Raw genomic sequence first — 72,089 nt, forward strand, 5'->3', positions numbered from 1 at the left:
ACGAACAAAAAAAATGGCTCTGAGCACTATGGGACTCAACTGCTGTGGTCATAAGTCCCCTAGAACTTAGAACTACTTAAACCTAACTAACCTAAGGACAGCACACAACACCCAGCCATCACGAGGCAGAGAAAATCCCTGACCCCGCCGGGAATCGAACCCGGGAATATAAACGAACAGTTGTTTTGCTATATCCCTCATACACATACATAGGTGCATGTATTTCATTAAGCACGAATAAATCTGGCGCTTCAGAATTAGGTTCCGTCGTTTTATTTCCATTTTCCTTGTCAAGTGTTTTATGGACGCAGTCTGTCAGGTAGTGGCACGACATGCAAGGTTGATATACTTATGAAAAAACTAAAAGAAACAATTTACGTTACGTATCGTTATCGTACACATTTCGGAAGGCTAATACCATTATTTCGGAGATGTCGTTATGTTAGAGGTACGGGGCGGTATAGGAAAGACGTGTATTTGGTGCAAGGCCTTTATGTTACTACTGAAGTAACTCCTATCTTAAACATCAGCTTCTTCATAAATAAATCAACCTCTACATGCCGTGTCACTACTAGACAGACGGTCTCCACAAACCACGTGACAAGGAAAATGGCAATAACACGACGGAATCTAATTCTGAATCACCGGATTTACTTGTGCTTAATGAAATACGTTGCAGCTACGTATGTGCATGATGGATATACCAAAATAAGCTGTCCATTTATAAATAAATGACTGATGCATGCTAAAATGTTGGAACTTAATATCTCGAAGGACGGTATGGCGGTTGAATGAATAGGAAACGGTGTATACTGTATAGAGAAACATGTAGAAGAGCCTGTTTCTATTAGAGCTCCACAGATGCATTGGAGGTTCATAGCAGTCAGGATTCAGAGCAGCATGTTTCGGTGTAAGCAGAGCAGCCACGTAACCTCTTAGACTTTCCCGGTGATTCGTTGTCATCTCGTAGAATCTGGTGTACTGCCGGTGGTCCACGACTTCCCAACACGCTATTTCGACGATGTCGAAATTTCATGTTCACACCTGATGAAGGCGCCGAGTTGCGACGCTGAAATATCGTCGTGGGAACACGCGGACCAACAGCAGTACACTCGATTCTACGAGACGACGGAGTATTCATGGTTCATGGCGGCTTCCCAAACAGTCAAAACATGTAACTGCCGGTATGACGGTAGATAACGTGCGCTAAGAGAAAGCGTTCCCGCCTGGCACTCCACTGTATTTACTGATCAGCTCTCTGTTTTCTGCCATGAATATCTTGCGCAAAGGAATATGTGTACGTAGACCTAGTAAATGGTGCAAGAATCGTCGGCAAACTGAGGGGATAAACTGTAACGTACCTATAGATGTTTTTTTGTTAACATCTATAGTGAACCATTGGCAAGCAGACAAGGTTGTTATCTCGAGCCGAAATGACTTTTACTGACTGTTTCATTTGTCTTCGTCTACTGTACGCAGATTCGATGTTGAACTACCTGCAGTCACGAAGGCGACTTCACATTCCGCGACTTTGTGATATATACTGGCGCCCATAAGAGGCTAAGTGATGTGAGTTTTCGTCAGTACATGTTATGTAGAACAAATAGAAAGGTATTGTCAAATGTATATTATCAGTTTATTAAATATCTCTTATGTGATGTTCTGTACAACTGAGATTTTTAGAAACCTTTGACACAAATTTTCTTGACAAATATGAATGGTAATTTTCATGCGGCGACCGCGCTGTATGAACGCACGGCACAACACCTTCCACACTTCATGTAGTCATACTGCTCTGGACTCTTCCGGACTCATAGCACAAAATATTTAGCGATAGTGACTGTCTTGTGATAGATCACGAATCGTGGGCACAATAACCGGTCATTCTACACTACTGGCCATTAAAATTGCTACACGACGAAGGTGATGTGCTACAGACGCTAAATTTAACCGACAGGAAGAAGATGCTGTGATATGCAAATCAGAGCATTTACATAATGTTGGCGCCGGTGGTGACATCTACAACGTGCTGACATGAGGAAAGTTTCCAACTGATTTCTCATACACAAACAGCAGTTGACCGGCGTTGCCTGGTGAAATACTGTTGTGATGCCTCGTGTAAGGAGGAGAATTGCGTACCATCACGTTTCCGACTTTGATAAAGGTCGGATTGTAGCCCATCGCGATTGCGGTTTATCGTTTCGCGACATTGCTGCTCGCATTGGTCGATATCCAATGACTGTTAGCAGGATATGGAATCGGTGGGTTCAGGAGGGTAATACGAAACGCCCTGCTGGATCCAAACGGCCTCGTATCACTAGCAGTCGAGATGACAGACATCTTATCCGCATGGCTGTAACGGATCGTGCAGCCACGTCTCGATCCCTGTGTCAACAGATGGGGACGTTTGCAAGACAACAACCATCTGCACGAACAGTTCGACGACGTTTGCAGCAGCATGGACTGTCAGCTCAGAGAGCATGATTGCGCCAGCCAGTGTGGCCGAACGGTTCTATGGCGCTAAACTCTGGAACCGCGCGACCGCTACGGTGTGTGATGTCCTTAGGTTAGTTAGGTTTAAGTAGTTCTAAGTTCTAGGGGACTGATGACCTCAGCAGTTAAGTCCCATAGTGCTCAGAGCCATTTGAACCATTTTTGAACCATGGTTGCGGTTACCCTTGACGCTGCATCAGAGACAGGAGCGACTGCGATGGTGTACTCAACGACGAACCTGGGTTGCACGAATGCCAAAACGTCATTTTTTCGGATAAATCCAGATTATGTTTACAGCATCATGATGGTCGCATCCGTGTTTGGCGACATCGCGGTGAACGCACATTGGAAGCGTGTATTCGTCATCGCCATACTGGCGTATTGTAAGTAGGCTATTTAGGTTTTTATGTTGGTAACGCCATGTAGCGCTCTATATGAAAATCACTGACTGCTGTGTGAAGTCTGTGGTTAGTTTGCATTGTTGGAGTAATATTCGCCATTGTAGTGTTGGGCAATTGGCTGTAAACAGCGCGTAGCGTTGCGCAGTTGGAGGTGAGCCGCCAGCAGTGGTGGATGTGGAGAGAGAGATGGCGGAATTTTGAGAGCGGACGATTTGGACGTGTGTCCATCAGAAAGAGTAAATTTGTAATATTGGATATCATGGACTGATATATATATTATAACTTTTGAACACTATTAAGGTAAATACATTGTTTGTTCTCTACCAAAATCTTTCATTTGCTAACTATGCCTATCAGTAGTTAGTGCCTTATTAAGGTAAATACATTGTTTGTTCTCTACCAAAATATTTCATTTGCTAACTATGCCTATCAGCAGTTAGTGCCTTCAGTAGTTTGAATCTTTTATTTAGCTGGCAGTATTGGCGCTCGCTGTATTGCAGTAGTTCGAGTAACGAAGATTTTTGTGAGGTAAGTGATTCATGAAGGGTATAGGCTATTGTTAGTCAGGGCCATTTTTTTTGTAGGGATTATTGAAAGTCAGATTGCGTTGCGCTAAAAATATTGTGTGTCAGTTTAGTGTTGATCAGAACAGGTAAAGAGCGAAATGTCTGAGTACGTTCAGTTCTGCTCAGCTGTTTGAAAATCAAATAACACAAGATGTTTGTCAGCACAGTAATTCATTAATTTTTCTAAGGGGAGGTTTCAGTATCACCCGGCGTGATGGTATGGGGTGCCATTGGTTACACGTCTCGGTCACCTCTTGTTCGCATTGACGGCACTTTGAACAGTGGACGTTACATTTAAGATGTGTTACGACCCGTGGCTCTACCCTTCATTCGATCCCTGCGAAACCCTATATTTCAATAGGATAATGCACGACCGCATGTTGCAGGTCCTTTCTGGATACAGTAAATGTTGGACTGCTGCCCTGGCCAGCACATTCTCCAGATCTCTCACCAATTGAAAACGTCTGGTCAATGGTGGCCGAGCAACTGGCTCTTCACAATAAGCCAGTCACTACTCTTGATGAATTGTGGTATCGTGTTGAAGCTGCATGGGCAGCTGTACCTGTTCACCCTATCCAAGCTCTGCCCAGGCGTATTAAGGCCGTTATTACGGCCAGAGGTGGTTGTTCTGGGTACTGATTTCTCAGGATCTATGCACCCAAATTGCGTGAATATGTAATCACATGTGAGTTCTAGTATAATATATTTGTGCAATAAATACCCGTTTATCATCTGCATTTCTTCTTGGTGTAGCAATTTTAATGGCCAGTAGTATACATATTTGCGAGCAGTATATTATATTTTTTCTTGGGTGTAACCTGCCAGGTCTTCTGGCAGGTCGATATTATTATATTTCCTACACACAAGGTTGAGTTTCAGGGAGAGCATAAGGGAACAATTGACAGGAATGGGGGAAAGAAATACAGTAGAAGAAGAATGGGTAGCTCTGAGGGATGAAGTAGTGAAGGCAGCAGAGGATCAAGTAGGTAAAAAGACGAGGGCTAATAGAAATCCTTGGGTAACAGAAGAAATATTGAATTTAATTGATGAAAGGAGAAAATATAAAAATGCAGTGAATGAAGCAGGCAAAAGGGAATACAAACGTCTCAAAAATGATATCGACAGGAAGTGCAAAATGGCTAAGCAGGGATGGCTAGAGGACAAATGGTAGGATGTAGAGGCTTGTCTCACTAGGGGTAAGATAGATATTGCCTACAGGAAAATTAAAGAGACCTTTGGAGAGAAGAAAACCACTTGTATGAATATCAAGAGCTCAGATGGCAACCCAGTTCTAAGCAAAGAAGGGAAGGCAGAAAGGTGGAAGGAGTATATAGAGGGTTTATACAAGGGCGATGTACTTGAGGACAATATTATGGAAATGGAAGAGGATGTAGATGAAGATGAAATGGGAGATAAGATACTGCGTGAAGAGTTTGACAGAGCACTGAAAGACCTGAGTCGAAACAAGGCCCCGGGAGTAGACAACATTCCATTAGAACTACTGACGGCCTTGAGAGAGCCAGTCATGACAAAACTCTACCATCTGGTGAGCAATATGTATTAGACAGGCGAAATACCCACAGACTTCAAGAAGAATATAATAATTCCAATACCAAAGAAAGCAGGTGTTGACAGATGTGAAAATTACCGAACTATCAGTTTAATAAGTCACAGCTGCAAAATACTAACGCGAATTCTTTACAGACGAATGGAAAAACTGGTAGAAGCGGACCTCGGAGAAGATCAGTTTGGATTCCGTAGAAATGTTGAAACACGTGAGGCAATACTAACCTTACGACTTATCTTAGAAGAAAGATTAAGAAAAGGCAAACCTACGTTTCTAGCATTTGTAGACTTAGAGAAAGCTTTTGACAACGTTAACTGGAATACTCTCTTTCAAATTCTGAAGGTGGCAGGGGTAAAATACAGGGAGCGAAAGGCTATTTACAATTTGTACAGAAACCAGATGGCAGTTATAAGAGTCGAGGGGCATGAAAGGGAAGCAGTGGTTGGGAAAGGAGTGAGACAGGGTTGTAGCCTCTCCCCGATGTTATTCAATCTGTATATTGAGCAAGCAGTAAAGGAAACAAAAGAAAAATTCGGAGTAGGTATTAAAATTCGTGGAGAAGAAGTAAAAACTTTGAGGTTCGCCGATGACATTGTAATTCTGTCAGAGACAGCAAAGGACTTGGAAGAGCAGTTGAACGGAATGGACAGTGTCTTGAAAGGAGGATATAAGATGAACATCAACAAAAGCAAAACGAGGATAATGGAATGTAGTCAAATTAAATCGGGTGATGCTGAGGGGATTAGATTAGGAAATGAGACACTTAAAGTAGTAAAGGAGTTTTGCTATTTAGGGAGTAAAATAACTGGTGATGGTCGAAGTAGAGAGGATATAAAATGTAGACTGGCAATGGCAAGGAAAGCGTTTCTGAAGAAGAGAAATTTGTTAACATCGAGTATAGATTTAAGTGTCAGGAAGTCGTTTCTGAAAGTATTTGTATGGAGTGTAGCCATGTATGGAAGTGAAACATGGACGATAACCAGTTTGGACAAGAAGAGAATAGAAGCTTTCGAAATGTGGTGCTACAGAAGAATGCTGAAGATAATGTGGGTAGATCACGTAACTAATGAGGAGGTATTGAATAGGATTGGGGAGAAGAGAAGTTTGTGGCACAACTTGACTAGAAGAAGGGATAGGTTGGTAGGACATGTTTTGAGGCATCAAGGGATCACAAATTTAGCATTGGAGGGCAGCGTGGAGGGTAAAAATCGTAGAGGGAGACCAAGAGATCAATACACTAAGCAGATTCAGAAGGGTGTAGGTTGCAGTAGGTACTGGGAGATGAAGCAGCTTGCACAGGATAGAGTAGCATGGAGAGCTGCATCAAACCAGTCTCAGGACTCAAGACCACAACAACAACACACAACAGCGTCACCCAGCTTCATGGAACTTCCGAAGTAATACGAGTATCTTGAACAGTAATGAGACCTCCTAACTCTCTAGATTGCCGAGCAACGACACTAAACAAATGTGCACTGTACACAACATTCAGAGACCGATCAAAAGAGGTGTCCATATGACCGAATAAAGAAATCCTTCCCAAATGGGCCACTGAGCAGATCTTCAAAATTAGCTAACTCCTTTTTTCTAATTTATCATTTCGATTTGTTTGATAGTGCTCTACATCTTTTGCTATTGGGTGTTAATCTTCAAAGATCTAGTACATCCAACTTCTTGTATAGCCTGCTTTATATATTGTGGTGTTGGCCCTCTCCAACCATACTACCTGATAAACAGAAGTGCACCTAGATAGAGAGGAGGAATCGACATGAAACTTCTCGGGTTGAGAAGGTATATTACGTTATTTCAGTGATTACAAAATCAAGTCAGATTTACAAAGAACTTGTGTGAGCTCACTTTTGAGTATGACGTAACAGCCCCTCTGGCTTGGGTGTATGAAGTGATTAAGTTGAGAGGGGTGTCATAAAACCATTATATCCTCTGATGAGGCAAGCTGTTGTAACTGGTCCTTGATGTCCTGGTGACTGGTACTCGGACGGAGATGACGTCAGAGCTGGTGCCTCACATGTTCTACCGGGAACAGATCTGGGACCTTGCTAGCCGCCGGAGTAACTCAGCATCACACATACATTTCATAGAGTCACGTGCCATACACGAACGACAAGTTTTCCTGTTGAAGAATTGCAGCACGCTACTGTTGCATGAGAAGTAACACTTGAGGATGCTTTATGTCCATGCCGTACCATTGTGCCTTCAAAGTATCCTCAGTCATTACCAGTCGTGACATGCCAGGGATAACACGGCTGTCTCTCTCCAAAACATTGGAAGAATGGGAAATCTGTCCAGGTCGCTGGCATACTCGTCGACGATGGTCATCCTAATTCATCGCTTAACAAAGTGCGACGTCATTTCTCAGCAGTCCATGCTTCCTAGTGAGGGCACCACCCCAAATGCATCCTTTCTGTGTTGTGGCGTTAACGGCAGTCTACGCATGCGACCGGAATTTCCTAGTTGAGCTGCCACTAATCTTTGAGCAACGGTGCTGCATAAAACATAATGTTGCAGTGAGTTCATTAATTGTTGGATGACAACCGGAGATGTGAAGGGGTTAAGATGTGCTTTGTGCACAAATCGGTGATTCTTCCTTGTGATGGTCAGAAGTGGTCGACTGGAACCTTGACAAAGAGTTCGTCTGCCCTCAGGTTCCCATGTGGTCCAAAACGGCGCCACTGTCACATCGGAGCGTCTTATAAATCTCGATACTGCACAATTCGACCAGCCGGCCAAATGGAAACCAACACTGATACCCTTTCACACTCTGTTACGTGTTGATCACGCTTCCTCAAACATCTCTGTTGTGGTATCGACAGCTACGATGCAACAGCGTAGGTGCCCGTTGGTAGGTTGTCACTACGAGAGCGGAAGATCTTCGCCGACTGCAGCGCCCTCTAGCCGACGAGCGCCGCTCCACTTTCTTAGTTCATCAGGAGCAGACGGCCGGGACACTTCGCTTCGTTTAGAGACTTTGCACTACTTACGACGGGTCTAAGGCTTCGCACCTACATGCTCATCTGTACAAAGTTATGTATGCCACTGTATATATTCATGAACCAGTAAACCACTTTCACTTACTGGCAGTACCGACGTGTTTTACCTCACTTGCTCCTACTCGCTTCCTTCATTCGGCCAACCTTTAAGTTTTCAGGAGCAGACCCACGCTCCGCCTTCCAGGCGGGATACAAAATCTGTGTCCTTCACAGTGACCACACAACATATGAGTAGTCCAGTCTCTTATTGTATACCCCATCACACTTTGTAACAACACTAAAGACGAACAACACTAACGACCTCTGCAGGCCATTCTACAGCGAACTGCAACTCTAATCATTTACATACCCGCTGATGGTGTGTACGTGTACGAAGTTACATTAAAACCCGACCATGTCTTCAATTTTTTTGGCAGGCTTTGTAATATCCTCCGCTATTACTCCTTCCAGCGTCAGATCAACTATTTCTGGGCGTCGTAGTAGATGTCCCGTTACACTGTCCCTTCTTCAGGGAAGGGTTTGCACAGACTACAAGGAGCGTTCAGTAAGTAATACAACACATTTTTTTCTGAAAGCAGGTTGGTTTGTTCAAGATTACAATACTGGTATTATTTTCCACTCTTTTGGCTACAAACCGCTATTTTTCACAGAATCTCCATTCAATGCGACGGCCGTACGCCACCCTAATGGGAGGTTCTCTATGTCTGCACGGTAGCACCTACTGGTCGACCGTGGAGCCAATGTGTTGCTGCATCAATAACCTCCCCATCATACATGTACTTCTTCCACGAAGCGCAACCATCATAGGGCCAGATAGAAATCGGGAGGTGCGAGATCCAGGTTGTGGGGTGGATGAGGGAGAACAGTCCAGTCCATGATGACAGACGCGTCGCCCAAAGTCTTACCGTGCTTTTCTTCACTGCCATGTCTCCCTAGACATTCTGCAAGCTCCTGTGAATACCTACAATGCTCTGGTTTTCCTCCAAAATAGACTCAGTGACAGGTCTCTGCTTGGCACGCACCTCTGTTACAGAAGCCATTTTGAAGGCTACGTATAGCATCGCCGGGAATATTCCACGATGTCCCGCAGCAAATTCTGCATTTTTTCAACCTAAACTGGCGGAGAAAATATGTGTTGCATTACTTATTGAACGCCCCTCGTATTTTCCTCAGCTATTCCTTTAATATTCCTTCATTTCGTACTTTATCCGTCCACTTAATTTTAACATCGATAATATTCACTTCAACATTTAGCAGTATCGGCATATTTTAGATACTTCTAGTTTATTTTCTTTCAGGCCTTCAGATGATCCACGTTTACCCTCTCCTAAAATACGAAGAATGACTTTAACATATAATACCAAGAACAACTAGTAGTCGGTCATCAAACTTGTCTTCATAAATGGTAGACACAGAGGAGAGTACCAAGGGGTCTAGGTGGCGTCGTTACGGTGTGTCAACAGAAACCGAAGGCTGTGGCGTGGAGTTTCCATGATTGACGGCAGTGTCGCAACTCGCAAGGTGTCCGGAGAGGCGGGCGGGCGCGGCTGGGCTACGCTTGCGACAAGCTGCAGGCAGACCGCTGGCCGCCGCTTTCGATCGGAGCAGAGCACAGTGGTCTGTGCTGCGGCTGTGCGGCGCCGGAGTCGGCGCGGCGAGCTTCGCGTGAAAGCGTGGACGTCTGAATGGAAACGTCGGTGAAAGTCGCCCCCGTAACAACTCAACTCGCGCACATTTTATAACGATTGCGCCGCCTCCGTGCTTCCATGTTGGCAGTCACACCTGCCGATTACTTCCCACATCTTCCGAGGACTGCGCTACAAGTTAACCTTGCTGTCACGGGACGGGCTTCCTCTTGTCCGCGAGGTGTTACAGTCGCCAGTCGACTGGACTAACTCTCGGGAGGACCGGGAATCATACTCCCGTCCGGCCATCCAGATTTAGGTTTTTCGTGATTTCCTCGTACATATATTTACTAAGATGGTATCTGTTCTTTCGGTGACCAAGCAGCTCGTTAGAATGAAATTACCATCAAACAAACACCCTTAGCTGCTTACAGGCGTTGACATACGTCAACGGCGACAGATCAAAATGTGTGCCCCGACCGGGACTCGAATCGGGGATCTGCTGCTTACATGGCAGACGCTGTATTCATCTGAGCCACCGAGGACACAGAGGATAGCGCGACTGCACGGATTTATCTCTGGGACGCCTCTCGCGAAACCCACATTCTCAACGTATTGTCCCGCACTACATTCGTAGTGCTCCCGCCCATTATACTCATTACTCGCGGCGCGTTGCCGATTCCCGTAAGAGTTCGGGCACTGTTTGTGCATTCACACAGAAGAAGGAGATGGTCAACGCCTGTAAGCAGCTAAGGGTGTTTGTTTCATTGTAATTTCCTTGTACAGTTTAAGGAGAATGCAAGGATGTTCCCTTTGAAAGAGGCACAGCCAGTTTCATTTTCTTCCTCATCCGAGCTTCAGCTCCGCCTAAAAAGGCGGTGCATTAGATCGTAAGATGATGGCATTGTTTGCGTATCTTTTGTTGCAGTTTGTCCAGGAGGTTAGCACAGTATTCTCCAGTAATTAGTTGTCCAGTGGGAAGATGATCTACAAACAGAATCCCCTTCGCATCCCAGAACACTGATGCCATGACCTTTCCTGACGAAGGAATTGTGTTTGCTTTCTTTGGTGGCGGAGAATCAGCATGTTTCCACTGATTTGACTGTTGTTTTGTCTCTGGGGTATAGCAGTGCACCCAACTATCAACTGTGGTCACAAACTGGCGCAAAAAAATCTTGTTCTTTTCTCCTAAAACGGGCCAAACATTGTTGCGATATGTCCATTCGCATGCGTTTTTGATCCGGCTTCAAGAGTCGTGGCACCCATCTTGCAGACAATGTTTTCGTTTCTAATTCTTCAGGTAAAATGTGATATACCCTTTCAGATGACATCTGGCAAGCGTGAACAATTTCAGGACTTTCAATTGGCGATCCTCCGTGACCATTTTGTCCACTTTCGCAATGATTTCTGGAGTAGTGACACATCTTGGTCGACCACTGCGCGGATCATCATGTAAGTTCTCCCGATCAAATTGAAATTTGTCCACTTGGCAACAGTTGAATATGAAGGAGCAGAGTCCCCCAGTGTATTCTGAAAACCGGCATGAATGTCCTTTGCTTTCATACCTTTCTTTAAGAAGTACTTAATCACTGTTCGAATCTCGAATTTTTCCATCTTCGCAAATCATTACGCGGGAACAACAACAGTTGCACTTCACCGCCACAGCTCTCTTTCAAGAGCACTGACGTGGCACGTGTTTACAGGCAACAGTCCAATGAATACTACGTGAACAACTCGTTACGCTAGCGCTGACCTCTCGTGGTGATTCCGAGAACTTTTCAAACCACCTTCGTAATCAATATTCGTTGCTTTATGCTGTTACTGTCCACAACTCAATAGATACTAAGGAGACATCTCATGCCCTCACTCTTTGTCTTTCAGGTGGTATTCATCACTCATTTACAGCAATTACAGTGTGTTTCATAGTCTCTGTTTCAAATACACATTTGGGGCCCAGTACTGGTCATACGTATTCATTACAATTGTTATACATGAAAGGAGGTACTGAACAGGATGGCTGAGCATGCTATTTGGTTGGATGGTACAGACACACCAACTTTCGATGGGAAAAGAGCGCTCATATTGCACTTTTGTCACGTACATGTCATTCCAAGAGATGCCAAGGTGCTTTGTATTAGATTGAGTAACTGATCGATGAGAAAGAGGTGTTTATATTCAGTAAATGCTCATAACATTTTTTGATGTCGGAGTACCCTCGACACGTGGCCGTGACATGGTATTTCCCTCTCCATGCTCATTTCCGAACCTAATACTATGTATTCTCTTAAGTTAATGGAAAGGGTAGCTTGTCAGAATATTCTAGAACTTTAGAATAGGAATACTACTGGAAAAATTAAAAAGTAACATGCAATTGAGAGAAAGACACCCCTGTCAATAGCAGGGTGGGAGAAAATAAATAATCTTTCCGTAAAAGTGCATTTTACAGAGGCCAGATCGATCCTAAAATTATTACAAGTAGGGCTTCATTGAGTATAAGAGCGATTCGCTGTTGTGATTCATAAAACTAGTTTCTTCACAAATATTAGGAATAGTGACGTGTCTGACATCACAGGCTGAACAGATGTTACATATAGGGGTAGCGTCCGCTTTTTCTCAGGAGACTGCTGCAGGCCTTGGCTGACGTCAGTCACTGTAACTGGTGGCAGGTCAACCTCAGGGGCGTAATAAGCTTTATTGTTAGTTCATCTGATGTTAACAAATTACAATCATGCACAGTCGCGTAGAGACTTGCTTTCATTGGTGCTCAAAAATTCTGAACTGTGACAATAGCTGCAGGTTTAGACATTGTTGGATAAGATGGGCAAAGCTTCTGGCATGCTATTACCACATGGCTCACATTGGTGCTGGTAAGTGAGGCTACGCTTATTATCTTATTGTACGTGTGCTCAGTGTTGTGGTGGACAATCACAGATGGTTTTTCTGTTCGCGATTAAGTGTGTAAGTTTAAGAGCTTTGTGTGGCGCAGTAATAGCCAGTATCAGAACTATCCTGTATAAAATCCCAGATGTCAGCTTATTTTTGTATGATAGCCTAATGGATTGTAAAGTGTCAGGCAAATCCAACACCTTCCATGAAAACCCTGACATGATAAGCAAATCCAGTAGTATGTCACATAGCTCCGAATAAATCGTGACATTAAATTAACCAAAGTAATACGAGTAACGAGTGAGCAAATGGAATACCACAGACTAACACAAGAATGCCTAAATGCATGTCATACCTTCCCATTGTGAGACAGACGCAGTTCCGAGGGGAGAAGCGAGAACAGAAGCCGAGAGCAGAACCGTGTTAAGCTGGAAGGCCCTACGATAAGACGGACACCCACGTCGCCAGCTAACCGCTAGGACCACACCACCCGCAAGTTTTTAGCGTGAGACTTTTTCGCGTCTCTGTTACGTTAGGACCACCCCCCAGCCAATGTTAAAAGCTAGAGCCCTCCAGAAGAACAGTATAGATCTTACGATAACACAAAAAGGGCTACACCACCCACAAGTTTTAGCGTGAGACTTTTTCGCGTCTCTGTTACGTTAGGACCACGCCCCAGCCCATGTTAAAAGATAGAGCCCTCCAAAAGAACAGTATAGATGTTTCGATAACACTAAAGGACCACACCAACTGCAAGTTTCAGCGTGAGACTTTTTCGCGTCTCTGTTACGTTGCAAACTTTAAAAACATTGCCCCACCACGAAAAGTATAACGTTTCTCATTGGATAGACAGAATTTTTGTAGGTGGAGCTTAAGGTTAACACTGAAACCCTGATTGGTCAGATGAAAACACAGTCAGATAGTTATTTTTTAAACCAACTTCGGTAAATTGTAGTAAGGAGAAGTTAGGCGAGAGTTGCTTCCGAGACGGTGAGGTCAGCGGAGCAGTGCTGCCCGCCGCCCCCTGACGAACACCGACAAGGTAATAAACGCACGCGATGCCGCATTTTTGAGCGCATAAGGCTTCACTTAGAACTGCAGAAGTCTCATCTGTTACATCCCCTTTTTGCGTAATACTAGTGTCGATCGTCAATTAAAACTCATGGTGTTCACATTTGCCACTTGAAGTAAAAATCCGGAACGCGATGATTTTTCTGTTATATAATTATTGAGAAGCCACATCAGCCACTGTAATTTACGACAAGTTAGATGAGTAATTAAAGATAATTGAGGGTCACTGTAGACCATTTTGATAGTTTTCTCTTTTGTGAAACTTAATTTAAACCTAGATTATAGATGTGACATTGCATAGGTCATCCTTCGATCCATTGTAGAACTTGGAAACCCATTCAGGGAATATTCGTTCACATTTTTGTTGAACGCAGTTGGTTTTTACCATCCTGTATTAAAATATTTCCTTTTATCAATAGTGAAATTTAGAAACAATGTTTTGTGAATAGAATAAAATTTCCAATGGTAAACTTAACTGCTTTTTCGACGTTATTTTACCAGCTAACTAAAAATAGGAAAGCCTTGAACCCCTTCCACTAAATTTAGTTAGTATTAAGATTCTTTTACAGGGAGTGCAGTGGAGCAGACACTGAAATCATTAAGTATTTGGTTATACCATCGTTAGTCTCACTGAACTCTTCTGCACTCTACAAGTCATGTGTGGTCTGGCGTCTCCTTACCAGCAACAGGTCCCAGGTTCAAACTAGTCAATTCCCTAAAAAATACGCTCAGAGCGTCGTTGCGCGAAAGTGGTAGGGAGACACGATATGGAACAAACAGACACCACGCAGAATGTTTAGAGGATTGCTAGTTCGTCAAACGTACATTGGGAAGACGATTGTTTTGAGTTAGAGGCATCCGTGAAAGCTCCTTTAATTCTGGTGTGATGCGCATTTATCTTTGATTTGAAACAGACAGTGATGTACACCAGCTGAATCTGAGGACACAGGGCTCCTACAGTATAGTCTTTTTTACGATACGCGTTCGTTACTTATTTGCTAAACAGCCAACTCCTTCCCAGGGCATGTAACTTCGCTCAAAGACAGTGCGTATTTTGGCAGTGGGAGTGCAACACCAGAACTTGGTGGTTGAGGTAAGGCAGGTGGTTTTAGAGGCCACAGAAACGCTGAAATGGATAAATTGGTAGCAGCAAGCTGGTGGGACCGTTTTAGCGTAAGATTTGCGAGCGCCTGGAACAGCGTTCGTCGTCGCTGTGGCGAATTCTTGTTGGCAGGGACGTTTCGTGTTCTGAACTTTTCACTAGAACTCGGTGTAGAAACTGTAACCACAATGTTTTCTTTAAACAAGGGTCCACAGTTCAAATAGTTCAAATGGCTCTAAGCACTATGGGACTTAACATCTCAGGTCATCAGTCACTTAGAACTACTTAAACCTAAGGACATCACACACATCCATGCCCGAGGGAGGATACGAACCTGCGACCGTAGCAGTCGCGCGGGTCCACAGTTTCCAGGAACTTTAGAAATGCTGCATTACGGCTGCAACTGTCAACTCTTACTTTATACTCAGCAGAGTCGTGCTTTAAGTCATTTCCAAGCACACAAGATGTAAATTATGATGCGAAATCATCAAATACACCTATGATGTCATCTTACATTGTCTTGCACCACGTATTACTGTCGAGAACAACATAGTTGTCCTGGGACCTCTGCTGTTCCTGATCTATGTAAATGACCTGGGTGACAATCTGAGCAGTTCTCTTAGGTTGTTCGCAGATGATGCTGTAATTTACCGTCTAGTAAGGTCATCCGAAGACCAATATCAGTTGCAAAGCGATATAGAAAAGATTGCTGTATGGTGTGGCAGGTGGCAGTTGACGCTAAATAACGAAAAGTGTGAGGTGATCCACATGAGTTCCAAAAGAAATCCGTTGAAATTCGATTACTCGATAAATAGTACAATTCTCTAGGCTGTCAATTCAACTAAGTACCTGTGTGTTAAAATTACGAACAACTTCAGTTGGAATGACCACATAGATAATATTGTGGGGAAGGCGAGCCAAAGGTTGCGTTTCATTGGCAGGACACTTAGAAGATGCAACAAGTGCACTAAAGAGACAGTTTACACTACACTCGTTGCTGCGCGGTGTGGGATCCTTACCAAGTGGAATTGACGGAGGACATCGAAAGGGTGCAAAAAAGGGCAGCTCGTTTTGTATTATCGCGTAATAGGGGAGAGAGTGTGGCAGATATGATACGCGAGTTGGGATGGAAGTCATTAAAGCAAAGACGTTTTTCGTCGCGGCGAGATCTATTTACGAAATTTCAGTCACCAACTTTCTCTTCCGAATGCGAAAATATTTTGTTGAGCCCAACCTACATACGTAGGAATGATCATCAAAATAAAATAAGAGAAATCAGAGCTCGAACAGAAAGGTTTAGGTGTTCGTTTTCCCGCGCGCTGTTCGGGAGTGGAATGGTAGAGAGATAGTATGATTGTGTTTCGATGAACCCTCTGCCATGTGCTTAAATGTGAATTGCAGAGTAATCATGTAGATGTAGATGTAGATGTAGATGTAGAATTAAAACTGTTGACCGGTACAGTTAGTTACGGCAACATGTCACGAGGTTAAATTTACGCCTATTTCTAACAAGGGAAATTCCCCATCACAGCCATCAGATTTAGTGGTAAGATGGCCCAGTGGATAGCTCGCCAAAAACTGATCACAGATGAAGCATGAAAACAGAACAAAGGTATACTGAACTGTGAAAAAAAGCGCAACAGAAACAGTGAACAATCCAAGCTCAAGATGTGCAACATCAAACGAATTTGACTACCCACGGCGTCGTGGTGTGTAGTCACGGTGTCGGACTGTAGAGGTGGAGATCCGCGTTCAAATCTCTCTTGTGCCCCATACCCTATTTTCTTTTTCTCAAAATTATGAACTGTCTGTCCGGTGACTGACGTGTGTGTTCGCTGTATTAAAATTTGTGTCGGGTCGTGAGACGCTAGCTGCGAGAGCGACAAAGTTCATTGCCCACCGAACCTGGTCGCTGAAGTTGAGTTATCAGCTAACCTGTTACGAAATCACAACTATTGTGACATCTCTTCGTTCATTTGCGGGTTGTTGCACCCTGAGCCGTTCGGGCTAGCAGCAACGTATGATGTGTTGGAGTCGGCGAAATCTTGCAGCCGTCTTCCTATATCGTGATTAATTATTAAATTGACTGTTACTTGCCGGCCGGCGTGGCCGTGCGGTTCTAGGCGCTACAGTCTGGAACCGCGCGACCGCTACGGTCGCAGGTTCGAATCCTGCCTCGGGCATGGATGTGTGTGATGTCCTTAGGTTAGTTAGGTTTAAGTAGTTCTAAGCTCTAGGGGACCGATGACCACAGCAGTTAAGTCCCATAGTGCTCAGAGCCATTTGAATCATTTGACTGTTACTTGCCAGTCAAGTGCACCAGCGGTATTTTCTGCCCTGTGGGCGTTAACTCCCCAGTTACCTGCCCTGATCGTTAGTGTAGTTTTCCGGCAGCGTGCCTTTCTTCGTCGTGTTGATGCTGTACGGACGGCGTGTAGTTCAACAGCCTTTTTAAGTTGTTTGGTTCGTATTTTGCTTAGAGTGGTTATTGTTCCCATGGCTGTTTTTAGACGCCAATCTCTGAAGACTAGTACTGTTCGTATCCTCGTCCTCGGCCGATATCTTCCATCGTTGTTCCGTTGGTCGGTCGAAGGGAATTGGTTGAACTGTTGGTCGGTCCTTGGGCCGTCCCTAGTTTGGTTTGCCATCCGATTATTTAACTTCAACTCTTGGCTGCATGTCTCATCTCACCTTACGTTTGAGCTACCTTCTCAGGCCGACCCTTGGAACAGTTCTGAGCACCACTTGTTCTGTTTGTTTTAGATGTGATTTTCATTTTAGTTTGAAGTATTGTGCAAGGCCTTCGGCCGTGTACTAATTCAGTTCTTTTTAAATTTTACATAAAGAGCTTCAGCCGTGTTAAATTAAAATATTGATTTTATTTTAAAAAAATTTTTTCCTTAAAATTTGTTATATCTGAAATTGTTTGTAATCCAGGCCCTAAGCCGAGGATTTACGTGAACCTCTTTTAATAAAGTCTTCAGCCGTGTGTATTCTTTAAAGGAAAATTTTTTATAGGAAGGAAGGGGGTTATTTTAAATTGTTTGTCTGACTTGTTGGTCAGGCCTTCAGCCATTGTTTCAAATTTGTTTGTGGCCTTCAGCGGTACAATGAGTTAATATTTCTTTAACTAGGCTTTTGGTCATTCTGTTGTAAGTTTAAGATGAAATTTCTTGGTTAGAAAAAATTGTTTATTAATGTGTTTTGATTGTAGTTGCCCTTCAGACGTGTAGTGTAGGCCTTCAGCCGATAATTGTTTTCAACTGCATTTTTTAAAATATTTTTTCTTCTATTTTAATTGTTTTTGATTTCTAAGCCAGACCTTCAGCCATTCTTGTTTTTGGTATGGTTTTGGGCCTTCAGCCCAGAAAGCATCTCAAGTTTTCTTTAACTAGGCCTTCAGCCATATTGTCTAATTGTGATCTTTTAAATCAATGTGTAAATAAGTGGTTCTTAGAAAAATAAAGTTGTGTGTTTGTTTGTGCAACTCACAGTAACTGTTTACGGCCCCATCCCCAATTTTATTCTATGCACTCTCTGAGTACCTACCAACCTGGTTTCATTAGAAATAAGAAAAATCTACATAAAGACTTAAATCACTTACCTTGGCCCAAAATGGGGTCCAGAAATCAGGAACACACGTTTTCAATCAATTGCACCAACCATTAAAAACTTGGTTTCAGATAAAGCACGGTTTAAACTTCCTGATAGGCAACTCCTTCTACTCTATGATGACTATCTTAACAGAGACTGTTAAGCCAGCTTAAGTAAAAATGTCTGTTAGATTTCAGTTTTGACAGCACTTGGTCACAACAGTCAAGATTATTTATATTGTGTGCGATAAATTTATTAATAGTACATAACAACGTTTCATTCTGACAGTGTGTTAATTCTGTAAATGTTAGCTGTTACAGTTGATCGCATTGTATTCACCTATTTCGACAATCTCCTGTCAAATGATAAGGATAGTAAGCATTATATTAAAATGTTTTATGTTTTTATGTTATACTCTGTGACATGTTCCACACCCACGACAATCATCTCATTTTTTGGGTCTATGGAACGAAAACTGAATCTAATCTAATCTCTACAACCACGAGGTCCTGGTTCTTGCAGTTAGCTCGATGTTACACATCTTGAACTTGAACCGTTCACTGTTTCTATTTTGCTTCTTTTTTCACAGTTCAGTACAACTTGTTTCGGTTTTCATGCTTGATCTGGGTTCAGGTTTTGATGGGCTGTCCAATGGGCCGTTTTACCACTAAATCTGAGGGAGGCTGCAATGGGGAGTTTCCCTTGTAGGTAATTGTATTCACTATCGCCTTACAGGATATGAATGGTAAGTAGGTATTTTAATACCTTGTATACAAATAAATTAATGATTTTGTCTGTGATGTCTTCTCCTAAAATTAATAATAGTGCCATACGTCGCTTCTAAGCACAGTTTTCGCGAGGTTTTCCTTGGTCGCACGGCAAATGCCAGAAGTGGAAACCTCCTCCCAAATACTCTCAGTTTGGATTTCCTCTGCTCCCCTTATTAGGGTGGCTCGCCTGTGTTGGCTGAAAATACCTTGACTATACAGTGGGTCAGAAGTCGAACAACCCATTCCACTTTTAGGGGTAGAGAATGAGAGAAAAGTGAATCGCCAGGAAGACAATATTTGCCATTGCAGATTAGATGACTGTGTATGATAATTTACGGCTAGTGTACGTGAAAATGGCGTAAGGTCAAAAATTTTCAAATGCATTGAGAATAAATCAGTAAGTCGAGAGTTGAAGCTGATTGAAAAATTTATTTCTGATAAGGAATTTAGTCAGCAAGGTTTTTAATGTTTGCGTTGTGTTGTGTAAAGACATTCACCTGAAATCTAGAGGACCTATTTTCAGAGACCTTGTGCTGTGTTGAGTACTAACAGACATGCCATTTTGGAATCTAAATGAAGATTACAGTGCGAATATTATCATACCTCAAGCTTCAGATCTGTATGAAACTTTCGAAGACCAGGTGGCAGGTAATGAAACACAATTTGTATGTTGACCTCGCCCTTGAATAAAAGGACTCCTTTACCATTGTCATTTCATAAAGCTAAACACAAAAGAAGTAATTGAGAAATGAGCTTTATCTTCGTCACTGCAGCTCCCACAAGAAAAAAATGTACAATTGTCGGCAGCTCGTGGTTCCCAGGGTATTTCAAATGGCACTGGCAAAATTGTTCGCCAGGTATGCTTCCCGGAAACAACGGTGGCCAAAGTTCGGAGGGCCATACGACCGCGACGTAACGTACGAGGGCAACCGGTGGTTCACCCGCGCGTCGCGAGCGTGGAATCCGGTATAATGGCGGGGCAAGGCGAGGCAAGGAGAGGCGTGCGCGTCATTTATGGGGACTCGTAAAGTTTAGGACCGTCGTAAAGCGGACTGGCGGTGGCCGCACGTGAGGCGAAGGGCGGGGGCGGGCTGGCAGTTGCCTGCCGGAGAGGTGGCTTCCTTACTAACGGGGTTGCGAAGTGACGTCACGCCGAGGGCGCTTCAACAATAGGCTGGCGCCCTTGGTTTACTATTCATTTTTACACTCGGGGTCGTGCTGAGGGTTTGGCGAGACAGGTTCCCGCCAAGGACGGAGGCACAGAGGGGGCGCAAAAACAAATCCGGGGAGCGGAGGGAAAGGAAGAGAGCCGCTATAAGAATTAGGGGAGGTGTGTGAGTCAGGAACCATTCGTGTTATTTTTGCTTCGAAAAGAAAACTTTCTCTCAGCCCGCGACCGAGAACGCACGCCATTTACACAGTGGCATTTCGTCCAAGTAGCATCGTAAAGAAACGAGTACTGCCGAACGGACGTCATAACATGGTTTATGTGGCAACAGTGCACTTGGTTCACATGCGCAACACTCATTTCACAAGACTTCATGCACGGGGCCAACAAGATATACGACCCCTGTGACATGTGACACTACAGATCTTACGAGTTGCAGTGAGGAGCCAATTACTGTTTGGGACCACTTTAATACTTCGTAGTTCCGCGGTTAAACTTCACGTTCTCGATATCAAACGACAAAATTAAAGAATTTGTTGGGTATCTTTTCATTGACAAACTGATTTCCCGCCTGGTCCCGGACGTAGCCGAACGTTCGCGATGTCACTAGTGTGACGTCACAAGTCCGTTGAGCGCGGTGGGGCAATATTTCCCTAGCGACCCGTTCATGCCCATGTGACGTCATTTTGACGCCTCACGCAGTCTGAAATACAGCAGGTACTGCTGTCGACTTTCCCTAGTGTCCGATGTGAGGTACTTGGGGCTCGCCATATTGTATTCGTATGGACACTTTCGTGTTTCATGTTGTGAAGCTATGCCATTTCAAGACAACGGCACACAGAAGCTTTATAAAAACACATCGTTCTTGGTACTACCTGTATAATCAAATGGCGTGTTAATGACACATTGGCGGTTAAAGGTCTAAGATCAGCATAGAGAAAAATGTTCAGTTAGGTCCACAGGGGGTAGTAGTTATCAGCGTCAAGTTATGAAATTAATGAAGCAGCAGTTTCGGGCCAGCCGTTTCTAACTTTTTTCCCGACTTTGCATTTCTAAAATATTCTGCGACTTCCAGCCTTGTATATATATATCATCTGGTAAAACACAGGCCGGCCGCTGTGGTCAAGTGGTTCTAGGCGCTTCAGTCCCGAACCACGCTGCTGCTACGGTCGCAGGTTCGAATCCTGCCTCGGGCATGGATGTGTGTGATGTCCTTAGGTTAGTTAGGTTTAAGTTGTTCTACGTCCAGCGAACTGATGACCTCAGATGTTAAGTCCCCTAGTGCTTAGAGCTATTTGAACCATTTTGTAAAAGAAACTGCCACTCAGAATAAACAGCACAGAAAAGACTGACACAGTTGCAACAGAATTAAAAGGTAACTTGCTCTCAGCCGTCTATAAAGCATAAAAGAAAGTTTACGAGTCAGTTATTTCCCGACACTGCTTTGCGAAACAAGAATGTCTTCACGTAAAGTACATTTTTAACCACCAATATGACATTTTTCGTCATTTTATTAAAATAAATTGTCCCGATAACGACGCATTTTCGAGAGATCCTCAAGGTGCTGGTGTGTTGAAACAGCATTTATTCTTAGAATATAAATTAAATGAGCTGCCGTTCGCAGGTGGGTATTTTCTCGCTAAAATGTAAATCCGGGATGGCTTGCCATGAAGGGCAACAAGACAGGACGTAGGATATCCTCGACATACCTCTGTTCTGCAACGGAGCCGCGGATGAAGACCAAAGGGGCCCTGCTATAAAAAGAAACGTCACCCCACATCATCATCTCTCTTGGTTGTCAGATCGTATGGCGGTCGACAGTCAGGTTGGTACCCCACCGCTCTCCGGGGTATCCCCAAAAACGTCTTCACTGGTCGTAGGGTCTCATTTCAAAGTGAGACTCACCACTGAAGGAATTGTACCCCAGTCAATGAGATTCCAGGCCGATACGGTCTCGATACACGATGCTAACAGTTGGGTACTACAATCAGGAAGTTGTCCCAAAATCAGACCTTCACATGGCCTATTCATTTTTAGGCATTTCACCAAACCTGGTCAGAGACAACCATCGGTACTGTTGCTTCAATAATCCTATTGCAACAAACAAAAGTGTGTCAAATCCGATGACACTTTTGACTAGTTACACTTCCCTATCCTAAACGTCACAAGATCATAACAAAGCTGTACAAACCGTAAAGAGTTCCCCGATTTTTCATAGACTAAGAAGCAATGATCGACTTCCTTTCCATACGCAACACTGTGCGTATAAGCTATTAAAATTCGTATTTTATGCAATTTTTCCGACAGTCTCCGTCCAGAAGGAACATCAGTGGGTCCAAAAATTTTGTTTTCCTATTAACTAAGCGCATTAAAAGTGCGCCAAGTTTCGAGACACACCCAGAAAATAAGTGACAGCCAATGGAAGAAATCCACTGGAACAAAAAATGCGGAACGTTGGTAACTTCCAAAAGTTACAAGGAATTGCCACGCTGTGTTTCAGCTTTCTATCCTTCTGCAACAACTCTTGTTCCGTGAAGTAACGTGTTTCTCGTTTACAACCGGTCTGTGTGCTAAGATTCAGTCGTGGAGCGAATTGTAAACGACAGCTCTCACTGTTGCATTAAAATGAAAACTCTGTACTCACGAAATCGGAGGGGGCCCAGCTGTGACCTAACGATTAGTTCCTGTTTTTGCAACTTCCGGCTCCTTGATTTACAGGTCGACTGGTATGAATGGTATGGAAATGTGTAGCGTCCTGCGGGCCACAATTATAATGTTACTAAGGCCTTATGACTCTGGAAAAGATGGGAAATCAGCCTAAGAAAGGTCGAACGTCGACGGCCATTTAAGTTAGTAAGGCATCAGAACAACGATATCCAAAGGCAGAGGACACTATAAGCTCAATATCTATTGTAATTCGCAGTTAAAATGGTTCAAATGGCTTTGAACACTATGGGACTTAAAATCTGAGGTCATCAGTCCCCTAGAATTTAGAACTACTTAAACCTAACTAACCTAAGGACATCACACACATCCATGCCCGAGGCGGATTCGAACCTGCGACCGTAGCGGTTGCGCGGTTCCGGACTGAAGCGCCTAGAACCGATCGGCCACACCGGCCGGCAGTTCGCAGTTAACATTTGCATGGAAGGGAATTTGCTCCCTAATTTCCACAAATCGGTTAAATACAATGAAATGAATACTCGACAAGTTACGTGCTGAATCTTATTAGACCGAACAAGACTGTGCAGTGGTTGGCACACTGGACTCACATTCGGGAGGACGACGGTTCAAACCCGCGTCCGGCAACGCTGATTTAGGTCTTAAGTGATTTCTTTAAATCGCTTCGGGCAAATGCCGGGATGATTCGTTTGAAAGGGCACGGCCGACTTCTATTCCCTGTACCTCCCTAATCTGATGGGACGGATGACCTCTCTGTATGGTGTTCCCCCCCCCCCCCCCCCTCCCCACCAAAATCACCACCAACCAATCTTATCAGTACCACAAGACTATGGGTCTTCAGTAATATGTCATTCAGATCTGAGATCTGATCACTGAACTGGAAAATATGCCCCGCTGTTAATAAGCCGCTTCCAGCTGATTCCTAGCAATTTCTATAGATAATTTTCGCAAACACAAAAACAGGACAACAGTCCAACTCCTATAGGACGAAAGTCAGAAAAAAACACAACCTTCTAAGTTGCTACACAAACAAATGCTGTTTAATGGCTTCAGTTAGATCACGTCAAGTCCATCTCTTTTATTAAATACAACCCCCAAATAGTTAATGGCTCCATTCTTAGGTATCAACACTCTTTCGACAAATCACGTGGTATGTGCGAACGCACAACGCTCACCTATGAAATCGGAACTGACTAATTTGAAATCCGTGACCGCTCACAGAAACGCTCTTGCGAATTCTTGTAAGCACTTAGTGCAGTGTCTGTATTTGACACTCTATGTGTAGTTCAATGAAATGTAATGATTTTATGGCATTGATGGCCGGGTGTCCCCTACCAGGGGAATTTGCATGTCTTTCCAGTTGACGTCACACTGGGCGATTTGCGCGTCAATGTTTATGAGATGATGATAACAACACAACACTCAGTCTCCGATCCAGCCGTTTATCAAACTCGGGCACGCTTCATGGCAGTGAGACGCACTGACCACTCAACCAAGGAGCCGGACAGTATAATTCGATGCAAATGTCCTATAGACGTCTTGAATGTGTGGAGGAACAGGCATCACTGACGATCGACAGCCGTATTAAATTATAAAATAACCACTTCGACTACATGTGCACGCCTTCCGGGTCGATCCAGTTTTCTATATGTCATTGTGTCTATGCCTCTGAATGCTAGAGAATGTTCAAATGTGTGTGAATTCCTAAGGGACCAAAATGCTGAGGTCATCGGACCCTAGCCTTATACACTACTTAAACTAACTTACGCTAAGAACAACACACACACACACACATGCCCGAGGGAGGACTGGAACCTCCAGCGAAAGGGGCCGCGCAATCCGTGACACAGTGCCTCGAACGGCGCAGCCACCCCGCGCGGCCTCTTAAGGTTCCCACGCCTTTTGTGTGATTGCCTCACAGCGAGAGACAAAGCTTTTCTCGTCTGGTTGCCTTGCTTGGCATGAAATACAGTTAATACAATGTCGGTCTTTGACAGGACAGGAATGCGTACATAGTAAACCGTATAGCTGGGTTATATCGTAATCGCAGTTTTGCTTCATCGAAATAAAGGTGTATTGTATTGGTCAGGAGATGTAAGACAGATTTTTAAGACTTGATATACAAACAAAATTCATTTCGTCCCGCCAGAATTTAAATATTACAGATCTGTGTTCGACTTATTAGGCACCTTAAAGTATCTATTATAATCTAATTTTATCTATGATTGGCAGCTACAAACGTGACTGCATTCAACATGCGTGAAGTACACCTTACGCCTTCAGTGACAAATACTCATTACGTTGACGGCAAGAACTGTTCCCCCCAGCTGTTCTGGAAAGCACTTGAACTCATCTCGTTCAAGCATGAGAACTAATCTACGAATCAAATTACGCCTGTACGATGGAACCACGAGGCATCGAGTAATACAATAAAACATATTTCCAGAGGTATGATGTCATAAATATTGCGATGTGTGAAAAGATTAGCTTTTGCTTAAAACTGAGCACAAATCATAGAGACCACACTCGTCCAATGTTTGATAACCGACTTCTAACAAACATAACTTCAGATTTTTTTCTAAACATCTTCTCACTTACGTGCCAAACGTCAAATATTTAACATGTTAACTTTATTTGTAAAGTTGTCAGATGTTTAAAGTTTTTTATAGATGGGAGTTCGATTCTTTAAAAAAATAAGGTGGTCGTTACTGGTTTTGTTACCGTAGGTGTTGGTTACCTTGAAATAAATTGCAGGAGAGTACAGTGCAGTTTGAGTGTTCTTTGACGCAGAACTGCTCTACCATGAAGCGTAAGAAGAATCTATTAATAGGACTTACGGTGACAGTTGTCTATCGGTTATAGTTCAGAAAGTAATACGTTTTCATTATGTAGACGAAATTTTTCACCACCCGTTATCAGACAACAGATCAACATAGTGGATACGAACTCGACGCATAACTTTAAGAGGCAGAAACGGAATATGAAGCAGGTTGCTTTTTTATGAGAAATTCACAGTCATCATTGGCTTTATACTGACAAATTTGATGCTGACGTTCAAAAATGACTCTGAGCACTATGGGACTTAACATCTGAGGTCATCAGTCCCCTAGACTAACAACTGCTTAAACCTAACTAACCTAAGGACATCACACACATTCATGCCCGAGGCAGCATTCGAACCTGCGACCGTAGCGGTCTCTCGGTTCCAGAGTGAAGCGCCTAGAACCGTTCGGCCATACCGGCCGGCGATGCTGACGTGTATCGTGTCTCTTAACCATTGTGGCGTTCATCCGGTGCATCGATATGAGATTCGTGAAGTGTTTTTGTATCATGCGTGCCTGTATTAAATGAAAAAAATAAACTTCTCGTTAAGCTACAACGAATACAATACTATGTATACAAGAAGGAATAACAAAAACTTTGTAAACTAACTGTGCGGCTGATCCCGGCGGAGGTTCGAGTCCTCCCTCGGGCATGGGTGTGTGTGTTTGTCCTTAGGATAATTTAGGTTACGTAGTGTGTAAGATTAGGGACTGATGGCCTTAGCAGCTAAGTCCGCTAAGATTTCACACACATTTGTTTTTTGTAAACTAACTACATTAATTTTCCAGCAAACGTGGGAAGAATAATGAACAGTTTTGTTCAGTATCTGTTCAAAGCTCTGATCGAAACGTCCACAAGCATGAAGGAAACGCGGAAGCTTGGAGTTTAAATAAGTTAGGCAGAAATTTATAATTACAGACCGAGCACTTGCACCGTTGAAGATGGATGAAGAAAAATGCTGTATAGCCTGTTTAATAACTAAGTGGGCATTCGCCGCAAGTGGTTTGGCAAGAGAACCCTGAATAAACTTGGCGGAAGCTTGAATAATGCTTCTTCTGAGCACTAACTCTGTTCCTTGACCTCTGCGCCACTTCGATAGGCAGGCCTCCACGGCTACGACAGGTACGCACTGTGGACTGTCGCACAGACCCTTCCACGACGACTGTCTGCCAACTTCAGAGGTTGCGATAAGCGCAGTTCTTAGGTTCCTAAAACCGTCGACGGGAAAAGAAGATTAGGGTTTAAGTGACAGGCCACACGGTCGAATGTGGAAGAAACCATACCGAAATCACGGGAAACCTAATTATGAACAGCGGAATGGGAAACTGAACTACGCTTCTACTGAACGCAAACTCAGCCTTGTGTCGCCTCACGCAGTGCATCGATCTGAGATTCGAAAACTATTTTTGTATTATAGTGCCAGAGGATAAATCTGTTGGCGCCACATGTGTTGACGATGCTGACAATCCATCAGGGCCGGCCGAAGTGGCCGAGCGGTTCTAGGCGCTACAGTTTGGAGCCGCGCGACCGCTACGGTCGCAGGTTCGAATCCTGCCTCGGGCATGGATGTGTGTTATGTCCTTAGGATAGTTAGGTTTAAGTAGTTCTAAGTTCTAGGGGACTGATGACCTCAGATGTTAAGTCCCATTGTGGTCAGAGCCATTTGAACCAATCAATCAGGACCGCCACGACCAGTCCAACATTAACCCAGAGACAATGAGGGATCATAACGTCATGTGCCAACTGCGCGGACGGATGGTCGCGCTGAAACCATTAAGTCTTCGATATATGATCGGCTCATCTTACAAAGATTGTCGTAGGATACGTTCAACAACGCTTTCCCGATGACTTCGTTCAGGTTCTTGGGAAAAACAAACAGTAGTACTCGCGAATGAAACAATAGGGGCAGTGAAATGCATTCGATGTTCCATAATTGATGACAGTAAAGGAATTGTTGACTTTGGTGATAGACGTATTATATTTCGGCATGATTATAGTTCGTTAATTTAATTCTCAACATGTATCTCTCTATCCCTAAAGGAGGAATGGCTGCCAGATGGATCAAGAGAAGATTTGCCTGGATTTCACGAGATAAAGAAGGAGACCGAGGAGGCGCAGAAACAACTTAGACAAAATCCGCCAATGATGGTAATGCATAAAAATGGCTGACGGTGATCATTTTTACTGTATTTTAAGATTTAACACATATTCCGCCTGTAACATAGACCTACGCTGGTGTCCAAAATTAAAACAACAAACTGCTATTTCCCCGTCCTGTGTCTAATTCACGATATAATCATTCAGACTGTCAACAGATGTCCGTACGATCGTGTTCTGCACGGCAGATGGCATTCCGGTCAACAGACAAACACGCCGACGATGACGTCAGGGCACCTATAAAACGGAGTAGAGTTTGCCGAGTAGTCCACATCCACAATCACTGTGTGCACAGTCACAGACGGTGCAGTATGGCATTGAGAAGAGCCTTCCAGACTCTGTGGTGGAGGACCATAGGAAGAATGGAAGCAGGGCAATCACAAACTGATGTGGCGCGATGGCTTAATGTGAAACGCTCTGTTGTTTCCCGGACTGGCCACAGTTTATAGAGACGAAACTATATCCCGGAGAGCCGGTCGGAGTGGCCGAGCGGTTCTAGGCGCTACAGTCTGGAACCGCGCGACCGCCACGGTCGCAGGTTCGAATCCTGCCTCGGGCCTGGATGTGTGGTGTCCTTAGGTTAGTTAGGTTTAAGTAGTTCTAAGTTCTAGGGGACTGATGACCTCTGAAATTAAGTCCCGTAGTGCTCAGAGCCAATTGAACCATTTTTTCTATCCCGGAGATCAGGGCAGGGCCCACCACATTTGACATCAGACAGAGAAGACCTTGCAGCATCCACAGGACTTGTATCGAGGCAATCAGTGTACAGAAGGCTTCGACAGAGTCGATGGTTCAAATGGCTCTGAGCACTATGGGACTTAACTGCTGAGGTCATCAGTCCCCTAGAACTTAGAACTACTTAAACCTGACTAACCTAAGTACAGCACACACATCCATGCCAGAGGCAGGATTCGAACCTGCGACCGTAGCGGTCGCGGGGTTCCAGATGTAGCGCCTAGAACCGCTCGGCCACTGCGGCCAGCGACTGAGTCGCCTTTATTGTCAGAGACCTGCTGTATGTGTAATCATGACGCCTCTTCACAGAAGGGAACTTCTTGAGGGGAGTCGACAACGTGCCTCCTGGACGATCGAACAGTGGGCCAATATAATTTTCACAGATGAGTCCCGATTTGGTCTGGAGAGTGACTCTCGGTGGATTCGCATCTCGAGGGTATGAGGAACACGATTTCGGGACCCAAACGTTGTGGATATAGACCGATACTGAGATGGATCCCTAACGGGATTATGTTGGTGACTCTCGGTGGATTCGCATCTCGAGGGTATGAGGAACACGATTTCGGGACCCAAACGTTGTGGATATAGACCGATACTGAGATGGATCCCTAACGGGATTATGTTGACCACTCGAACACCAGTTCATAAAACTGTATCGGTGAATCGGCAAGGTTTATTTACTGTCAGGTACCGTGACGTGATCTTGGGGCCTCATATGCGGTTGTTGTGAGGTGCTCTGGGCCAAGACTTCGTAATGCTCGATCTCATTGAGCACAGGTGGCTGATGTTTCCTTGGAAATGGAAGATATTTTAAACATGTCGTGGCCTGATCTCTCTCCCGATCTGAATCCCTTAGAGCACATCTGGGATGCACAAGGGAGATGGGATGCATAACGTCAGCACCCACCAGCCACTCTCCAAGCCTTTCGAGCAGCTCTTCAGGAAGAATGGGCGTTATTGCCTCAACATGAGACTGATGACTTCATTCACAGCACTATTCGTCGTTGTCAGGCCTGTATTGCTGCCAGATGTGAGCATACCCATACTGAACACAATAACCAGTTTTCGAAATGTATGTGAAAATCTGTTAAGCTGGAGAAAACGATGAAAATTTTTGTCTACACTTATGCATGTTGCATATGTTTACGTCCTACAAATGGCTCTAAGCACTATGGGACTTAACATCTGAGGTCATCAGTCCCCTAGACTTAGAACTACTTAAACCTAACTAACCTAAGGACATCACACACATCCATGCCCGAGGCATGGCAGCAGGCGCAGGCGAGGCGTATCAGCAGCACAGTTCCCGACTGAAGCGCCTCGAACCCTCGGCCACCGCGGTCGGCAAATAGTACCTAGATATGGCCATAAAAAACTTTATTTTTCTGTAGTTCGTTTTCGTCTGTGGTTAAAGTTATTTCATCTATGGGACTGGCATATGTTTGATTGGTTTTCTTTTTGAATATTGTGTCTACTAAGTTTTTCGGATAACCATTACTTATAGCTGCATTTTGGAGAAGATCTTTGGCTTTTCTCAATTATTTATTTTTTCAGTGGTAAGTTATTTAGTGTATGTAACATTGAGTGTGATCACTGGGTGTCGAGTGCTGTCCTTAGGTTAGTTAGGTTTAAGTAGTTCTGTCTAAGTGACTGCTGACCTCAGGTGTTAAGTCCCATAGTGCTTAGAGCCATTCGAACCATTTTGATGACCTGTAAAACACTTTCACTGTACATCAAATTTCGATCGAAGATTGGCACGTGCGGATGGTTTGCGTAACAATGGTGACGAAAAACCTCACTTCTGAACAGAGGTGCAATCGAAGAAAAGTGTGTGTTTATCTTCTTGTGAGGACTGCCAATGACCATGAACGATTCTTTCTTGTGATCACATGTGATGAATCCTGGATTTTTGTGTACGATGTGAGGAATTGCACATTGAGGCATATTTTCGACCGAGAAAAGCTCGAACGAACAAATCAAAGATCAAAACAATGACTACTTGCCTTTCTGAGAACAGGGGTATCGTGCATAAAGATTTTGTCCCTTCAGGACAAACTGTCAATCAACTGATTTACAAAGATATCATTGAAAAGCTCAGGGAAAGTGTGAACCGCGTGATACCGGACACTGCAGATAGGTTTATGCTGCACCAGGACAACAGGCATTCCTGTTGTTCCACAGCCCCCTTTCCATCTGATCTCTGTCACTTTATTCTTTTCCCGAAATTGAAAAAGTCTTAAAAGGACCTCATTTTAGGACTTCAGAGAGCAGTCGAAAGAATGTGACCAACATGTTAAAGACCCTACCAGTTGAAAATTTTCAGCGCGTTTACCAAGACTGGTAACAACGACTCCGCTGGTGTATAGCTGTCACAGGGAACTACTTTGAAGAGGACAACATTGTTGCTGGAAAAACTAAAATCTTTGGTACCTAAAAAACCCAGTAAAACTACTTTTCTCCCACACCTAGTACATAACAATTTTTGTATAGTCAGAAACTGTCGCTAATGTTACGTGGACTGTCTGTTAAATTTTAAGTTGTCTAATGATGGTCTAGAAAGCATAAAGTCAGTTCACAGCGAAAGTGAAATAAATTATCGCGAACATTAATAATTTGGATATCGATTTATGATATACTAGTTGTTACCCGTGGCTGCGCTCGCATTGTTATGATGACTCGTGCTGAGTAAGTAAACTACTGTGCGTTCAATAACATCAGCTGCCCACACTTGTGTGGCGCTTCGGATGAGCATAGCACGTGTTGTGCACCCTGCTCTCCACCCACCCAAGTTGTCTCAACGCATGATGCATTGGCACGTGCAATATTGCTGCCCAGCAGTGAGTGCAGAGGATTCTGGGCAGGAGCGTGCGTCTGTGCATCGTGCTACTGAAGTAGCTATACATTGTACAAAGTGTACATTATGCAACAAATAGCGTGCAAGCATGGATTAAACACACTGAAGATAGTGCAAGCTTTGTACTCATTAATTTCAATCGTATCACGTAGTACATATCAACCAATAAGAACGTTTTCACAATATGATGAAGTTCAAAAGTCAAAGATTACCCCAAAGGGTAAATATTTTTCCCTAATTTGCGCTATATTCTTAAAATCAGTGGGTATCTTGTGGTACATACTTTCTGATGTAGCCTGTGTCGTTTCTCAGTGTTCACGTTATCTCCATACCAAATTTCATCGAAGTTACTTCAGCGGGTTAGTCGTGAAAACGCAACAGTCAGATTTACTGTCGCATTTATAATATTAGGGTGGATAAAACTTTCAATTACGGTAGCTTTTTCCCGATATCCAATTTTGATGAAATAAAGCCTATACGGCGTCACAAGCTATGCTCTAGTTATCTCTGAAAACTCCATGAAAATTCGTGTAGTACTTCTGGCGATTAGCGTGATCAAACAGAGAAACAGACAGACACAACTGTTCTACAGATTTATTCTTAACATAGATTTTTGATTGTGTATGACCAGCGAATAAATGAATCTATAATACTTCATAAATACTGCACTACTATCGCGGGTATATCATCTGATTAATTATATAACGTGTGGAAAATTCACAATTTTACCGGTATTTAAGTTTGTTATTCGTGTCCAGTAGATCTTCAGGAACACTCGTCAAGAATTAACGTGCCTCACGTCACCAGTTTAGAACCTTCTTCGATAAAGGAATTTCAAAGAATTTCTTCCTATCTCGCAAAAATTCAAAGGCATTTAACACTCACAGAGGTCTTTAAGAATTTATTATGAGATTAACTAGTCACTGTTGTGGTGTCATTCTGAAAAAAAAAAAAAAGATTTTGTGCCATTTGGGAGATGTACATGAATTTAATATGCTGAAAAAGTGAGTTTACCTGTAGAACATGTAGAATGTAGGTGTTAAAAACGCAAAAAGAATCAAAATTAAATATAACGAGCGGGGTTTAATTAAAGCATGTAACAAAGGTGAATACAACGAAAGTATTAGTTTAATGCAGTAAATTTCCAAACGATGGTATGAAGTGAGGCGGTAGCTACAAAATACTCGTTTATTTAGTGGCCGGTAAAGGGCTGCTTCGTCACGAACAAAAAGAGTTTGGCAGCCCGGTAACTACGCTCAGTGGTAACGGAGCTTCGATGCTGTGTTGCACGCTACATTCTCGCTCGAAAGGATCTGCGTCTCCTTGAAAGCATCCAACCAAGAAATGAGAAACGGAACAGTGCCTGTAATAGCTGAGTTTAGCCGACACCTGGACAGGCAGATACTCCGAAGGTCACCCCTGCAAAAAAGTAGTCAATCAGGACGCTCGCAGAGTCACCCAAAAGTGTGAGAGAGTTTTCGTCTGCCACGGAATACGAAAAGAGATGAGATAAATTGGCTGAATAATAAACTTGCGATGCCTAAATGGTGTCGCCGATAGTAAAGGTGTCTCAGCACACAGCTCTTGAACAAAAACAGAAGGAAGCAAGGTTACAGTCTGACACTGTATCGATTGTAAGTCTATTACAGCCGAAACGTTAGCTTAGTTGGGGGTTCTCTTAAGTGATTTATGAAAAGTAAGGAACATCTAAATCAGAATGGTCAAATAGGAATTTGAACCCTGCTTGTCTCAAATGAAGTCGTGTGTCCTTAGCAGTGCGCCAGAGCGCTCAGAGAGGAATTTGGAACCATTATGAGGAATATCGCTAGACGCTACCGGAATGATTGCAACATATTCTTCCCAAGATGCCGATGGGATAGCAGATCGTTCATGAACTTAATAAACGCTTGTTTAAAAAAGGATAAAGTCATTCATCATTGAACTAAAAACTCCTCCAACTCTAGTATGGCCACTGAATTTGCGTGAATATCTATTCTTTAGTTCCTTCTTTAATATTAGGTAACTGGCAGCAGTTGGGAATGGCAAACTGTGAAGACCAGTGCTTCACCCAAACACAAAACCACCAAAACCAGCCTATTTTTTGTTTGTCGTCTGTATTGATGACCGTTGTGTTGCAGGGTCAGCACCTCTTTCGCAAAAAATTTTTTCAGACCTGTGACTCCAGGCAATGCAATATTAACGTGTAGAGTACCATGAATAATCTTTAGACTATAATGGACGGAAGTCTAAGACACGCTCAGCATATTTTCGCATATTATTTATTTTACGCAATTCTGATTACTGTTTACAAAACATATGAAACCTCCCCTTCTTCACACATCACCAGGAAAGGAGCGTTCATCATTCCTTCCATCTTGTGAGGATTTTATGATTACACACTCCAGTAGGTGCATCGAGCAAGACCAAAAAGAAACGATCTGGACACTCCCGACGTCGTACAGGCCGTCTGCGAAATGCGTATCGAAGAAGACTGGTGTGGTAAAGCCGCTCCACTCTGATAGAGGCGAAAACATCAAACTTCCACTGTTCGTAGCATGATATTCGAATCATTTTCGATAGTTAAGCATGCAACCATAAATACCTATGTAACAGAGATACAATATTCTAGCACATTCACTCGGCCTTTATATTTCGTTTATAGTGTCGTAAACTCTTTATTTTAAACAAACAATGGGCATCTGTTATAATGACAAAGTAAATGTGCGTCCTTACAAAATTGCGAAACCCCAGACATTGCTCGTCTCTTCATGTTGATGAAGATTATTTTCTAATTACATTTTCAGCGTGTCATAATTTATGTGCCAGCCATTAATATGCAAATTTAATAGCTTTATCATCGATTATTATAGAGCGCATCTCTTAACACGCAATATCTTGTTTGACAAGTATTGGGAAAAAATCAGTTCTTTCTTTATGCGTGGAAGCAACTGTCAGTGATTTTAAGTCCATCAGTAGTGCTGCTGCTGAAGGGAATGTGCAATATCACAACAAGAAATGAAAAAATCAAACAGCAGTATTCTATAATATAATATTTTTGATCATCAGCAGGTGATACCAATACGGATAATTCGAAGGTCACTAGCCAACTCAACACTGAAGACAAATATGTTCAAACTTCTGACTTAACAACTTTTTCATCATCTATGTTTTAAAATCTATCAATGTTTGTCACAAAATGTCTTAAATAAAGGAGAAAATTTTCAAAGGCTATTATAATCAAGGATGAAAATCTAACAATTCGTTATTTCATTATTTCTGTGTCATCGCTACTCTGTTACAGCTTAGGTCAAATTGATACCCCTGAGCCAGTTGATATGTTTTTGGTGACTCTAAAGTTCACCAAATCACGGTGACTTCTCAGTCACATTGAGGGTGCCACATGAATGTGAAAGTTATCACTATCTCAGCCCTGGCTGCGCTTGTCATCAAATTTTGCTGTTGACAGTCGGTAGAGTGAAATGGTTGAGTGAAGCCTGCCTGAAAGAGTCCTTCGTGTTGTATAAGATCATTTAGTTACAGACAAGAGGCAGATTTTACGCAGTTCGTTAAACACAACTGGTAGCTGAGTGAGAATAAAGAAACATGGGGTATTTTCATGCCGGAGCCCTGTAACTGTAACAAAGGGCCACTAATGGCTTTGGGTCGGATGAACGGTCTTAGGTATTGAGAAAGTGGTGTAACACATAATTTTGGAAGGGAAGATACTACTAATCGGGAAAACCTCAAGTACCCTACGAAGAGCGATAGAACTGAATTACTACGATCAGATGCGCTGTGGCGCAAACTTCTCATGGTATTACCAGGAGATCACTGGAAATTGTTTGTTATAAAAAAAATTGGTGGCCTGACAGATGTGGGACGAATTATTTATCTGGTGCACTGAAACAGAATTTCCAAAAAGTAAAACAATTTGAGCTGTGTGAAAGCACACGAGCATGAAACGTCTGTTGGAATTAGAAGAACCACAGTGCAGTTTCATAACATTTGCTGCATTGAGTTGTTATTAATCTACACGTGATCTTAGAACGGCCGTTGCAATTGAATAATTTGTTGTAACATCAACAAGTTTATAAGCTAGCGTACAAACCTTACTGTTTGAATATAAAAACCACCTGCAAATGTGCATTATAACGATGTTTAATGGCATGCGATCACAGAGAGAAAATTACGAAAAACAGTGTTTGAAAAAAGAGAAAAGAAGAGGAAGGCAAACGTTACTATCCCGTCAAAATGTCAATAAAACTTGGCTTTTAGTGATCTTATACAGAAACAGACATACGTAAGTAATATAAAACAGAAAATGTAAAATACTACTTACCAAAAAGACTGTAACAAGAGAGTCGTGCTGAACAACAGCTTCAAACAGAAAGAGCTGCGGTGATGTTGACTGATCTGAAATGAAAACAAGAATTCACATTTTATTCGTATTGTAACACATACGTAACTATCATGCTATTCGAAACCAACAGGAGAACGAAAGTTAAGCTTACTATTTAGTAAGGTAAGAAAATAACAGATTACATAACGGGAAGGTAAGAAAATAAATAAAGACAGAACTTAGCATTATGAACGAAAAAATTCCATTGAGATATCGTATCAAACTTTTCTTAAAACGTAAATTAATTACTGCTCAAAATTCCAACATTGGCAAAAATTGTATTACTAAGTAAAATGTAGGGAAGAATATTTCGTATACAGAGCAAAAATTTAAGTTTATTGCATTTTCAAATTATGTGCCTTCTCGAAGAAAAAAAATTCTGATCATTATTTAGTGAAAGTTCTCTTATGATAAAAATAAATACGTCATGAGAAGATTGCCTCTTAACAGGTGTTCGTGGTTAAGTAAATATGTATAAGAGATTAGAAACTACACCGAATGATTACGATAATGAAGATTATAAACAAAAATATGTCATAACATAATGTACTTTCATACGTTCACCAATATGGGAGCCAACAAAAGAAGCTGCGGCAAAATTGCAATCCGTAATCGGAAGACAACTATCTATATCAGAAACACACAACACAAACAATTACGTACGCATTCCAGTGGCACTGCGCGAGAACCGTGGAGAAGTTGCAGAATCACAATATAACACTCCTGTTACATATATATAACACTGTTGGACGAGACCTGTTGAAATAAAAAATTCTGTCAGGTTGGTTGCGCAGACTAGAGATAGGAGACTGCTACCACAGAGCGGAGCGTCGTCTACACTAAGTTTAAGACTCCTAATCATCAAATGGGAATAAATTATAATTGCATTGCTGCTGCCATCACTAAGAAAATAAATGCAGAACTTGTCATGAATTAATTTGTACGTATTGTTCCAGAATGGAATGTTCACTCTGCAGAGAGGCGTGCACTGATAAGAAACGTCCTGGCAGATTAAAACTGAGTGCCGGATCGAGACCCGAACTCGGGAGCTTTGCCTTTCACGGGCAAGTGCTCTATGCACTGTTCATATACCCTAAGGATTCCTTTTTTTCTCACATTTTCCTTTCTTCTACTTCTAACGTTCTCAAGCGAAAGCTTAAAAAAGAAAATTGGTAAGCGGATGGGATGTAGTTTTGGCAGGTTTCGGAACGTTACTCTTGAAACGACGGCTTCTCGAGTTCTGGAGCACTGCGGAAGCTAAGGGAGCAAACAACAATTCCATTCCAGTAGTCGTCATAATCTGGTGCAGTAAGGGCGAAGCATAATTTCCGACCTCTACTAGCGACATGAGAAAATGGTTCGAATGGCTCTAAGCACTATGGGATTTAACATCTGAGGTCATCAGTCCCCTCGACTTAGAACTACTTAAACCTAACTAACCTAAGGACATCACACACATCCATGCCCGAGGCAGGATTCGAACCTGAGACCGTAGCATCAGCGCGGTTCCGGACTAAAGCACCTAGAACCACTCGGTCACAACTGCCGGCACTAGCGACATCTTCTATTCATGTGCACAACCTTCGTATAGCACTTATTTTACACTAGTAGCAATTGTTCCACTTTACCACAAAAGACTGAGATTTACCGTGTCTTTTACAATTCACTATTACCGATTTCGGCTATTGTACTGCTATCTTCAGATCATAAAATATTCTGATGTAGGTATCAGAGTCCAAAATATACATGTAGGTACACAGTAAGCGCAAAAATAAATAAATAAATAAAATAAAACAAATAAATAAAAATAAAACATAAAATAAAAAAGTGGTTAGCGTGGCTGCTTCAAAATTTTAAGCTTCAGTTTCGAAACACGTTTATGGTCTTTATCTATTTTATCATTTATCTATCATGTCCGTAGAATGTTGTTATATTTACTATGCAATATATGTGTGTACGGTATGTTTAGCGATTAACAATCTTTTTAATTTCTCATATCCAGGTATTTCCTCCACATATCAATTCTTACATTAATTGTTATATTTTATTCATATGTTTATTCTTCAGGTAGATTTCATGTATTCACTTGAATCACACCGATCATTGAAACATTCGAAACACAGATATTCGGAACACCACGAGCATCGCGCGGAGTCAGATTTGCCACAGTGAAAAAATGGTTCAAATGGCTCTGAGCACTATGGGACTTAAAATCTTTGGTCATCAGTCCCCTAGAACTTAGAACTACTTAAACCTAACTAACCTAAGGACAGCACACACATCCATGCCCGAGGCAGGATTCGAACCTGCGAGCGTAGCGGTCGCACGGTTTCGGACTGAAGCGCCTAGAACCGCACGGCCACACCGGCCGGCTGCCGCAGTGAATTTCTTCATATGAATCTCACTCGGGAAAGAAACATCGTTAACATTGCTAAAGATTTCGCACACTGACAATAATTTCTCTGCAAACCATGCACAAGGGATGACTTTTCCCGAAAACTGGCGCTTGCAGTTGATTATGAATCAAGATACACTACAGGAATTTCGCCGAAAACAATTTCAAATAGTTTATTCTTTTTTTTTAATTCATTCGCCTCATATGCAATTAGTAGACGAATAAGGACGGCATTACATCAGTATACACTAGGCAACATTCGTGTAGTAATCACCTACAGACAGGGGCATATAAATAAAAACTGCACCATTTCGGCTGCGGATATCACACGGAAAAAGGCATGTAAACTACCTAGAAAAGAGAACAGCAAGGAAAAGAGGAAGAGTAAACGGAAGGAGATCATAGTTACAACCAGAGTGAACCGTAGCACGCTTAGAAGTAACACGTTCCCGCGATGAATACATGACTGCAAAGTGATTTCTATCGCTGGGCTGGTAATATGATTTTCTCGCGATAAGTGGCTGAATGAGACGAGTACTGCTTACTGCTAGTGTCATAACAGCTTCATTTGAGAATTGCACATCGCCGACTTTATGAGCTTGTTTACGCCGCAACTGAGACCAGCAAAGAGCGGCCTACCTTCTCAGCTGCTTCCGCGTCCTGTCTCTGTCAGAGGTGCAGCTTGCTAACTAGCTGTTTTCAGAAAAGTAAAAGGTCTCATAAAAACATTTCTGTAAGTACACACATTCTGATAATCGATTTCGCTGTTGGTTTCCTCTGCCAGTACGGAACTGAACATGAGTTTTGCTCCGCAGCTAAGAGGCATTCAGTCTCTGTGACAGGGTCAGGAGAGGAAAAAAAACTTTCTTTCCGGCGGTGCCGTAAGTTTCAGATGTTATTACTGACGACTATATCCATCTATGCCTATAAATAGCAAGTCAACTTCCTGTGTGCACTCCAGGTACCCCACTTTCCGATTCCATTCGCCAATGGTAGGCCTCTATGTGAGCTCTTATTTATCTTATCGTCATCGTGATGTACGCGCAAGGCAGTATTATATAGATTTAATTTTTTTCGAACGTACGCCATCGGACTTATTGGAACAGTAAAATTATGCAGTTCACCTATCTCACAGTGTCTGCTGCTAGTGTTGGATTTACATGTCGGTAACACTCCGCGCTTGCTAAACGGACCCGTGGCGCATCGCTCTTGTTTGGATCATGTTTGCATCCTGTATCAGTCCTGCCCCGTAATTTTCCCAAATTGATTAGCAGAACTCAAGTATAGGGTAAATGATAGTGCTCTAAGTTATCTCTTTCGCGGGTTGATTATATTTTCCTTGGGATTCTTTCAATAATCCCAGCCTGATAGCTGATTTTTCTATAAGCTAAGTTTGAACGTAATCTAAAACGGTTCCGTCTGCTTAACTCCATCTGTTCCACAGTATTATTTACTGTTAAAGGATAACATCGAAGGGTATAGAGAAATGTGGAAACCTGAAAACCGCAACACATTATCATGCCTAACACGGTGTTGAAAATCCTTTGGCATTTAAAACAACTTCCAAACAGGTCCTGTACGGCTTTCAAGGGAATTTCATACCTTCTTCCTGTAAAATACTGGTAATCTCAGATAATGATGATGGAACTGGACAGCGGTGGACAGCGATCACAGAACCTTTTGGTAAATACACTGAAGAGCAAAAGAAACTGGTACACCTCTCTAATATCGTTTAGGGTACCCACGAGCACGCAGAAGTGCCGCAACACGACGTGGCATGGACTCGAATAATGTCTCAAGTAGTGCTGGAGGGAATCGACACCATGATTCCTGCAGCGCTGTCCAAAAATCCTTAAGGGTAAGAGGGGGGTGGAGATCTTCTCTAGCACGCTGCAAGGCATCCCAGATATGCTCAATAATGTTCATGTCTGGGGAGTTTGGTGGCCAGAGGAAGCGTTTAAACTCAGAAGAGTGTTCCTGGAGCCGCTCTGTAGCAATTATGGACTAGAGGGGTGTCGCGTTGGCCTGCTGGAATTGCCTAAGTCCATCGGAACGCACAACAGACATGAATGGACGCAGATTATCAGACAAGATGCTTACGTACGTGTCACCTGTCAGAGTCGTGTCTAGACGTTATCAGGGGTCCCATATCAGTCGAACTTCACACGCCCCACACCATTACGGAGCCTCCACCAGGCTGAACAGTCCGCTGCTGTCATACAAATTAAAACGAGACTCGTCCGACCAGGCAACATGTTTCCAATCATCAACAGTCTAAAGGCGGTGTTGACGGGCCCAGGTGAGGTGTAAAGCTTTGTATCGTGCAGCCATCAAGTGTACACGAGTGGGACTTCGCTTCCGAAAGAGTGTATCGATGATGTTTCGTTGAATGGTTCTCACACTGACACTTCTTTATGGCCCAGCATTGAAATTTACAGCAATTTGCGGAAGGGTTGCACTTCTATCACGTTGAACGATTCCCTTCAGTCGTCGTTGATCCCGTTTTTGCAGGATCTTTTTCCGGCCGCAGCGATGTCGGCGATTTGATGTTTTACTGTATTCCTGATATTCACGGTACACTCGGGAAATGGTCGTACGGGAAAGCCCCCACTTCATCGCTACCTCGGAGATGCTGTGTCCCATGGCTCGTGCGCCGATTATAACACCACGTTCAAACTCACTTAAATCCTGATAACTTGCCATTGTAGCAGCAGTTACCGATCTACTAACTGCGCCACACATTTGTTGTCTTATATAGGCGTTGCCGATCGCAGCGTCGTATTCTGCCTGTTTGTCTCTGTATTTGCCTAACAAAGCCCTGTCGTCACCACTGCGAAACGAACGAACACTGTACTATTGTATGAATCTGATCAGCCAAAATGTTCACATAATCCTTGGCAGTAATGCGATCTTTCAGAATAACCATGGTGCTGCCCAGATGGCTGCTCAAATCATCACCAAATCCCCGCCACGTTTCCCTCTTGGGACGTAAACTCATCTGGAAGTTGGAAACTGTGTCAAAAAGACTCATCCGACTAAATAACTTTCTTCCATAGCTCCACAGTCCAGGTTTTATGGATTCGGCACCACGATTTCCTGTTACAGGCATTAGCGTCACTGTGAGTGGATTTTTAATTCCAGCTCGCCTTGCAGTTCGCTGCTTGTGTGTTACTGTGGTGTTGACAGGGTTCGGAGTGCGACACTCAGTTCTACAATGACGATTGTAGCTGTCGCCCCCTTATTTTCCTTCGCAGTCCTGTTCAATGGCCGTCCGTCACGGTCATTCAACTCATACTTTCCTGCGCGTTGTGACTTCGCAGAATACGTTTTTCCTCTTTCTCTACGCAGTATAAATCTTCGATGCAGTGCCTCTTCGCATAAGAGTGACACTCGTAGCATCATTAGGAGGACACTAATATGGTTTGTTTTAAATACATGCTAAAACAGTAGTACTCGTTAGTTAACTCTGAGATTGGACGTGGTGAATTATGTAATTAATAACGTCTTTAAGGCGACAAAGACTCCATTATCAGTATTCCACTGAGTTTGAACGAGATCGTGTAATTGGGCTACGAGAAGCTGGATGTTCCTTCTGTAGTACTGCAGAAAGACTTGGCAGGAATGTAGCCACTCTACATGACTGCTGGTAGCAGTGGCCACGAGAATGTACAGTCACAAGGGGACCGTGCTCCGGACGGCCACGATGCACTACCAAGAGGGAAGACCATCGTTTTCAGCGTATTCCTCTGGCGCATGGTACTGCATCTGCAACAGCAATTTGAGGAGCTGTTGGCACCACAGTGACACAACGAACTGCTACAAACCACAGTGACGCAATGAACCGCTACAAATCTGTTACTTCAAGGATAGCTCAGAGCCAGACGACCTGTAGCGTGTATTCTGCTGACCCCAAACCACCGCCATTTGCGACTTCGGTGATGTTAAGCGGAAGGTCATAGGAAGGCAAGGCGGAGGTCTGTTGTTTTTCTGACGAACGCTGGTTCTGCCTCGTTGGCAGAGATGGCCGTGTATTGGTTCGAAGGAGGCCAGATGATGGCGTGCAGGCCACGCGGAGAGGCCGTGCAGTTTGAGGCACCATGTCACGTACTGCGTGGCCCCTTTGTGTGTCTTGTTCTTAGCATAAGTTAGTTTAAGTAGTGAGTAAGTCTAGGGACCGGTGACCTCAGCAGTTTGGTCCCTTACAAATTAACACACACATTTTGACGGCCTGCAACCAACCAGTCTTCGTACCAGACACACGGTGCGATTTCGTATGACAACAGGAACACTCTCGTTGCTATCCCACGCGCCATGACTGCAAATTTGTACGTCAGTCTAGTGATTCAACCTATTGCGCTCCCATTCATGAATAACAAAAAAATGGCTCTGAGCACTATGGGACTCAACTACTGAGGTCATTAGTCCCCTAGAACTTAGAACTAGTTAAACCTAACTAACCTAAGGACATCACAAACATCCATGCCCGAGGCAAGATTCGAACCTGCGACCGTAGCGGCCTTGCGGTTCCAGACTGCAGCGCCTTTAACCGCACGGCCACTTCGGCCGGCTTCATGAATAACATTCCAGGTGGTGTTTTCCAAGAGGATGGCGCTCGCCCACATACCGCTGTTGTAACGCAACATGCTCTACAGAGTGTCGAGATGTTTCCAGAATGAGATTTTCACTCTGCAGCGGTGTGCGCGCTGATATGAAACTTCGTGGCAGATTAAAACTGTGTGCCGGACCGAGACTCGAACTCGGGACCTTTGCCTTTCGCGGGCAAGTGCTCTACCAACTGAGCTACCCAAGCACGACTCACGCCCCGTCCTCACAGCTTCACTTCTGCCATTACCTCGTCTCCTCCTGTTCTAGTCTCGGTCCGGCACACAGTTTTAATCTGCCAGGAAGTTTCATGTCGACATGTTGCCTTTGCCTGCTCGATCACGAGATCTGCCTCCAGTAGAGCACATATGGGACATGATCGGGCGACAACTCCAGCGTCATCCACGAACAGCATTAACCGTACTTGTATCGACAGACCAAGTGAAACAGATATGGACCTCCAGCCCACAAACTGACTTTCGCTACCTGTATGACATAATGTATACACGTTTGCAGTGGTTACAGCGGTTGTTACTGTACCATTTTTTCACATTTGCAGAGGCTTATTTCACGGTTACATTAACCTGCGATCTTGCAATGTTAATCACTTAAATACGTGACCTAGGCAAATTTATTCCCGAAATTTCATTACTCTACATTAATTAATTTTTGGTATTGCGATTTTTCCCCGTCAGTGTAGTTAAAGTGCAGCTGCTTATATAGGTCCAGTGTGGGCCGCAATCATCTTATGGCTGCGAAAGTTGGTAGATATTTTAATTCGTTAACGCGGAAACGATTTAAAAAGTTTTTGAGGGTGGAGAGCCACTCTCACACAGTATTTTTTTGAAAGGATGCGCCGCCATTTGAATGTACATTTCCGTATATTTATGCACAATAGAGATTTCGGCTTTTACGCCATTATCAAGTACAGTACTAAAATCAGAAATATACAGACAGTTCAAATGGCTCAAATGGCTCTGAGCACTATGGGACTTAACTACTGAGGTCATGAGTCCCCTAGAACTTAGAACTACGTAAACCTAACTAACCTAAGGACATCACACACATCCATGCCCGAGGCAGGATTCGAACCTGCGACCGTAGCGGTCACGCGGTTCCAAACTGACGCGCTTAGAACCGCACGGCCAAAGCGGCCGGCTATACAGACAGTAAGACATACAGAAAACAACTAAATAATTTTAAAAAAATGTTAGGTACAAGGTGATATAAAATTACTTCTTAGACCATTAATATTATTTCATTGTGAACTGTGGAGGATGACAAATACACAGTCGAACACATTTGCTTAACATTGACGTAAATATCAATGTTAACCAAATGTTTTGAACTGATTTGTCATATAGCACAGCACACAGTGAAATGATGTTAATGATTTAAGAAGCAAGTGCATATCTCGTAATTTTATTTAGCTTGTATGTAATATTTCTTTTAAAAAATCAGTTTTACTTTACGTCTTACTATTTTCATGCTCCTGCATTTAACATTGTACTCGATAATGGCGTGACAATCGAAATCTAGACTGCACCGAAGAAAAATGCAGAAATATAGTCATATGGTGGAGTATTCTTAAGAAACGATTTACTCTGCACAAAAGTACTTAGAATTTTGGCTACCAAGTGCATTTCTTAATGCAAGAAAGCCGTATAGAAGTGCTTCCATACATAATGGATAAGGAACAGGACGTGGGCGGATAACGTCGAACATATGACAAAGGCGTAATATTGATTTTGTTATTCACCGTCGTTTACACAGTGTGTTCAGTATGAGCACCGTGGACGTCGAGGAGATGCTGCATCCGTTAAACGACGTGATCAACAGTTGCTCGCAGCAGTTCCGGTGGAATATGAGCAACGTTTTCCTGACCTTCAAATCAGTTAGAGACCGAACATGTCCCTGGTATACGCGCTCTCTTAGATATCCGCAGAGCCAAAAGTCACATGGATACAGATCAGGTGATCTTCAAGTCAATGCATCTGGAAAACCTCTGGAGATGGCACTTCGCGGAAAGGTGCATTAAACAGATATTTCACTGAGCGAGGGACGTGAGGTATTGCCCGTCTTGCGTGAAAACAGCGATTTCGACAAAGTCGCGCTTTTCCGAAGAAGCAATCACATGCTGTGCAAGGAGTTCTCGATAACGTGCAGACGTCAAGACCCTCCTGAGAGGCCCTCTGGGTGTATTCTCTTCAAAGAAGAGTGGACCGAGAACGAAGTTGCTTGTGAATTCTCACCACACCACACAATCACATACGGCTAGGGTAATAGCTATTCGTACACATGTTGTTTTAACAATACCCCAAAGTCGGCAGTTCTGCGTATTCACTCCACCCTGTAGTGTGAAATGTCCTTGCCACTCCATAGAATATTGCCCAGCCACATGTAATCATCTTTGATACGTGACAGAAATCGAAGAACAAATTCAGAACGTCGCTCTGGATAATGAGGTTTCAGTTGCTGCAATATCTGGATCTTCTAAGGTTACCAGTGTAAAATAGACCGCAAAACGTTTCCTATTGTTGACCATAGGATGGACAATTCTCGTGACGCTGCGCGCGCACTAGCACTGCCCGGGGCACGTACTGAATGGTCAGTTGCAGCAACTGCAGTCTCGTCAATAACTTTCACCGGGACAAGTCGCCTTCCCCTTCCAGCTGCCACACCAAGCTCACCCGTGTTTTCGAATTTAATTATCATCTTTTTTAAACCATTTAATGACATCCGCTCTATCCTCAGACCTGTCAGTCGGGGTTACTTTCTCAATGCAGCACTGTAAATGCTGCCTTTCCCATAAAAGAGTTTCACTAGCATAGCGCGGCACCCTCTTCTTGATAGCCATACTGTTCACTCGTTATGATTTTTCAGATGACAGCGCATATGTCTTACCGTCAAGCCAAAGAGTGTACAGAACCAGATTTGCATCTTGTGGCCAAAATTTGAACTATTTTTTTTTCAGTGTAAATCGGTTCCGGATTAACGGGTTAGCATATCGACCAAATTTCGCTGCCATACGATAATTTCAGCCCACACTGGACCTCCGACATTAGCTGCACTACGAAAGTTAATATTCTTTTCTGTTATGCGAGCTAATCTGAAAATTAATGTAGGTTGATTCTTACAAATAAGAAGACAGCAACCAGCCACTATTAATAGTGCTATTTATTTGAGTAAATAGCGCCGTAACCGGTTCATCATCAGACGGCTGTTCACAAGATTTACAAGATGCACTTTACATAATCGTCAGTTTTCGATTTTTATTCTTCCACTGTGGCGAAATGTTCTTGGTGTTTTGGAGACCTACGGTAGAAAACAGTGTTAGAAGCGCCCTAGGTGAAAATAACTAACCTCCAAACGATGAAATATAGAGTAAACAAATATGCGAGGTTAAGTGGTTATCGTACTTACATCGAAAATTCGGCGCAATTTTGTTGCGAAATTGCAGGATTGCATTTTTCAAGTATTCCGAAATAATGCAGCACTTATATGATTTGCACATCAGCATATTGTGCAAAGCACCACACACACACACACACACACACACGCACTCACCAAAAAGTATTTGCCACATGTGAAGTTGACACATGGCACATAGATTGCAGTTTTACAAATACAACAGCGACAGAGATGTTCTCTCTCAGAGATATTATAACGTACGGATTGCTTTGATTTCACAGTATGACTGTTTCTAAAGAATAGACATAACATAATGAAAATTAAAACAGAAAGATAAACCTTACATTACGAGCATATAATATTAGAGATGAAGTTGACAGATGTAGTAACCAGGTTGTGTGAATGCTACTTACACGGTATTATGTAAATAGTGTGCTATATACAGGGAGCAAAGGCCGGCCGAAGTGGCCGTGCGGTTAAAGGCGCTGCAGTCTGGAACCGCAAGGCCGCTACGGTCGCAGGTTCGAATCCTGCCTCGGGCATGGATGTTTGTGATGTCTTTAGGTTAGTTAGGTTTAACTAGTTCTAAGTTCTAGGGGACTAATGACCTCAGCAGATGAGTCCCATAGTGCTCAGAGCCATTTGAACCATTTTTGAACAGGGAGCAAAATAGAGGTGAGAGAAAATGTATAATATGACAGCAACAATTATATTAACATCATACGGCGCACTGAAATTTTGAATCAAATATAGTTGTAATAACTGTGACTAGGCAGGTAGCTATACTTTGGTGTAAAGCAGTGCCAAAGAAGTTCTTGTATTACAATATATACATTGCTTTAATTTGACAGAAATGTATATTTCTAGTGAATGATCGTCAGTTGTGTAATCACATAACAGTAGGTCTTTCCGTCTATTTATGCGCAACGCATTGCATTCGTCGGTATTTAGGTCCAGCTGCCAGTCCCTGAAACAAACGTACTAATGCTAAAGTATTGTAGATAAATACATATGGTCAACTTACTCTTTTTCTTGCAAGCTTAATGCTCGAAAGCATACTTTGCTACTGCACTTTGTTGCCTAATCGCTTTTGGTTTGTTAACGGTAGGTCGCCTAACGAAACTACCCTTAGTGTCAACGATACGTTATTGGTCCTCCGCCTCCGAGCAACCAGATGTTGAGAAGTTGTATCTACATAGGAATCAAGGGTCGTGTCATAAAGTCTCCTGCTGATGGCGCTTGTGTCGACAAGTATAAAGCCTGAATTCAGTTTTCCGAAACGAATACAGTTAGGAGCTGAATTCAAGCGAAAATCGGATACACACAGATGTCTGTCGGCGAAGCGGAAATTTCTGCACAATAGTTATCCGGATCTGACGGAGTTCCTGTTGCACTCTGCACTGAGTTCGCATTTAGAGCTGGGAACACTTGCTTTTGCTGTTCACGTCAGGTTGCTCGAGCATGGGTGTTTTTTATATGACTGGGTAAGAGTCCAAGTCACTTTTTTTATTTTTTACTTTTTTTTTTTTTTAAGGAAGAACCGCAAAGCAGATTCACAGAATTACAAGCATACATCGCTGAATCACTTCGCTGTAGATTTCCCCATCATAGATTGTACCCAAATATGATGAGTTTTGATAGAAAACGTCTCTGTCAAACTAAGCATTGAGTTAGGATGTAATGATCCTGTGAACTGCTTGCTGTTTGTACTCATAACGTTCCACAGCGATCGTCTGGTTGCTGTGTTCCTTGTCTTTCAGAAGGTTTTTATTTACTTCCGAATAAATATTCGGATGTTCTGTTAAATACATTGCTCTACAAATAAGTAACATAACGTATTAACGTAACATGACACATTAACAGTCGTGCATAGAAAACTGGACGTCACATTACGTGAGGTCAGCGCGGCTACAGCGCCAAAAGGGGCTGTCCCCATAGCATGAGACAGTTCAAGCAACAGGAAAAGGCAGCCAGCAGTTACGGTGCACAATGGTGGTGTTCGTTATTGCAATATGGTACGAAGTCAACATCTGGTTGATTTCACTCGAGGAAGAATCATTGGGAAACGGGAAGAAGGACGAAGTGTGACGAGCGCAGTCCAGGAGTGTGGTATTACTCGCAGCATTGTTTTACATGAGCATTCCAAACCACGAGCACTGCTGCCCGAAGGATAGGAGGTAGTGGGCCCTATTCATTTACAGCAGTAGATGACCACTGCATTGTGCAAGAGGCAAGGAGGGACTCGAATCAAGCAGCGGGTGTAATTACAACCACATTTAACAGATCTGCAAGGCATGTAATAGTACACTCCCCACTGACTCGGCGACTGGACATCTTTATTCTGGCTTTCTTAACGACCCAGCTCAATAATAATCGTCGGTTAACGTCACGTTAGGTGTGTTTCAGTTACGCACGTGACAACTGATACTGTTTACATTATGTAGGGCCCAATTAAACTGCCGCAAAAAGTTCATGAAACTACATGAGAGGAAAACTACTTTAGAAGAGAAAATAACAATCAAGAACAGTGATTTTTTGCTCTATGGGCGTAAATATCACAGTAGCAAAAGAAAGTGACGAAATTACGTTAGGCGCTATATTTGGAGAATGCTTATTAGTGATACAGTTTTACTTCACTAATGGATCTATATTTCCCTCCCCAGCATTGAAACAAAAAATACATGTTTTGGGATGGTATTGTCGAACTTAACTAGGGATTCATTGGCACTCTGATATATTCCACTGCATTTTCGGAGCTCGAAAAAAAGAGAAAGCACACGATAGAATCACATCACGAGAACACAGTGGTAAGCATATGAAGCCATTCTGAATCAATCTGGAGCCAGTCACATTGTTCCAATGTTTAGGAGTAACACTAAGAAACTACATGGGAATGGGGCGAACTCGCGAAATCAGTAGTAGGGTAGGGGGTTTTGGGACAATACAGTGAATCTGGAAAAAAGCCGCATGTAAAGTGCTTGCGCAACCAGTTGTAGAATCATCGTAACAGACCAGTATACCCTATACCATACGGGAAAGGCGACGTTATTGTCGCGTAGTGCTGTTGGTTATATTTTGAGGAGTATTTGAAGTTGGAGGAAAGAGGAAGATAAGGTTTAACGCTCCGTCGACGAAGAGGTAGTTAAAGACAGATCACAAGCTCGGATTGAGCACTGATTCGGAAAGAACCAAGCCACGTTCTTTTCAAGGAATCATTCCGGCAGTTGCCCTAAGTGTTTTAGAGAATACGAGTCTAGTGTCATACCTTTGCACTATGTTGTGTGCTACCAATTTTTGGGGAAGACTGCGACACTTATCCTGCTGCTATTGTATATCTCGTGAAAGTATCATGTCACTAATATAGAAGTTATTAGTAACCTACAAAGTAAAATAGACATTTATTCTTCCCTCGCACACTATCATAATGGTACACAAAATCGCTAATAATCGTACAAAGTGACCATCTTCCATGACTGCACAGAAGCTTGCTAAGTACGAGATATTATTGTAATTCTCACCTCGAAAAATCAAGTTATGACCATGCAGCTTGATGTTGGTGCTTGTCCTTCGCTACATATTCACCCTTGAATGAGATGCAGTGAAAGCTGCTCGTCACAATTTCAACTTTCAAAATTATCCTCTATTCTGAATCGTAAGCATATTACAAATATGCGTATATACAGCCTACATATATGCTTTCGAATACTGACCTTGGTACAAATTTTAATTCGTCCCTTCAGTCTGAATATATGCATCACAGATGTTTGAGACTTGAAAACGTCTCTGAAATCATGTAATTACTTTTGGTATTAGAAATATGTTCTGTACCAAATGATCTATCACAGAAGATATCAGAGCCATTGACTAGCTGGGTGAAGTTATGTCTTCCGAGAGATATGTAATTTGGTCAGTAGAGGTGCGACCAAATATAAGCGAGCGCTGACCCCGTGGCCTCAGCGCTGCGGCCCCTTTGAATGGCACAAAGCACTTCGCACAAAGTGGACTCTAGTCCAGCCTTTGGTGACCGGCGGGCCTAATACACGCACTTAATTAAGATCGCGAGCCGTCTCGTCACGTGACGCGACAGAAGCGTTCCTAGCGCACAGTTAAAACTATAGCGTCCACAACGTTAATGCTTATGGGGTAAAGCACCGATGTGAATGGTACGCCCTTCTCGACACGTCACGTCAACAAACTATGCCTCAAATACGTGTTTTTGAGAGTACAATCATACATTTATTTATAGATCGTGAACATTGATTCTGTAGTTACGATGTTTTATAATCGCTGTCCTAAAGACTTCCGTCGCAAAACTCTGCAACGCCATTGGTAAAGAAACTACATTCGCGACACGTAAATAAATGTAAACATCTGGAGACAGGATGCCAGGCATCTTGGAGCGTCTTAGTAAAAACTAAGGCTTATATAAGAAACTGGTTGCAACTAATTCATTATGTATTGCCATCAGTTTCAACAGTTGCAAAGTTTCAATACATTCACAACACACAAGAACTATTTACTAATTTTAATACGAGAAATTACAGAAAAAAATACGACCACAGGATAGACAATCGCAGTCAGGAGTAACTTTCCGTTTTTGCCATAGGCAAGTCATTCGAGTGTATTAATATCCACAAAATCTATTAGAAACCATTTTTTAAATATTTGTCAGAAAATACTTTTGATTACTGATCCCATGGTCATGGGTTGCTTCTGTACCATTAAATAACTTAAATGACTGTTTATTTGTTCTTTTTAAAAAGTTTAAAAGGCTAAATCGCTTGACCGTAGTATATAGGCTGTCGCTTGACCTTTGTATATCGGCTGTATTATACAGAAACCAAACTGGAAAAATGCGAACAACAGAACGGCGCAATGTCAAACCAATAATACTCGCGCTCACACACTGAGAACGTACTGGTAACACTGAGATTATTTAGGGCGGCATCATTACAGTATTTCTCCTACTGACAGTACTGACAGTGCCTCACACGCTTATTTTGTTGATGCTTTGCAATAACATTGAAGGTTTGAGGCGCCCGCTACCTTCAACCAGTTTCATCGGGTGCCCACCTGTGCTTAGCCTGTTTGCGTTTCCGGGCAATTTCCGTGAACGGCTCTGGCTGTTGTGTCCTTGTTTTTGCCGTGGATGACTGATGTAGTAGCTTCCTTTGAAGCTGCTTTCTGACGGTCCTTCTCCTGCAACGAAGAGGTGTGATTACGGTTAGCATTTTTGCAGCATGATGTGGTATTTACTTGCAGCATTTTCAGGTCTTTAATGTGCCTTTACTTGTTTTCAAACTTAACATTCGTCTTTCTGTGAGATTATCAGTTTTTCGATGCACAAGATCCAGAATCGGGTTTCCATTAATCCATACGAACAGTAGAAGTTTAAATACATCACACTCCCGTTTGTTTAAAAGATTCCTGGATTTTCTAAGCGTCTACAACTCCTCTCGTTCAGTTTCTTCTTATGTGACGGCCTTGTATGCAACGAGGAGCACGAAACTGTAATTGCACTCTTCCCTGTACCCATTATTACAGTTTGATTCGTAATAACTGTGCACTAAATTGAGGCTTCTGTGATTTATTTACGTTCCTCTGTCACTAATGAATTCATTGCCGAGTACGCCTTAGTCGTCCGCTGTGGCCGAGCGGTTCTAGGCGCTTCAGTTCGGAACCGCGCAGCTGATACGGTCGTAGGTTCGAATCCTGCCTCTGGCATGGATGTGTGTGATTTCCTTAGGTTAGTTAGGTTTAAGTAGTTCTAGGGGACTGATGACCTTTTTTCGTTTTTTGTACATCTACATCTACATGATTACTCTGCAATTCACATTTAAGTTCTTGGCAGAGGGTTCATCGAACCACAATCATACTATCTTCCTACCGTTCCACTCCCGAACAGCGCGAGGGACAAACGAACACCTAAACCTTTCTGTTCGAGCTCTGATTTCTCTTATTTTATTTTGATGATCATTCCTACCTATGTAGGTTGGGCTCAACAAAATATTTTCGCATTCGGAAGAGAAAGTTGGTGTCTGAAATTTCGTAAATAGACCTCGCCGCGTCGAAAATCGTCTTTGCTTTAATGACTTCCATCCCAACTCGCGTATCATATCTGTTACACTCTCTCCCCTATTACATGATAATACAAAACGAGCTTCCCTTTTTTGCACCCTTTCGATATCCTCCGTCAATCCCACCTGGTAAGGATCCCACACCGCGCAGCAATATTCAAACCGAGGACGAACAAGTGTAGTGTAAGCTGTCTCTTAAGTGGACTTGTTGCATCTTCTAAGTGTCCTGCCAATGAAATGCAACCTTTGGCTCGCCTTCCCCACAATATTATCTATGTGGTCTTTCCAGCTCAAGTTGTTCATAATTTGTACACCCAGGTACTTAGTTGAATTGACAGCCTTGAGAATTGTACTGTTTATCGAGTAATCGAATTCCAACGGATTTCTTTTGGAACTCATGTGGATCACCTCACACTTTTCGTTATTTAGCGTCAACTGCCACCTGCCACACCATACAGCAATCTTTTCTAAATCGCTTTGCAACTGATATTGGTCTTCGGATGACCTTACTAGACGGTAAATTACAGCATCATCTGCGAACTACCTAAGAGAACTGCTCAGACTGTCATCTAGATCATTTACATAGATCAGGAACAGCATTGGTCCCAGGACGCTTCCCTGGGGAAAATCTGATATCACTTCAGTTTTAATCGATGATTTGCCGTCTATTACTACGATCACTTCACACTTTTCGTTATTTAGCGTCAACTGCCACCTGCCACACCATACAGCAATCTTTTCTAAATCGCTTTGCAACTGATATTGGTCTTCGGATGACCTTACTAGACGGTAAATTACAGCATCATCTGCGAACTACTTAGGAGAACTGCTCAGACTGTCACCCAGGTCATTTACATAGATCAGGAACAGCATAGGTCCCAGGACGCTTCCCTGGGGAACATATGATATCACTTCAGTTTTAATCGATGATTTGCCGTCTATTACTACGAACTGCGACCTTCCTGACAGGAAATCACGAATCCAGTCGCACAACTGAGACGATACCCCATAGGCCAGCAGCTTGATTAGAAGTCGCTTGTGAGGAACGGTGTCGAAAGCTTTCCGGAAATCTAGAAATACGGATTCAGCTTGAGATCCCCTGTCGATAGCGGCCATTACTTCGTGCGAATAAAGAAGGTTGCATAAGAACGATGTTTTCCGAAACCATGCTGATTACGTATCAATAGATCGTACCCTTCGAGGTGATTCATAATGTTTGAATACAGTATATGTTCCAAAACCCTACTGCAAACCGACGTCAATGATATAGGTTTGTAGTTCGATGGATTACTCCTACTATCCTTCTTAAACACTGGTGCGACCTGCGCAATTTTCCAATCTGTAGGTACAGATCTATCGGTGAGCGAGCGGTTGTAGATGATTGCTAAGTAGGGAGCTATTGTATCAGCGTAATCTGAAAGGAACCTAATCGGTATACAATCTGGACCTGAAGACTTGCCCGTATCAAGCGATTTGAGTTGCTTCGCAACCCCTAAGGTATCTACTTCTAAGAAACTCATGCTAGCAGCTGTTCGTGTTTCAAATTCTGGAATATTCCATTCGTCTTCCCTGGTGAAGAAATTTCGGAAAACTGCGTTCAATAACTCCGCTTTAGCGGCACAGTCGTCGGTAACAGTATCATCGGCTGTGCGCAGCGAAGGTATTGACTGCGTCTTGCCGCTTGTGTACTTTACATACGACCAGAATTTCTTCGGATTTTCTACCAAATTTCGAGACAATGTTTCGTTGTGGAACCTATTAAAGGCATCTCGCATTGAAGTCCGTGCCAAATTTCGCGCGTCTGTAAATTTTAGCCAATCTTCGGGATTTCGCGTTCTTCTGAACTTCGCATGCTTTTTCCGTTGCCTCTGCAACAGCGTTCGGACCTGTTTTGTGTACCATGGGGGATCAGTTCCATCTCTTACCAATTTATGAGGTATGAATCTCTCAATTGCTGTTGCTACTATATCTTTGAATTTGAGCCACATCTCGTCTACATTTGCATAGTCATTTCGGAAGGAATGGAGATTGTCTCTTAGGAAGGCTTCTAGTGACACTTTATCCGCTTTTTTAAATAAAATTATTTTGCGTTTGTTTCTGGTGGATTTGGAAGAAACGGTATTGAGCCTAGCTACAACGACCTTGTGATCACTGCTGCATACGTTGCATCCCGTTGCATGTCCGAGTTGTTTTACTGACGATTCAGTGCTGCTTGGAAAGCGCCTTTCTAGAATTCGTAGTGGATTTCCCTCGTCTGGTCGGCGACCTCCTGATGCTTTCCTTTCTTGGCGGTATGTCTCTAAAATCTCACGAGTGAGACGAGATGACATTGGGTGACCTAAGTATTCTTTCCGGTATGAACCTTGTACAGGGTAACAGTTATTGAACTGTGTAAAAGAAACGTAAATTAGTTACGAACTAAGGCGTGCAAACACTTTATTCAACATGTAAACGTCACTACAGATATTCGGATTTAGGTTGTAACATGTTCGATATGCCTGCCATCATCGGCGATGATGTGGCACAGACGATAGCGAAATTCTGCACGACCCGCTGCAGTGTCGGAACATCGATATGTCGATGACCTCCTGAATGGCTGTTTTCAGCTCGACAGTGGTTTTTGGATTATTGCTGTACACCTTGTCTTTAATATAGCCCCACAAAAAGGAGTAGCATGTGTTCAGATCCTGAGAATATGGCGGCCAATCGAGGCCCATGCCAGTGGCCTCTGGGTACCCCAGAGCGAGAATGCGGTGTCCAAGTTGCTCCTCCAGGGTATCGAACACTGTCCTACTTCGATGGGGTCGAGCTCCGTCTTTCATGAGCCACATAATGTCTAAATCAGGGCCGCGCGGGATTAGTCGAGCGGTCTGGGGCGCTGCAGTCATGGACCCGCTGGTCCCGGCGGAGGTTCGAGTCCTCCCTCAGGCATGGGTGTGTGCGTTCGTCCTTAGGATAATTTAGGTTACGTAGTGTGTAAGCTTAGGGACTGATGACCTTAGCAGTTAAGTCGCATAAGATTTTACACACATTTGAACACTTTTTTTTCTAAATCAGGGTCACTTTGGATAATGGGTATGAAATCATCTTCCAAAATCTTCACGCACTGTTCGGTAGTTACCGTGCCAGCAAGGAATATCGCACCGATTATTCCCTGACTGGGCATTGTACACCACACAGTCACCCGTTGAGAGGGAAAAAACTTCTCGATCGTCAAGTTGCGGATTCTCGGTACTCCAAATGCGCCAATTTTGCTTATTGATGAACCCATCCAAATGAAAGTGGGCTTCGTCGCTAAACCAAATCATGCGTGCACATATTAATTACCATCATGCTCCACGGCCAAGCGCGCAGTTTGAACGTCCTAAGGCAAACCGTTCAGAAGTTATAACGATTTTATTTCATATAGTTCAATAACTGTCACCCTGTACATAAATGGGAATTCAGCATGCACGTGCCTAAGGAGTGAAAAAAAAAAAAAAGAATTCTTTCTACCATTTCAGTATTCTGCGAACACATACCATTGAGCTAAGTAGCGTCTCGTATTTGTCCGCTGCATCCATAGACTCGTCATAATACATCACACATTTTGGTTTAAATTTTTCGACATTAGTTCGGCGGTCCATTTTCACAGCTGATATAAGTGCGTCTGTTTGGCATGTCTTCAATATAAATATATCTCTTTTGTCTGCTACTTCAAAGTGATCGGAGCGTCTGTTGACCTGCATTCCATCTCATCGCTTTGCATTCCGGCTTCATGTTTTGGCGTAATTTTCCTACTCATGACAGCTGTACTTACCGCACTTCGTTAATGCAAGTGGTGGAACAGAAACGGACATATGTGCCAACCGCCCACGTATAGTGTGTGTTTTATAGCGTTCGTTATTAAGAAAGCCTCGAAAGGTATACTCCTGGCACACTGACTCTTGTCGAGTATATATTGAACGTCGTTAGCACATAAAATTTGCTCAGATATTCTTTTACGCCCGCAATTCTTTCCGCTGCGCAAAGTAAGTACTAACCACTCTTGCATATGTCTTTAAAATATGGTCAGATTACATAATAAATCATGTCTTGGCTCAAAGCTTCATGTAAAAGGGACCACTATCTCCGGAAATTTTCCTGAAGACTCTTTCATGTACTCAGGACAATAAACAAGAAGTGTACACTCCTGGAAATTGAAATAAGAACACTGTGAATTCATTGTCCCAGGAAGGGGAAACTTTATTGACACATTCCTGGGGTCACATACATCACATGATCACACTGACAGAACCACAGGCACATAGACACAGGCAACAGAGCATGCACAATGTCGGCACTAGTACAGTGTATATCCACCTTTCGCAGCAATGCAGGCTGCTATTCTCCCATGGAGACGATCGTAGAGATGCTGGATGTAGTCCTGTGGAACGGCTTGCCATGCCATTTCCACCTGGCGCCTCAGTTGGACCAGCGTTCGTGCTGGACGTGCAGACCGCGTGAGACGACGCTTCATCCAGTCCCAAACATGCTCAATGGGGGACAGATCCGGAGATCTTGCTGGCCAGGGTAGTTGACTTACACCTTCTAGAGCACGTTGGGTGGCACGGGATATATGCGGACGTGCATTGTCCTGTTGGAACAGCACGTTCCCTTGCCGGTCTAGGAATGGTAGAACGATGGGTTCGATGACGGTTTGGATGTACCGTGCACTATTCAGTGTCCCCTCGACGATCACCAGTGGTGTACGGCCAGTGCAGGAGATCGCTCCCCACACCATGATGCCGGGTGTTGGCCCTGTGGGCCTCGGTCGTATGCAGTCCTGATTGTGGCGCTCACCTGCACGGCGCCAAACACGCATACGACCATCATTGGCACCAAGGCAGAAGCGACTCTCATCGCTGAAGACGACACGTCTCCATTCGTCCCTCCATTCACGCCTGTCGTGACACCACTGGAGGCGGGCTGCACGATGTTGGGGCGTGAGCGGAAGACGGCCTAACGATGTGCGGGACCGTAGCCCAGCTTCATGGAGACGGTTGCGAATGGTCCTCGCCGATACCCCAGGAGCAACAGTGTCCCTAATTTGCTGGGAAGTGGCGGTGCGGTCCCCTACGGCACTGCGTAGGATCCTACGGTCTTGGCGTGCATCTGTGCGTCGCTGCGGTCCGGTCCCAGGTCGACGGGCACGTGCACCTTCCGCCGACCACTGGCGACAACATCGATGTACTGTGGAGACCTCACGCCCCACGTGTTGAGCAATTCGGCGGTACGTCCACTCGGCCTCCCGCATGCCCACTATACGCCCTCGCTCAAAGTCCGTCAACTGCACATACGGTTCACGTCCACGCTGTCGCGGCATGCTACCAGTGTTAAAGACTGCGATGGAGCTCCGTATGCCACGGCAAACTGGCTGACACTGACGGCGGCGGTGCACAAATGCTGCGCAGCTAGCGCCATTCGACGGCCAACACCGCGGTTCCTGGTGTGTCCGCTGTGCCGTGCGTGTGATCATTGCTTGTACAGCCCTCTCGCAGTGTCCGGAGCAAGTATGGTGGGTCTGACACACCGGTGTCAATGTGTTCTTTTTTCCATTTCCAGGAGTGTAGATGGTTATATTTGTCCCAACGACGGATGACTTGGTTGTTGAAGCCTGTGTTTTGGCAGTTCAAGAGAGCGTTAGGCTATTCACTTCATCGTCATTCTGGTAATACCTGCAGCCTCATACTGGGTGTCTTGTCAGGAGAATACGGAGGGTCAGGCAAAATTTTATAGTTCAAAACGCGAATGTGTGTGAATAGATACCAGCGCTAGCGGAACCCTATAGTCGGCGACTTCGGTTATGTTCTAAATTTCGTGCAAGATAATGAAAACTGATCCATGACCGATTATCATTTTTTTCCACCAGTGCCTCAGTTTAGACACGCTTTTCTTCGAGCTGCATGGCCTCCAATCAATTTGCGAATCCCAGTTGTTCACAGGTAGATGTTCTATCACTTTGGTGTTCGTCATTCAGACTTGTTTGATCACAATCTGTGTCCTAGCACCATCTAACTAACGTATGATACATTAATGCTGTCGCCGAACTTTTGCGCCAAGTCAGCATGGACTGGGTTGCAGCGTTATTTCCCATCTACTACAGAAAACGAATTACCGTATGACACTCCACTTCGTAAATGATCTGCGCCAGTTTGCTTTGAATACGATAGCGGCGTTCTACGTCTTTAGATGGGTCCCAAATACCCATTGTCGGTGCATTTACTGTTTTCCGGGAAGCAGATTTTTGTTGCGCATTGTTGGCCTGTGAGACCGTGTTCCGAAAATGTACATTCTCTGCCCGGTTTGACAGACCGGCTGTTCCTGAAAGTGTCAAGTTCTTGCAGGTCTCTCCGACCTTCTGTTTCCTAAACTATCAGATATTAGTCGGCCTGTTTGACCGGTGTTCCATTCTTCCAAGAGTTCTGTTTTCTTTGTCGAAAAATTTAATCTATTTGACTGAAAGTTTTGCTAGCACACTACGGTTGATATTTTTGTATTCATAGAGGAACGAAAAAAATTGTAGTAAACTCGCATTTTACCTTTTAGTTTTAATTATTTCTTTTTCAAGCACATGTTCTAATTTACAACGCAATTTTGTTACAGAAAGAGATACATCCGCATTAAAATGTCCTTAAAATACGTTGGATCTAGCCCTTTAGGTTCACAAAAGAGATGTCCTTGATTTTGATTTTCGTCGACCGCCCCCCCCCCCAAAAAAAAGGTAGTCCTACTTCTTTCATTAATGTATCATTCCAATTACAGTGACGTTGGAAAGATAATGATATGTTTTTTATAAAGCCACAAAAAGTGGAATAGACACATTAGATATGAAGTGCAGCGTTTTTTATGCTGATCGTATTTTTTACCACAAAGTGGCCATGGCTGGATCAAAAGCAAGTATTCTTTATAGAATTTTTGAAGAAAAAACCATATCACGTTTTGATTCCCTGAGGAAACATCCTCTACATTTCGTTCACAACTTCGTGAAATCCCTACTAGTAATCTCCAATTTGCCTCAAGAGCTAAACAATACTGTTCCAACTGAACAAAAAGGGGCAGAAAAAGAAAAGAAGAAATTTAGCCAACGTAATAAAATTTTAGTTCGAGTTGGTGGCACTTCATGCCCAGCGGACAAGTTGGAAAAAAGAAAAACTTGTCAATTTTGTCCATATTAAAAAAAGAGGAAAGCTGTCTACAAGTGTATTTCTTGCGAAGAGCCAACGTGCTTTAAGTGCTCACGAAAGGTATGCAAAACTTGTGCGATGAGAGGTAAACCTTAAATTTTCTTCTTGCATCACTTCTGGGTATTTAATTTCTTTACGCTGTGACTGTAATAATGCATTTCTAAGTGAGTGAAGTGTAAAGAAACAAATACTGAAAATTAAATTTCTTTCTAGTAATAAATTTCTACTAATTGGTATTTTAATAATGTTTATCGTTTAAAAACTTATTATTGTGTGTATTTATATCTTAAAGAGGGATAAAAACGATGTGGAAGAGCGAAAAAGTCAAACAGGGAGAGAAAAATATAGCTTAAAAGGCTTACCGGTCTACGAGACCGATGTTCCATTTTACTGCCGAAAGAACGATGTTCCAGTTAGAGAGTTAAAAAGAAAACTTATTTCAAGGAATTCTAAGATGAGCATGTATAAAATGCTTATGATGCCTATCCTAGCATACGCTTGTGAGGCATTGACACTAATAAATCTGAATAAGCAGAAATCAAAACCTGTGAGGGAAAATTTTGGGGAAAATAGTTGACCTGATTCACTGTAAGAATAGTGCGGAATGGAGAATACTAACAAAGAAGTATATGATCTTTGTGAAGAATCAGACATAGTATTCACAATTAAAGCCTGAAGACTTCTATCAGACATGCGCTTCGAGTCTCAGAACAAAAGAAAATATATCAAGTATGTTCAAGGAATAAGACATCTTGGAACACCAAGGCTACGCTACTTCGTCAACATCAGAGAAGATACGAAAATCTTACATGTGAGGAATTGGAAAGTTAAATACCAAGACAGAACTATTTGGCAAAGCACTGTGACGTCAGCAGCAAGGAGCTTACATAGCTTGTGATGTTTACTAATTAGAAACGGGCTAAACTCTGACTTTCCAATATCAGTGATTTCTGTGAATGCTATTTATCGGTAACTGCAATTTTTAATTGCGATTTGTTACAGTTCAGAAACGAGTTTAAGAATTTATAACTTGTATCGCTCCGCAAAGTTAAAATGAGATTTCTCCGATTTATTGCCGTAGATGTTTAACCGTGATTACTCGCAAGCAGCAACTAACAGGCTCTGGCAATTTTTGTGACGGCCTTCGTAGCGACAACACTTCGCTGTAGAAACGGCCTACGAAGTCACCGCCACACTTTTAATAGCGGGCCGACCGGTCCGCTGGAACAGTGAACAGAAAGATGATAACCCAAACACTCGGATTAAATGAAAGTCGGTACTTATCTTTATTAACGACGATACAGAACACAGTGGTGAACATGGTCTACAGAAAACTGTCTAGTTCGAGTCGGAGCGGCTAGGTCAGCGTCGGCTGACGACAAACAACAACTCTGCTGCGATGAACACACAACTGACTAGCAGGTACACAATTCGGTGGCGAGTATACAACTGAGCGGCGAATCCAGAACTGTCCTAGCGCTCGCGACTCCAGCGCTTAAGAAGCCAGAAGCCAGCGGTGGCGCGCGCAGACTTGCGGCGATTTCCTGTATCGCTGGCGCTGCTTATGCGGACGGCGTCCGGACTTTGATGCTGCCAACCTTTTTGGCAGCGGGCTCGGTTGGCATTACTGGCTGGGATATAACAGCAATTGTATCTGCTAACTGTTTTTTTCTGGGCGGGTTAGGTGTCTCCATGCAACGGAAGTGATATGTTCTCGGTTTAAAGTGTGCAAACTGAGTATTCAACGAAGTGTGATTGAATCATTATGCGATTTGAAAGGAATGATAAATAAATGTGAAATACAGTGTGAGTGGATAATGAAAATTTCATTCGTCCCTTGTTAATGCCGCCCATATCCCAAAACTCTCTGACAAGTAGTTACTGATAAAGACTTGGTTACGTGCTTTAAGGTTGATGATGAGAAAGTGAAAAGAGTGTGAAGTGCAGAACTTCCGGTTAAAAGCTGCACTGAGAGTAGTTTAAGTGCAGTACTTAAAGATATACACAAAAGGGTACGCGTGTACTCTAGTACTAAAAAAGATATTCATCTTGTGAATATACTACGGTTAAAACATTTGGTAAGTTACATGGTGGATCACCCCCTTGTATTTTTCGTAGTTTATGTACGATAATGTGTATAATACACATCAAAATACTAGTCGGGACCTTATTCATTATGTTACATTTGTCTCCTGCATTTACCTTGCAGTGCGTTAACTATATTTAAATATGGCGCAAACGTGAACATTAGAACATGAGACTACGCTATAGGCCAATCTGTTAGCACCACCTCTATATGGCAATGATATTCGTTGACTTCACCTTTCCACCAAACCTAAACCTCGGGCTACGTTACACAATCAAGATTTCAGAGGGAGAGGGTGTTGATATCGCGCTCTAGTCAAACATATCAGGTAAAACACCAAGTGTAAAATTTTTCTGAGAACGAATTATTTGCTTGGTTCGTTCCTTCGACCATAGTTCGGTTACACATCCACAGCGGGAGACACAAGGTTCTTAGAACGGAGTACGAACGTCGGTCAGTAGGTGGCACACTACGCTGAAAGTGAAGTGTTACTTTTAGTAGCTACTTGTGACTTCTAGTTTCCAGTTGTGACTGAAATCACCAGCAACACACTGTTAAGCTGTTATTGTGACGCCGCAAGCCACCGTACAGTGCTTGGCGAAGGGTACACTGTGTCACTCCTAGTCGTTTCGTTTCCTTTTCCACTCGCAAGCAGGGCGAGGGAGAAACAGGTCTTAATGCCTCCCCATGGGCCCTGACTTCTCGCATCTTCGTCATCCTTGTGCGAAATGTATGTTGGCGGCAACGGAAGCGTTCAGCAGTCAGCTTCAAATGCCGGTTCTCTAAATTTTCTCAGCAATTTTCTCGAAAAGAACGTCGTCTTTTCTCCGGGGATTCCCAATTGAGTTCCCGAAGCAACTCCGCAATACTTCCATATGTTCGAACCTACCGTTACCAAGTCTAGTAGCTCACTTCTGAATTGATTCAACGTCTTCCTTAAATCAGACAGATCCCAAATACTCGAGCAGTACTCTAGAACAGCTTGCACTCTCTCCCTTTATGTGGTCTCCTTTGCAGATGAACTACACTTTCTTACAATTCTCCCAATAAATCGAAGTCGACCATTTGCCTTCCCTACTACAATCCTCATATGCTCGTTCCGTTTCATACCACATTACACTGTTATGCCCAGATACTTAAACGACGTGACTGTCTCAAACAGGACACTAGTAATACAGTAACTGAACATTACACGTTTGTTCTTCCTACTCATCTGCATTAACTTACTACTGTGATTTGTAAAAACAAAAAAAAACTTGTGGTAAGGTCTATGGGACCAAACTGCTGAGGTCATCGGTCCCTAGGCTTACACACTAATTAACCTAACTTAATCTAACTTACCCTAAGAACAACACACACATACCCATGCCCGATGGAGGACTCGAAACTCCGAAGGGGCAAGACGCGCGAACCATGATAAGACGCTTAGACCGCGCGGCATCCCCGCACGGCAGTGATTTGTAAGAGATACGTGATTTCTTCCTCACCTACACTGCTAATAATAATAATAACAATAATAATAATAATAATACAGAAGAAGAGTGTTGTTGCTGTTGTTGTGGTCTTCAGTTCTGAGACTGGTTTGAAGCATCTCTCCATGCTACTCTATCCTGTGCAAGCTCCTTCATCTCCCAGTAACTACTGCGACCTACATCCTACTGAATCTGCTTAGTGCATTCATCCCTTGGTCTCCCTCTACGATTTTTACCCTCCACGCTGCCCTCCAATGCTAAATTTGTGATCCCTTGATGCCTCAGAGCATATCCCTTCTTCTAGTCAAGTTGTGCCACAAATTCCTCTTCTCCCCAATTCTATTCAATACCTCCTCATTAGTTACGTGATCTACCCATCTAATCTTCAGCATTCTTCTGTAGCACCACATTTCGAAAGCTTCTATTCTCTTCTTGTCCAAACTGGTTATCGTCCATGTTTCACTTCCATACATGGCTACACTCTATACAAATACTTTCAGAAACGACTTCCTGGTACTTAAATCTATACTCGATGTTAACAAATTTCTTTTCTTCAGAAACGCTTTCCTTGCCATTGCCAGTCTACATTTTATATCCATTATTAAACCTACTCCTGCATTACCCCTATTTGACTTTGTATTTATAACCCAGTATTCGCCTGACCAAAAGTCTTGTTCCTCCTGCCACCGAACTTTAGTAATTCCTACTATATCTAACTTTAACCTATCCATTTCCCTTTTCAGATTTTCTAACCTACCTGCCCGATTGAGGGATCTGACATTCCACGCTCCGATCCGTACAACGCCAGTTTATTTTCTCCTGATAAAGACGTCCTCTTGAGTAGTCCCCGCACGGAGATCCGAATGGGGGACTATTTTACCTCCGGAATACTTTAGCCAAGAGGACGCCATCATAATTTAATCATATAGTAAAGCTGCATGCCCTCGGGAAGAATTACGGCCGTAGTTTCCCCTTGCTTTCAGCCGTTCGCAGTACCAGAACAGCAAGGCCGTTTTGGTTAGTGTTACGAGGCCAGATCAGTCAATCATCCAGACTGTTGCCCCTGCAACTACTGAAAAGGCTGCTGCCCCTCTTCAGGAACCGCACGTTTGTCTGACCTCTCAACAGATACCCCTCCGTTGTGCTTACACCTACGGTACGGCTATCTGTATCGTTGAGGCACGCAAGACTCCCCACCAACGGCAAGGTCCATGGTTCATAGGGAGGAGGGGGGGGGGGGAAGAGTGTTGTATTGCTGGAATCAAGAGATGCCATAATGAGTAAAGTCATGCTTACCACACAGACCCTAATGTCGTGACCAAAGGAAGGGATTTACGGCTGGGATTCACTCATTTATTGGTTCACTCTAGATGAAATGACGTAATAGCTCAGTAAAGTTGAGATCTTCGTACACACATGAAATTAGGTGGCTTGATGGTTGGTACATTAATTTTATGCCCTCCGCTGTTGTCCGCCTGAGAACACGTTGCCTGCCTATAAAGAGTTCTGCCTTAGCCGACAGAAATCGGGAACGGCTACTCGCGACTGGAACGCAGACCCTGCAGTGTACGGGCGCCCGTGTGGCAGACGCTCCCGCCGCCTGTTGCCTAACCGGCGCCCGCCCGCCCAAGGCTGGTGGCTGCGGCTCGCAAGGCCATAGCGCCGGCCGCGCCACGAGCAACCCGCGGGCCACGGGTGGGCGGCCGAGCAGCTGTTGACGGAGCCACGCCACACTTGGTACACGAGGTGGCAGCTCCCACCACGATGCGGCGCGTCAGAGCGCTAATCAGTAGTCTGACAGCTTACCGTATATAATAGACTAAGGAAAAATATTCATACTGGCAAGTTCTCCCAGTATTTCCACTCCTGTTGTGGCCTTACGGATACGTACGTACGTACGCGACAGAATGAGATAGTTTCGGCCACGGACTCCAATGCTGGTTTGATGCGATTCACCAGTGATAGTCTTCATGCCAACAAAAGTGCTTCCTCCCGCATCAATGATCTCCCTTACACACTTGGATCTAGACTTACTCCTGTGATTCTTTCAGCAACATGCCCAAAAACTCTGCACCTCCAAATCATTATGTTCTTTATTAGCCATTTTTTATCACTGACTTGTTGCGAAACTGGGCTTGACAGAAAGTCCCTTTGAATGAGCGTTAGAAAGTGCCTCCAACTCGTTCACTGTCCCTGGAAAGATTTATTACAAACGATTATTGACCTCAGTATTGACTGGGTGAGACAATCTAACTCCTCAATGGTGCAGGGGTACTTCACTGTCCAGCCGCATTAATGTGACTCCTATCGAAAGCCTGAGTAACCACATTTGCATCGCGGGCCGTTGTGAGGATGGCATCAAGAGACTCAACGAAATTCTGGCAGGTACCGACAGGGATGTGTAGCAAATTGTAAATTTGTGGTAAGGTCTTATGGGACCAAATTGCTTAGGTCATCGGTCGCTGAGCTTACACACTACTTAATCTAACTTAAACTAACTTACGCTGTGGACAACACACACACACACACACACACACACACACACACACACACTCATGCCCGAGGGAGGACTCGAACCTCCGACGGGGGAAGCCGCGCGGACCGTGACAAGACGCCCTAGGCCGCGCGGTTACCCCGCGCGGCAGATGTGTGGCCTTGCCGACTGCAGTACCATGGCCAGATGCACTAGGCTTCTCGGCTGAGGATCCGTGGCGCGAACAGCCCGGTCGAGGAAGTCTCAAGATTCTCGATTGGGTTTAAATCCGCTCAGTTCGGTGGCCAGGGGAGTACGATAAAGTCACACTGGTTCTCTTCGAACCACGCGCGTACACTGTGAGCTCTGTGATACGTTGCATTGTCCTACTGGCAGAAGCAACTGAGCCGAGGAAAAAGAAATTACATGTAGAGCTGGACGTTGTCGCATGCTTGTGTGGATCCATTGCGTCTTCCAGAATGACGACGACACACAACGAATACCATGAAAACATTTACCAGGCACTGACGCTTCCTCCTCCTAAACGTTTCAGGCCGTGGTCTGCCTTATAATTTTCTTATTTCCCTGGGACTCCAGACTCCACTCTTCTAATGTCTTCGTCCATCTTCCTTGATTTCTTTGTGCGATATGTCCTGCCCATTTCCATTTCAGAGCCTTTACCCTTTCCACAACATCCTGAGTTTCTGCTGTGTCTTCACTTCTTTTCTGATTTTTCTTAGTGAGACCTAGAAATGACTGTTCCATAGCTCTCTGGGCCGTTCGTAGTTTTCTTTGAAAAAAAAAATTGTTTAAAATGCAAGTTCCACAGCCTTATGTCAGTACTGGTCGAAAATAACTTTTCATAACTTCGTTGGCATGTTAGTTTTAAAAACGGTTGCGTTTTATCCAAAGCCCTCCAATCTAGCTTGATTCGGCAAAAAATTTCAGATTTTAAGTCTCTGAGGAATCAGTTAACTACCCCCAAATAAACTTGGAATCACTCAATTGTCCAGATAAACATATTCATCAACATTTTAGACAGTTGTTTTTCAGTATTATCTGTCTTACAGTTACTCATTTTGCACAGATTTATCTCAGGGCCCACTTTTTCGCAACTATCTGAGAAATCATGTATAGGGGATGTCATATTGTTGACTAGGATTGGTATAGCCTGTCTTCTGAAAAATCTCAAGTTAGTAAGTCTTCTCCTATTTATTCTCATTCCTCTTTCTGTCCAAATAATTTTGGACATATCCATATAAAGGAGTGATATAAATAGTTCCGGGGATATAAGGTCGCTCTGCGTCACTCCTCTTCCAACGAACAAATCCCTCATGTGTTTTCCTGTGCTATCAGAAACAACTGATAAATTGAAGATGTTCTGTAATGGCTCACACGTTTTTCGATTAGTGTCTCTATAACTGCAGTGTGTCTGGCAGAATGAAAAGCCTTTTCAAAGTCTATAAAAGTAGTGTTTCATATTCATTGGCTCGACTAATTACTTCACGCAGGGTGTGTATGTGGTCAATTGTGCTACAACCACTGGGGAATCCAGCTTTTTCTATGGGTTATGAGTTTTACACAATAGCACTAACGCGATGTGATGCGATTTGTCGACATAGTAGTAAAAACTTTGTAGACAACGGGGAGTAAACTAATGGGGCGGTTATATATATATATATATATATATATATATATATATATATATATATATATATATATATATATATATATATACAACAGAAAAATTAGTACAGTGGAAAAGACGGCGTCTAGTCTGATCCGATGATCCACCTCTACGCATGTTTTCAGCGTCGTTCGCCAACACATAGCATAATGGGATAGTTACTAGAGGCCATCTGTGTCCACCCTTTAATAGGGAATGGTCACACCCAGAAGGCTCATGGTAGTGCAAACGTGTGAATCAAGCAGGCAACCATGCCACGGAAATACACTCGTGCTTCCTACAGTAAACTGACCAAGTTTGAAATGGATCTAATTGTGCCCTTCCGAGTGGTGGGGTAGTACTTTGGAAGAATTGCCAACCAAGTTGGACGTGCTGCGTCAGATGTGCAACGATGCTTGTATCAACAGTCAGGTGAACATTTTCCCACCCGTAGAGGAGGTTGTGGACGTCCACGCAACACATACGCCCTCCGGTATCGTCGTATTGTGAGGGCAACAGTGGCATATCATACAGACATCACAGCACAGATAAGAGGGCTTGTGAGCCCAGACGTGGGACTAAGGATACGGTGACCTCTAGCCCCTCTTCCACTCACGCCACAGCATCGATCTGCAGGGCTCCATTGGTGCCTCAGAAGATCACCTGGAAGATGGAATGGCGCGCCATGGTCGTCAGCAATGAATGCAGATTCTGACCACATGCAACTGATGATCGTTTGCGCGTACGACGTAGACCAATTGAGCGCTGTCTCGTAGTGTGCATTCGTCCGAGAAACGGTGGCCCCACGCCAGGCTTTATGGTGTGGGGTGCGATAAGCTACAACTCTCGTTCATCTTTGGTGTTTCCGGAAAGGACACTAACCATCGCTCGGTACATGCAGAATGTTGTTAGACCCGTTCTTTGTCGTTCTTGCAAAGGGAATATGATGTGTTCTTCCAACAGGATAATGCTCGCCCGCACACTGCTCGTGAAACTCAACGACCTCTGCGACGCGTGCAGCAACTTTCCTGACCATCACGATCTCCGGACTTACCTCCAGTCGAGCATATAATGGGATGAGAAGTGACTCGTGCGACACGTCAAGCAACAACTCTTACAGAACTACGTGAATATGTCGAGCAGGTGTGGCATAACGTGTCACAGGACAGTATGCGCCATCTGTACGATTGGATACCAGAGTCAGCGCCTGCATTGCCGCCCGTGGAGGCTACACCACGTACTAAAATGAGTGTTTCAGCAAGGGTCGATACCTGATACCTCAGAACCGCTTGTGTCGTTGTTCTGTAAATCACATCATTTCATGTACTCCATATAAACTGTTACAACAATAATCTTGTGTGAATTGGTCACAATTAGTAAAGTGATATAAAAACGAAAATACATTTCAGAGATGATTTCAAGATTACACTACGCAACTATATCCGAGCGCCACACTACGCTGGATTTTCGAAACAGCGATGTTCAGCATATCGACAGACATACAGATAACAATTCACTACTGTTAAAAATGACAAGGTGTCCGTATCAAAAGGACAGAATAATGCTACAGACGTTTGGGAACGTAACTGTGAACTCCAACCACAAACACGCTATACTGAGTGCATCTGTTATGTTATACCTCAAGGATTATGTCACTGTAATCTACAGAAACCACCTGATGTGTACCTTGACCTCACTCTTGTACAAAGTAGTATTGCGAACTGCTGCTGTTTTGGGTGCCAAACAATGACAACCGCCCCATTAGTCAGGTTCATATACTTTTCTGACCAATGACGTATTACGTACGTGTTTGTTGTTACAGCTGTCAAGATGGAGCAAATTAACGCATTGGCTGCCATGCGTATGAAACTGATACAGAAGGTGCCTTCCCTGGCAGGCCATGTGTATCAAACTGATACACATATATATTTCAGGCTGTGTGTACCGTTCGTATATGCAGCTGCACTAAATTCAGATAGATGTATAGTTGTCGAGGCCTCCTGAAGAGGCCTGCGTTTTGGGTGCGATGTTCGTTGACGGACCTTTCCATACTTGTCACGTGATTACTGACACCTCTTCTCAAGGTGGGCAGCTGTGAGTAAGGTTTGCCCTATTGAAAAGTTCATGTGCTCGGACAGTCTTTTCATTATTCACATTTGTAAAGTAAAGCATACAACCTATTAATTGATACAAATATGTTGTTACAGCCTGTGAATTTGTAAACAGCCCGTTGCAGTATTACGGATTCAGGAGTTATATTATTTTTGCTCTATTCTTACAAAAATTAAAGGTCGTTCTTCTGAAATACTGAAAGGCGTCTTGATTTGTTATTATAGATGGTACACCATTTCTATACATATGGCCTAGCAGGTATGATATTAAAGAAATTAACTTCACAGGCCATGTGTCTAACAATTTAACACACCTGAAAAATGCCTCAGCTTGGTACAAAATCTTCGGTGATTTGTGTCCGACAGCCAATGTGTTAACCATGAACAAATTATTTACTCTTAAACTTACTGGTTCCGAATATATAATTGCCGGCCTGACGATCAGGCAGAATACATACAATAACACAAAATTTCTTGTTATTCTAGTACATTACCAGCAATAATATTTGCAGAATTAAACACAAGCATAGTCTCACAATGTATGTCAAAATGTGGTCGCCGCCGCTGAACGATTCCATCATTAATATACCTAAAAAAAGGTCGCAAAGAAAGGACTTACAGGTACAAATACAGCAGTGGCCACGACAGTTGTCGACTGCTATTCGTGCCATGGTAATTTCCGCTCCGGCGATTGCGAAAACCGCTATCGAAGGGAATGAAGAAATCCATTCTTATTCTGGAGACAAAAATCTAGGTGGTCTTCAACTGCAGCTGCAAGCATGCTTGCTTGTCAGACACTGTCTAAATAGGAAAGCCGAACGCTGAAGGACACAATGATGCAGAGTTCGCACTTTTCAAATGGCTCACGTTAACGCTAATGACGCCAGTTTTCAGAACAGTATCATTATATTTTTTTTATATTTTATTTTTAGTAAGGCGTAAGCTGTAATTTTTCTCGTGGGGCAAATGTTCCAGAACGTATTTGGCGGTATAAACATCTAAGTTGCGGCCGTTTTAACGTACCAGTCATCGAGCGTTCTCAAAATAATGCAGAGATGTTTGTGACATAACTTGGGACAATGGCGCACAGTCTAGTCTTTTGGAGATGTACGCGAACGCACCTTCCCTCCCTCTTGCAAGAATTCATATCTTTTCCTTCCAGGCTTTTTCTGATGTGTAGCTGGATCTGTACGAGTTTTGCGACGACAGTCCCTGTTATTCCACGTTGAGGAGCGATTACAGCACGTGAAACACGAAATGACTTCTGCGATATTTCGGCAACGTGGAACGAAGCGTTTAACCAATAAGAGGCAAGAACTTGGGAGATGGCATATTGGATTTCGTCATTTTCTGTTGAGACCTGTTTATTGAGTTTTTTAATATAACTTGCGTCCTTTGGATGTATGTCGTTTCAGAGCAGAGCAACAACACATTGAGGATATCTCGAAAACGTGTCGTTATTGATACGATTCCTTGTTATAAAACGGCAGGAAACGTTGTATGGATAGTTAAAGAACTTTCGTATTTGGATATTTTCATATTATAATTTGCGTGTTGTGAAAATATCGCGTTTCAAAGGGACGGCAAGTTGAAGATTCGTCGCAGATGGGTCGTTCTTTGTAGGATTTGTTATAATTACGTGCCAGTTAGTGACGTACTGGCGACTGCAGTATTCAGCAGATATTAACATAAAAGACATGGTCATATGATACACAGGTTCAGCGAAGCGTATCGGATGGATTAGTGGAGTTACAAAGTAATGCGCAACTGAATCGTGTTTCGCTATAACCAAAAACGTTTTATTCTTCTTCTAAAAGGTTATGGGAATGTCTTATTAATTTCATGTATGTTCTATTCTGTAGCATTCAATGTTACCTAAATACAAGAACCCCCCCTCTCTCTGGAGTTGGTTTATTTGATTTTGAGAAAATGTCGAGGAACACGAATCAACGATTTCTAAGATTGTTTTCTAGTCATTTACTGATTGGATAACAATTCAGTTTTCATTTATTCACCCCAAGTGCAAACATACACACATAATGTACAGAATATCCAACAGTAACACCGCAGTAAATCAATGATTTCTTTTTTGGCACATTCTTGTTTCAAGTCTTCTTTTTCATACGTTCTAAAAATTTTGCTACTGAATACAAACAGTGTACAAATAAGAGTGACTTTTAAGATTTTACTATAAAGTGACAATCACGAAATAATTTTATCTTATGTGGGAGAATATTGCAAATTTGTGTCTTACTATTTGTTATAGAAACTTTATAAGCTCAAGCTCGTACTGAGTGGCTGTGGAAGCATCATTTTACCTCAGCACATGTTCATGAACACTGAAGTTTTTATTTGTGTATACAGCAGACAAAACGTGACTAGTGTAAGGACAAGGAAGGAAATGTGCATTTTGAAAGAGCTGACGCAGGAATTTTATAACTCTCAATTTTCGTAAGGGAACGTAATTCGTGAACCAGATATAGCTGATAATTGCCGCCCGAGAATGCTTCTGTCGCAAATAACGTTAACTAGCACGTCCAGTGTGACGCCGGCGCTGTGTCTCGCGCAAATGACTTTCGCGTTCACGTCCACGTCGACGTCAGCTGCCTCGTGCTGCGTAAGGGCGTCCTAAGGTTTCAGTTACATCTCTAAAATTTTCTTTAGAGATTCGATGACGTGCCCAAATCAAG

The sequence above is a fragment of the Schistocerca nitens genome, chromosome 2, assembly GCF_023898315.1.
Source record: "Schistocerca nitens isolate TAMUIC-IGC-003100 chromosome 2, iqSchNite1.1, whole genome shotgun sequence".
Taxonomy (NCBI): domain Eukaryota; kingdom Metazoa; phylum Arthropoda; class Insecta; order Orthoptera; family Acrididae; genus Schistocerca; species Schistocerca nitens.